This window comes from Artibeus jamaicensis, unplaced genomic scaffold (assembly GCF_021234435.1).
Source record: "Artibeus jamaicensis isolate MK-2021 breed Jamaican fruit bat unplaced genomic scaffold, CSHL_Jam_final scaffold_1964, whole genome shotgun sequence".
NCBI lineage: Eukaryota > Metazoa > Chordata > Mammalia > Chiroptera > Phyllostomidae > Artibeus > Artibeus jamaicensis.
The window spans coordinates 35,005,906-35,077,994 of record NW_026522030.1 but is presented as its reverse complement, the minus strand read 5'-3'; the positions used below and the strand labels follow the sequence as shown (position 1 = coordinate 35,077,994).

At 35.7% G+C, this 72,089-nt stretch overlaps 1 protein-coding gene and 1 long non-coding RNA gene across 2 annotated transcripts; both read left to right on the top strand.

The window, feature by feature from the left end:
• Nucleotides 1-15,440: 15,440 nt before the first annotated feature.
• On the top strand, nt 15,441-35,572 carry LOC119045573 (uncharacterized). The gene is made up of 4 exons (XR_005081812.2): nt 15,441-15,528; nt 21,852-21,963; nt 26,315-26,403; nt 35,363-35,572. It is a non-coding gene; the product is annotated as an uncharacterized LOC119045573 (long non-coding RNA).
• Nucleotides 35,573-41,029: 5,457 nt separating this feature from the next.
• On the top strand, nt 41,030-62,984 carry LOC119045586 (cytochrome P450 1A4-like). The gene is made up of 7 exons (XM_037140347.2): nt 41,030-41,187; nt 43,966-44,804; nt 46,048-46,171; nt 54,485-54,574; nt 54,652-54,772; nt 57,694-57,780; nt 60,377-62,984. The coding sequence occupies exons 2-7, from the start codon at nt 43,983-43,985 to the stop codon at nt 60,672-60,674; spliced, it is 1,542 nt and encodes a 513-aa protein (XP_036996242.2). The 5' UTR covers nt 41,030-41,187; nt 43,966-43,982; the 3' UTR covers nt 60,675-62,984.
• The last annotated feature ends 9,105 nt before the right edge of the window (nt 62,985-72,089 follow it).

Genomic DNA, 72,089 nt, shown 5'->3' with positions numbered 1-72,089 from the left:
GAATCCACCAAGAAGACATAAACGTTGTAAATATATATGCTCTCAATGTAGGAGCACCCAAATATATAAAGAAAATCTTAGAGAACTTCAAGAAAGACATTGACAACAACACAATTATACTAGGAGATTTTAACACCCCACTGTCAAAAATGGACAGATCTTCCAAACAAAATATAACAAAGATATTCTGTCACTAAACAACACCCTGATGAAATTGACTTAAATGATATCTATAGAGCCCGTCATCCCAAAGAAGCTAAATATGCATTCTTTTCAAATGCACATGGAACATTTTCAAAGAGAGATCACATAATAGGACACAAAACAAGCCTCAACAAATTCAAAAGATTGAAATCATACCAAGTATTTTCTCTGACCACAGGGACTGAAACTAAAACCAACCCCAAAAGAAAAAACCCAAAACACTCAAAATTATGGAGATTGAATAGCATGCTATTAAACAATGAATGGGTCAAGAATGAAATTAGGGAAGAAATCAAAAAGTTTCTGGAAACAAATGAAAATGAACTCATGACAACCCAAAACTTATGGGACCCAGCGAAGGCAGTCCTGAGAGGGAAGTTCATAGCAATACAGGCCTACCTAAAAAAGATAGAAACATTTCAAACAAACAACCTAACCCTACACCTACATAAACTTGAGGAACAACAATAAAGACAGCCCAGAGCAAGTAGAAGGAAGGAAATAACCAAGATCAGAGCAGAATTAAATGACATAGAGATTAACACAATTCTAAGAATTAATGAATCCAGGAACTGGTTTTTTGAAAAGATAAAGGAAATTGAGAAGCCTTTAAGCAGGCTCATCAAGAAAAAAAGAAAGAGGACCCAAATAAACACAATCAGAAATAAGAGAGGAGAGATTACAACTGATACCACAGAAATAGAAGGGATTGTAAGAAATTATTATGAAGAACTGTATGCCAAGAAATTTGAAAACCTAGGGGAAATAGACACATTTCTAGAAAAATATAATCTTCCAAAATTCAATGAAGAAGAAGCAGAAAGCCTAAACAGACAAGTAACAGGAGATGAAATTGAAGCAGTAATCAAAATACTCCTGACACACAAAAGAGCTGGACCAGATGGTCTTACAGGAGAACTCTATGAAGTATTTAAGGAAGGGCTAACCCCTATACTTCACAGACTCTTCCAAAAAATCCAAAATGATGGAAGACTCCCAAACTGTTTTTATGAAGCCAGCATCATCCTAATCCTAAAACCAGATAAAGACACAACAAAGAAAGAAAATTTCAGACCAGCATCGCTGATAAACATAGCTGCTGAAATCCTCAACAAAATATTGTCAAACTCCATCCAACAATACATTAAAAAGATTATACACCATGACCAAGTGGGATTCATCTCAGGGATGCAAGGATGGTTCAATATTCTCAAATCAGTAAATGTAATACATCACATAAACAAAAGCAAAAACAAAAATCACATGATCATAGCAATAAATGCAGAAAAAGCATTTGATAAGATACAGCACCCATTTATGATACAAACACTCAGCAAAGTGGGAATAGAGGGAGCATTCCTCAACATAATAAAGGCCATATATGAGAGACCTACAGCCAACATAATACTCAATGGGCAAAAACTAAAAGCTTTTCCACTAAGATTAGGAACCAGACAAGGTTGTCCACTTTCACCACTTCTATTCAATATAGTATTGGAAGTTTTAGCCACAGCGATCAGACAAGAAAATAAAAGGCATCCAAATCGGAAAGGAGGAAACAAACTGTCACTGTTTGCAGATGACATGATAGTGTACATGGAAAATCCTACAGACTCCACCCAAAACCTGCTCCACCTAATAAATGAATTTGTCAAAACAGCACGATACAAAGTCAATATGCAGAAATCAAAGGCATTTTTGTATACCAACAATGAAACAGCAGAAGCAGAAATCAAGGAAAAAATCCCATTCAATATAGAAAAAGAAAAATAAAATACCTAGGAATAAACCTAACCAAGGAGGTAAAAGACCTGTATGCAGAAAACTACACAACACTGAAGAAAAAAATCAAGGAAGACACAAACAAATGAAAACATATACCATTTTCATGGATCAGAAGAATTAACATCATCAAAATGTTCATCCTAGCCAAAGCAATTACAGATTCAATGCAATACCTATTAAAGTACCAATGGCATAGTTCACAGACAGAGAACAAACACTTCAAAAATTTATATGAAACCATAAACGACCCCGAATAGCAGCTGCAATTTTGAGAAAAAGGAGCAAAGTAGGAGGGATCACAATACTTGATGCCAAACTGTGTTACAAGGCTACTGTAATCAAAACAGCCTGGTACTGGCATAAAAACAGGTACATAGACCAATGGAAGAGAACAGAGTGCCAATAAATAAACCCAAGTGTCTACGGTCAATTAATATTCGAAAGAGGGAGCACCAACATAAAATGAAGTAAAAATAGCCTCTTCAACAAATGGTGTTGTGAGAACTGGAAAGCTATGTGCAAAAAAAAAAAAAGAAAAAGAAAAAGAAATTCGAGCACCAAGTTACACCATGCACCAAAATAAATTCAAGGTGGATAAAAGACTTATATATAAGCCATGACACCATTAAAGTCCTATAGGAGAATGTAGGCAGGAAAATCTCAGGTATTTCACACAGCATCATTTTCACTGATATGTCCCCTAGAGCAAGGGATATAAAGGAAAGAATAAACAAATGGGATCTCATCAAAATAAAAAGCTTCTGCATGGATAAAGAAAACAGTATTAAAATAAAAAGAGAACCAAATGTATAGGAAAATGTATTTGCCAATGATACCTCAGATAAGGGTTTAATCTCCAAAATATACAAAGAACTTACACGACTCCACTCTAAGAAGACAAGCAACCCAATTAAAAAGTGGGCAAAGGCCTTGAATAGACACTTCTCCAAGGAGAACATACAGAGGATACAGAGGCCCATGAAAAGATGCTCAGTATCTCTAGCTATCAGAGAGATGTAAATTAAAACCACAATGAGATACCATTTTACACTATTGAGAATGGCCATCATAAACAAATCAACAAACAACAAATGTGGAGAGGTTGTGGAGAAAAGGGGACCCTAGTTCACTGTTGGTGGTATTGCAGACTGGTACAACCGCTATGGAAAACAGTATGGAATTTTCTCAGAAAACTAAAAATGAATATGCCTTTTGACCCAGCAATTCCACTGCTAGGATTATATCCTAAGAACCCTGAAACACCAATACAAAAGAACCTATGCACCCCAATGTTCATAGCAGCACAATTTAAAATAGCCAAGTGCTGGAAGCGATGTAGGTGCCCATCAGTAAATGAATGAATCCAAAAACTATGGTACATTTACACAATGGAATTCTAGGCATCAGAAAGAAAGGAGCTTCTACCCTTTGCAACAGCATGGATGGAACTGGAAAGCATTATGCTGAGTGAAATAAGCCAGGTGGTGAAAGACAAATACCATATGATCTCACCTTTAACAGGAACCTAAACAACAAAACAAACAAAATATAACCAAATGCACTGAAATAGAGAACAGGCTGAGGAGAGAGGGGAGGGAATTTCAGGGGTAAAGGAGAAGGATTTACAGGAACAAGTATAAAGGATACATGGACAAAAACTAAGGGGGGTGGAAATGGGAGGGAGGTGAGGAGGGCTGGGGGTGGGCTGGGATGGGAGTAAAAGGCAGAAAACTGTACATGAACAACAATTAAAATAAAATTAAATTTAAAAAGAAAAGGAAGTAATATTTTTAATATATTGGGTTAAATAAATTACATTACTAAAACTTTAAAAATTCACCTCTTCTAATATTTTTTAATGTAGCAACTTGAAAAAATTAAATGATATACATAGCTCACATTATGTTCTTAATGGAGCAGCACTGATATACATAGTACGTACCAACTAAAACTTAATTTTTGCAATTTATGTAGTCTGTGACCAAGTATCACTTCCTATGTTTTGAGCATATCCATTTTGTATAACCACAACTAATCTAATTACACAAGGCTTAAGCTTCCCTTTAATTTTCATTTTTAGTGAGTGTTCACAGCCCCATATTAAGTTAATTTTTTAAAAATGCAAACCTGAGTTTTTACATTAAAGGATATTTTCTGGGTCCCAGTGTATAATTATAAAAGTTGTTGACAACCCAAGGGCACCTAAATAAATGACTCAACCTGCACTTCACTCACTAGGCCATAGCCCTGGCAAGGGCCTGCATTTGTCTGGGGACTGGGGGTCCTTTCTAAGTGGAACAAAGACAGCATAAGCTAGCTAGCCCTGCATGTTTGCATGAAAATGCAATATTGCAATACCATAAAATGCAATCTTAGAAAATTGTCTCCTGCTAAAATCATATAGGTAGAATGCATTGATCTACCTAAGTGATATGCGGGAAGAATACTACTATCATTCTATATTTGTCAAGGGTTTTATTATTCCCCTGACTTTCACATATATTTTATCAGTAGTTTCATAGTACTGCTAGGAGATAAGTAAAACAGGAATTGTCTTCAATTTACAGCCAAAAAAGTGGAACTGAATTTCCTCTTTGGACTGATGTAAAACACAGAATCACCACATCTTCCCTTTGCAAATAAAGTTATAACTCATCACTTGTAGGACAGCCCCACAGACATAAATACTGCAACTAAAAATGAATCTAATACCTATAGGCTAAGAACAGATTATAATACAAGAAAATAATGCAACTATATTTTTTGGTTTCTAAAATTTAACCAGAATTGTGATTTCTAATAAAAATATTTAATCATGTTTTGTGATGAAATTTTACATGGCCATGTAGTACCTCCCCCAGCAAAATCTAATTCATGTATTATAATGATAAGTTCATTATAATGAACTTGCCTCAGTAAAGCCACTGAAAAAAAGTTATCCCTTGAAAATAGTCCTGAAAATTAGAGCACCCATGAGGAACAACTTTACATTAATAGTCAATCAAAATCAGTTCTTAGTTAAAAATAAACACTGTTTTCATGCTATATGTTTTGCTTAAACATAAGAAAAAACAACTTAGCTAATGTTTTTATAACTCTAAAGGGCCCTAAGGAAAATATCTTTAAGATAATTCCTTAATATCCCTTTTGGCAGAGTCTTAGTCATTTCTTATTCAATGTAGATTTCTTAAGTAGCTGACATTTATTTTGTTTCTTACCACCTGATCTTGGTACCTTAAAATCTGTTTTTCATTTGTTTTACATTTATTCATGTTTTAATGGCTCCTAGTGATTTTCAACTAGCATTTTCCTAAGGAGTGATTTTAAGGCCTTTATATATATGAACATTGTATCTATGTTGTTTTTAAAAATTTATATTTGTTGAATAGTAATGACTCATTCATATTGACTATATTCTTAACTGTTACTAATTTTAGCTACTGAATTGGCTTAAGGTTCCCATGGATACAGTAAATGGTATGTATATTTAATTATATGAAATATTATGCCTCTCTTTTAATGGTTTCATAAATAGTATATTTGTTCATTGAAATTCAGGCCAGGCTTAAGCCACATAGACTTTTTTTAAAGAACTCTAAATTGTATTTTTCAATTACTATTTGCATTCAATATTATTTTGTATTAGTTTCAGGTGTACAGCATTGTTGTTAGACAATCATATACATTACAGAGTGCCCCCCAATATTTCAAGTATCCACCTAGCATTATTCCAGTGTATGCATATTTATTACAATATTATTGACTATATTTTCTTATGCTGTTCTTTATATACCCATGACTATTTAGTAACTATCAACCTGTACCTCTTAATCTCTTCACAGTTTTCACTCAGTCCTCTCAAACTCCTGCCTTTTGGCAATTGTCAGTCTGTTCTGTGTGTATGAGTCTGTTGCAATTTTGTTTATTTTGTTCTTTAGATTACACATGTAAGTAAAATCACATGATATTTGTCTTTCTCTGCCTGACTTATTTCACTTAACATAATAAACCACTTAGATTTTGAAGAATGCAATATTCTGCCTTTAAACAAAAGTTGGCACCGCTACCTATACTCAAAAGCAAAGTTCTTTTTTGGAGTATCAAACCACCACAACTGTCAGATTATGAAGGAATTGGAGATAATGAATTCAAAATATTTTATATTTATTTCATTCTCATGTTTATCAAATCATTGTGGTCCTCGAATGAGAATATTCAGGCACATATTTTATCTGCAGTGATTTGAGCCAAATTCTAATAAAACACGACAAAAGGGAATTTATTTTAAAAGAAAAAAACATGAATTCCCTAAAATCTATCACACATACTAGTCATTCTGTCACATAATGGACATTGTCATTTTGACATGTAGAACATTTCTCTTCTTCCATCACCTTTGAATTAATTGGATTGTAGAAGGGTAAAGCAAGGGAAACAGGAATGAGATTTGGAATGTGCAGTGACTCCCATTGCTACTTGTATCACTGGAACATTTTGAAGTCAGGTCGCTGTTAACCTAATAAGGGAAGCCCCACTGACTTTCTGTCTCCTCCAAACAATAAAATGACATAATTGTGTCTACGCTCCTTTTTTCAATTGTTCTACTATAACACAGATTCAGAAGTAACTACAGATTCTAATTAACTCAAATTACACTAATGAGAGAGATGACAAGTACCACAACATGAAGACTAAAAAATTAATCCTAATTGTAAACCTCAAAGATGTTGGAAGCAAGAAAATAGATGTTAAAGGAGCAAACTGGCCACTAACTACAGATGTTAGAAGTTAGAAATAACCAGTCAATGGCTTTAACCTATTTGAATGCATGTTCCTGATAGTCCACAAGGAAGGATTTTAGCACCTAAAGGATAATAGCCCAAATTTCAAAATTGATTGGCATATATTTTTTAAATATTTTATTTATTTATCTTTAGAAGGGAAGGGAAGGAGAGAGGAGGAGAAATATCAATGTATGGTTGCCTCATGTGTGTCCCCTGCTGGGAACTGACCTGCAACCCAGGCATGTGCCCTGACTGAGAATCGAACCATGGTTGTTTGGTTCCCAGGCCCACGCTCAATCCACTGAGCTACACCAGCCAGGGCTGATTGGCATATTTTTGAAAGTTAGAAAATTTAGGAAGACTAACAATTACAACATATTATTAAAGATATTTTGAAAGACATATCATGAGAAATTGAATATTGCTTGTATTATTTGAGGAAGCCATTTATTATAAGTGTGCATTAATAAATGCATTGAAAAATGTACACATTTTCTATTTTTCTATAATTTACAATTCACTAAAAATGTTACTTTTTTAATACCGTTGCTTCTAGTTCACTAATTTCTTTGAATTCTCAATTATTTACTATGAAAATAGGCTGTAGAGAAAATACAATCTTTTTAATGTTGCAAGATTTTTCTATAGCAGTCATGTGGTTTGAAATCCATAATATGATAAAGATATTGATAAGTATAAATTTATCATTCTAATCCTTATTACATAGATTTAAGATAACAGAGAACAAAATAACAATTATTATAATAAATTATAGAGCGATGTGATTAAAATTAAAAAAAATCAAAACCACATAAAGGAAGAAAACTAAAATGAAGGCTGTTTGGATCAGACCAGAGGACAGATAATCCAACATATCACTTAGTGTTTTCTGCAAACCAAAAAGGGAGATAAAGTAGGCTGCATGACTCTCATTAACAAAGGTAGACTCACATTAGCTCTTCAGAGGAAGCAATGTTTTCAAGAAATAAACTTTTGAAGTTTTCAGAATGAGAACTTATATTGTGGCTCACCAAGTAATGATCTCCTCAACCAGTCTTCAGCTTGTAGTAGATGTTTGGTACATTCATAAGAAAAATCTTGGATTGATATTCTAAATAATACTTTTAAAACAAGAATTTTGGTGTAGGGGTTCACTTACACCAATTTGTTCATTCACAATCGTGAGGCTTTTTTTGGTTAGCTTCTAATCCCTGCCCTTCTTTCTCCTTCACTCATGATGTAGAACAGAGCTATAGGATCCCTCTCCAACATACCAAATGTACGTTACACCAAAAGCAGCCACAGGTACAAGCTAGCGGAAGTAGATTTATTACCAGGAAAGTACAAAAACATTCAAACAACCAGTTCCTTAACCTGGGTGAAATTATGGCTCTCTAGTCTTCTAAAGGCCCCTGTGACAATTGTATTGAGAATCTAGTTAAAATTGGATGAGTCTTCTATTTTGCTCATGTTCCACAGGAAAGAACAGGGGTCCTAGGACTTGGGCATTGCTTTGAAAGATATTAGAGGGCTGGTTCTCAGGTTTTCATATTTTCTTTACAGTGGGAAAAAGTATTTAAAACATCTCTTCTGTTCTATTGAGGATGGAGATGGCAATATTAGAAGTCATTGTTATTGGAAGTCATATAGTACTGATTTTGGTCTTTCAAAGGCCATCTAATTACCCAACTAAAGTACTTCTAATGTTAATAGTACTCTATTCTAGCACGTAGATTATAGTTAATATATTCACCCACATATCTTACTGTCCATGCTGAAGTATTTAAAATAAATTGCAGGAACCTTACAGGAATTGTCATAATCTACTCATAAGAAGATTCGGTCTTTCCTAGGATGTCTTTCCATCGAATATATACTAACACAAAATTCTTCTGTACTAACACGCACAAAATACTGGGTGGGACAAAAGTAGGTTTACTGTTGTGAGTACGTGAAACACAGTTTATTCTTGTATTATTACTTATTAATTATTGTATTATTTTCCATATAAACAACTGTAAACCTAATTTTCTCCACCCTGTATTTATTTTGTTGTAATAAACACAACCATTCTTCTCCTTAGTACCTTATGAATAGTGTTTTGTTTCTAATTATTTGTCATACATCATTTAATTAAATCACTGAAACTTTGTAAATTAGAATACAATAGTGGCCATTATCTCCATTATATAAGAGAAAGCAGAAGGGCTCACCTTGGTAAAGAGAAGTATTCAGAGTCACATAGCAAATCCTGGCAGAGCTGGCCTTTCTAGTATTGTGGTTTTCTATTGCGAATGTTTCTAAGTGATCTTTTTTAATGTTTCTCCTGCTGTTTTTCCAGGAAAGGTACAAGAAGAATGAACTTATACTCCTTTACCTGTTTTACTTCCTCTAATTATTCAATAAAAAAAATTTCAAAACGTTCTCTTTGGCTGGGTAAGAGTATGCTTTTTAAGTTCTCTGATGATTCCTGAAAACGAAACAAAACAAAAGAAAAACCCCAACTTCTTCAAGATGGAATTTAACTGTGAATTGAATTCTACTTTTATTTAGCAGAGGTTGAATGGTAGCCTGTGCTTCTCAAAAATCATAAAACATTTACCGTATAATAGGCCTGTTGATGGTATAAGTGGAAATTTTTGTCTGCTTATTTTGGGCAAGTTAGAAAATTGGAGTAATTCAGACAAAATTCTTAAACTTATTTTTCTTCTCTGGCTAACAGATAAAAAATCACAATTATAATTCACTTCTCCACTATCAATATTTTCTTCAAAACAAAATTAGCTCTCTCATAAGAAATAATATTGCTTCATGGAAAAAAAGCTCTACATATGAGACAGAATGAGTTTGCTTTGTCTTATTTCTGCCCATTATTTGCTAATTGACTTTGCCTAGATTCTATTAAATCTGGAATGAAACATCTGAGGAGAGGCAATAATGAGACTGAGAACCTTATAGGGTTTTACAGAAGTACCACATAAGGGTAAATATGCCAGTGTTTTTGTTTTTCGGGCAAAGTCTTCTTTATGGTTCAACTCAGGCATTCCCTCTTTTAAGCACCCAGTTCTTGCATACACTCTCTTAACTCACCTTATTGGACATACTCTCCTTTGCTTAGCTCTGTCATTGCATTTACTATATGTAGTATCTTGCCTAATTTTATGCCTCTCTCATAACACAGGTAGTCCACAGAAAATAAGGACAGTATTTTATTAGTCTTTGCAGCCACTGCAAGAGCAGTGCTAGTTACAGGGTAGATATTAGGGAAAAAAAAAGAAGTTCGATAAATGAATGAATACATAAAAGAATGGAATGCAATGGAATGAAAGAAATATTTACTCATCTATCTTGCAGATTGTTGTGAAGATTAAAACTGGTAATGTGCAATAAGCTAAACTTTTTAAATTTAACTACCATGTACTATTTCCCTCAGCTTGCATAGCTTTAAGAAATGATTGGTAAGTTAAACTAAACTAAAATTTTAAAGTATTTGTCATGAATCTGTGCTTAACCATATGCACTTTGTAAATGCTGACCTTGTGCAGATTAAATCTAAAAGCCTTGAATGAAGTTGTCTCTTACTGTTCACCCTCCTTGGCATGGCCCTTGCTGAGCTCGAGAACTGTGGGTGTTTCGGACTGCCAAAACATAAGGAGATGTGACAGGTAACCAAATGAGAAACTGCTGGCTGCCTAGGGCTCACTGGGATTTGTGTCTTAACAGGGCAGACTTGTCACTAGGCCCTTTGGAGGGGAAATGAAGCGATGAACTAATGCTGGACATAGGAGGCGCCAGGTCCTGACAGGCTAAGGTGTGACCTGCTGAATCCTAACCATCCCAGACATCTGTAGAAGAACAAGTGAGCTGGGAGATGGCCAGGGGCAGGCAAGGTTGCAGGGGAAAGGAGGTGTATACAGAGCCCTTAGAGAGTAGAAAAAGAAAGGGCAAGTGAGATTACTGGTCATCTGCTGTCTTAGATCCCACGCAAAGCAAACTTCAAGCACAACAGCAAACACAACCTTTGAGCATTACTGTCTTCAAAGAGTATTTACCAAGTGCTGTCTGGCTTGAGCTCCCAGACTTGGTTAAATATACATTTTGTTAATGTTGTTTTTCTGACTTTCTTTCTTCCCCTTCTTGTTATTGTTGACACTACCCACCATATGCTTTTACTATTAACCCCTTTTAAAATGGGACCCTGTCCTGGGAGGGATGTGGATTCTTCCTGGCAGGCCACCGCTGGGAGTGAGCAGCTGCTTTGCCTGTGCATGTGAGTTTCTCCTATTACAGTTATTATGAATTTGAATGAGGCTACAAGGCAGTTCTTTTTCATCGATCCTGAATTTAGATTTCTGGGGCTTTCCCCCAACATATCAAATTATAAGAAAAGATGAAAACATTTCTCAAATCCTGCTACTTTTATATATCCATTTGTAATATTTTTGTTAAATTCATTATGCATCTTTATGCAATTTATACACAAGTATATTCATATACATATTCATGCATATATAGATTTTCCTAATGTGGATATTTCATATAAATGGAATCAAATAATATGTTGCCTATTTTGTCTGGTTTCTCTCACATAATGATTTCACCAGTTCATCTCTGTTGTAATAGTATAAGTACTTCATTCTGTTTTATTACTGAATAATATTCTGTTGTGTGGATACACTACACTTTATTTCTCCATTCATCAGTGGATATTTGGGTCAGTCTGATCTGGGTTTAAATCCAGGTTTCGATAGTCATTTTCTTTGTAACCATTGCTAAACTGAGAGAAATAAAGCTTAAATTTCCTTTCTTTAGCCACAATACACTGGATTCTAGCATATTCTTGACAGGGTTGTTGTGAGGGGTAAGGAAAACAACATGTCTAAAACACAGTGCCTGATACGAACTATCATCATCAGAGTCTAGTCAGGAAATCAGAAACCACATATCATTTTAACAGAAAGAACTGAACATGGGGAATGACTGAAAAGGTAGTAGAAAAGGAACACCAAGGAAATAGAGAAATTAACTGTGGGAAGCAGCTATACCTGTAGGTCTGGAAGAACACAGGAAGGTGAGGGAAAGGTTTATCAGAGCCCTGGAGGAGGGCCCACTGATGTGGGAGATGGCTCAGCTTGTCATGCACTGTTATCTGGTAGGGGGGCTGATTCTGTTGCTGCCAGGGGAAAAGTCTGTTGCTGGAGAGATGCTGAAGGACTAGCAGGCAGGTAGGATGGAGTCTGTTCTTTCTCCCTCCTGACTTCCATTCTCCCTCTAGTGCCTCCCACAAGAAGAACCTAGAAAAACAGTCTAGCAGAGGGGAAATGTAAATCTCAGAATCTCATCTGAGTATAGAATAAAGAGTTAGGAACTGAGTAGAAATAGCTTAATAAGCTGGTATAGTTCTCCCTTCTATTACTCTGCATGTATACACACCTCTACATATTTTTGAACTTTCATAAAGCAAAAGCTATGCTCTTGCTTATAAAGATGATACAGTTGTGCAATTATCCTTTGGTCTCCACTGTTCCTGGATAATGGGAGATACAGAGTCCCAACAATTGTGTTCCTCTGTAGAAAGAGTCATAGCATCCCCCTCTAGGTGATGTGAATTACTTCTCAAATTTTGTTAGTTTTACCTGGAGATAAACTTGAAGGTCTAACTTGTAATAGAGCCGCCATCTAATTCATCTTATATAGCGGATATGCCAGTCTGAAGGTGTGCCATTTGTCCTCAGTTGACTGGGTTTCTTTATTACTGGGCTTATCTAAATTTTTATTTATGAAGGATCTAAATCCTCAGAAACCTGCACGGACACTAATTTCCCCAGCCCCTGAAGCCATGTCTTTCTTTGTGTTGGTTCAGTACCATAAGGAGCTCAAAATGGCCAAGTGAAAGTTTTATTTCTTCCTTGAGTTCTAACCATCTATCTGTAAATCAAGCTCCAGTTTTTCTGAGTCACAGGAACTCCCTTGGATCAAGGGAAAGGAGACAATGAAGCAGCAGTAGGTGTCAAAAAAGGATAATGAAGGACAAATGAAGGGATCAAGTCACCGTCTCACATGCATCTTTTAAAAGCTTATGCACTTGGTAATTAACCGCTTGCCCAAACTCATTTCTTGGTGAGCCATTTGACCCCCACTTCACAAGGGCCAGTTCAGGTGGAATGAATATTTTCATATCGCAGCTCAGGAGTTCAGTCTCTACAAGACTCCACAGAAGAAAAGAATATGTCAGAGAACAGAGATCTGCCCCAAACTCTAGAGGTCCACACTATGACCTTCCTATTGCAGTCCATGGAGATCTCTTGCCATGCCCCTTCCATCTCAGACACTTAGGACCTTAAGCTCTGCAGCTGAGGTTCTGTAAGTGGAAGGACACTTTGCCCTGAAGGCTGGACTTGCTGCAGAGCCTTCTCTTGCTCTGGTCCCTGCCCAAACTTTATGGTTGTACTGGTGACTCTGTAGTATCTGGAAGAGAACACTGCCTACTTTATGAGGGTATTACCAAAGGAGTGCTGAAGGTAGCTAGTGAGAGAAAGAAATTGCTGTTGCCCACAGTGTGGCAGGCCAGGGCTGGGATGATGACAGCCACAGAAATAAGCAAATAGAAAGGGCATGTTCCTTCCCCATGGTTGTCTTTCAGTCTCTTCTAGTTCCCCTATAGGTAGGACCTAACAGGAATCCAGCTGGAAAAGAGAAAGAGTATTTGAATCCTAGGAACTTCAGCACCACCAAGCAGAGTATAGGAGGATGGGTTTGGAGAGGATACGCAGTAGGCTAGTAATCAACCGGCACTGAATGAAACTGATCATAGTTTCATCTACTGAATGATATGTGTAAAAGCAACTTGAACTGCCTTGTTTTGTTTACAATAACAGTAGTATGTATTATTGAAGAAAATGTATAAAAAGAAAAAATGAAAGGCACTTACCATCTTGCCCTTTATAGAAAAATTTTGGTACCTCTTCTGCACTTGTTACACATGCACACACACATTTTTGTCTTTGCAAAAAATGGGATCATGTTCTCCATGCAATTTTTGAAACCTGCTTTTACACTTAACACTCTAACGTACTGTTAGCACATTTATTTGTCATTAAATAATCCACAAATCCATGTTATTGTCCACATGGGATGTTAGTATATCTTTGTTACATATACTAATACATTATAAAACATTCTCTCATTTTGGATGCTTTAAATAACTTATATTAATGAGCCAATACTATGATAAATATCTTGTAAATGATTCACAATTCTTTTGATATGCTATATTTTGGAGAAACATACATTACTTGTATATGTAAGTCCCTTTAAAAATAGGGTTTGTCACATGTAGTAAAGCAATTTCTTCAATGACAGGTCAGGTGCAGACTCCATTCCTTCTTTCTTTCCTCCCTGCCTCCCTTCCTCCCTGTCTCTTTTTTTTTTTTTCTCTCTCCCTCTCTTTCTCTTTTTGGCAATCATGTTATGGTGTTAGGCTGAGCATTACTTGGATTACTGCACATTCAAAAATGAATGCAGGGAGAGGATTTTGGAGTGTGGGTGGCGATGAGAACAGCTGGGATGGAGACTGAAGGAAATGGCAGGGACATTTCACATAGTTATAAATGGAATTGCTTAGCACAAAAAACTTAGGGGTTTTTTGTGCTAGAAGAATAAATTAGAATTGAGTGTTCTTTCTTTGCAAATATTAAATGCTGAATCTTAAAACCATCTGTACTCTCTCTGAAAGTTTAAAATTTCACTGTAGGTAAGTCAAAGTGAAAAAGTCAGGATGGAGGTTGAGGGGTGGGGGTTGCCATCGTGTTGCCAAGCAGCACTGCTAATTTAAGATCTCTCAATTAAGTGCCATAAAAATGGCCACAATAAGTGTGTCCCAAAAGGAAGTAGGTCAGTATCAGCTATTTCGGGAGGGGATTTGTAGGGAGTCCCAAATGGTCTCCAATAAGGGTAAAATTGTCTGTAAGCTGTTTTGTCTTTCTTTTGAAATGTGAACTCACTGGTCCCCAAATCAAATGTAGTCACGGAGCTAAAATGTATCCTGTTCCATTCTGTGAAAGTACTCACAATGAAATGAGAAAACCGCCTCAATATGCAGAGGTTAGGAGCCCATACCCTTATTCAGAGGACAGAATTCCATGGCCAGAGTCTACTAACTGGGAAGCAGGAGTCCCATCCGCATCTCAGTATCAGCCTGAGGAGCAGGAAGAGCATGAGAAGGCGTGCCTGTGTTCTTGCTCTTGGAAACGTACCATTTAAATTCAGATTATCTCTTTTCCTCTCTGCCCAAACATCAGTTCTGCCTGTAATTTTTGTTTGTTTGTTCATCTGTTTCCCCCCAAAACAACTGCTTTGAAATGGAGTTTGTTGAAGACAAGGATTTATTATTTTCTATGTAATGAGTCTGGTCAAGTAGAAGTTCTGGAATTTTAAGGAAATTATTCAGAATTGTTAGCTGGGGTTCCTCCTCCACCATGAGCTAAAGAAATTTAAGCCTTGATTTCCCGATGGAGAAAAAAAATGACCCAGAAGAACATCCTCTTCTCTGACATAAGACTGGCAAGGACGAGAAGACAAGCATGGGTAATGATGCTCAATCTATGCATTGATTTATATCTATTTTTCCAAATGCATGTACTTATTCTATCTGTTTTTGAGGAAACATGAAGGAATGCAACAATTGCGGGCCTGGAAATATGTAATTGGATTTAGATCCAGGAGGGAATCTTTACTACCTACTCAAAAATTTTAGGTAAGTTTAGTTAAAAGGGAAAATACTTGGGGTTTTAGTCTTCGAGAACTCAGGTCTCTTTTGTTTGAATTATTCTTTCTTCTAGAATATCTGCAATTGTTTCTGTGGGTAAATTATGTTATTTGGGTCAGTTTTGAATAAACGTGAATGTCTGTGTGGGTCAGGGAAATTCTGGCCACTCCTCACTGGTGTTATGTTGTGGCAGATTGTAGAAACGGTGCTGTATTCTGGTGTCATTGGAGACATGATTTGAAACATTTTTGAATTTTATAGACACATTTTAATAGAGGCACTATGAACTTATTATTTATTTCACTGAGGTGCTGGACTGAATACTGCTATTTCATGCTAAAAACTACTAACCTTGAAATTACAAGAGTTATGGTTTTCAGGTTATATGTTTCCTATTTAAATTGCTAATCCTCTCCAATGAATAAAAATTTCCCAAATTTTTGATAGAATTTTGTAACATTTTTAGATGATTTAAATGGAATATCTGCTGATTCTAGAAGACATGAGAAAATAAAAATCACAAAGGAAATATATCCTTTGGCATTCTTAGCATTAAATGATTTTTAACTCTTTCTCAACCTTTTTATCACAATAAAATGTCCTTCTGAATCACTTGTGACAGTTTTTGACATCTCTCTTTTAAAGTCTGTGATTATTATATATTTCTATGCAGGAAATATATATAGTATTTTATACATAGTATATACGCTTTGGGTAAGAAACTAGTCTTTTTTAATTTTAAAAAGTAGTACTTCATGTCCTCATGAAATTCCAGTGCCTTGCTAATAGATCTGTTTGTGATTATTCAGTAAGTCTTAATGCAGTATCTATTCTGGTGACTATTATGTATTTTCTCTCATGAATGGACTTATCTAACAAAGGGATCTAAAGATAGCTCTTAGTGATGAACTACGCATGCATGCTGGTTCAACGGCAGTTCCTAATTGTAGTTATTGTTGTTAAACATTTGTTTCTTCTTTAGAAAATATTACTTTTGTTTCATGATATAGTTGTAGTCAAGAATATGAAAAAAAATTCCAGGATTTGTCTTAAAATTTGTACTTAGCTCTTGTTTTCTCTCCTTTTGAAATATGAAATTAATACCCTGTAGGAAAGAAAAGAAATTTATATTTGTTTAAAAATAATATGTCTCAAGAGGAATAATTATCTCTTTTATGATAAAATAGTCATTCCTGGTCTGAGAAGTTTATTTTGGCAAGTATACATTTAAACACGTGAATGCTTCTAAATTCACAAATATTTTTCCTAACATCCACTATACATTGCATATAGAAGAGAACATTTAAATACAAATATTCAACAAGCACAAAACTTGGCTGTGATTCTCAAAAATTATTTAAAATATGATCTTAGTTAATGAGTAGTGTTATCTCAGGAGAAATTATAGGCTCTGAAATTATATATTTTTGCAAATGTACTTCTTAATTCATCTTGTCTGATTCACTAATGCCCAGTTTGTGTTCTCATTTGGTTCATTCAAGAGTGTAAATCTAGAACTTAGATGTAGAAGCACATGGAGAAATGTACCTCAAATCATATCATACTGTAATGAAATTATATATGTATATATATATATATACACACAGACACACACACACACACATATATATATATATATATATATACATATATGATTAGATTGTTTGATTTCTCATAAGCACTCTGTAAGCAGTAGAGCATGGTGATAGAAAGCACTGACTCTGGACCAGATTAGAACTCTTGGTTCTAATTCTGGCTTTGCTGTTTACACACTCTGTGACCTCAAGAAAGATACTGTATTTATTTGAGCTTTAACTTTTCATGTATAGAATAAGAACAATAGTAGTAACTACTGTTGTAAGAACTAAATGTGTTAATGATTTAAAGAATCACTAAGAAAAGTGCAGAACACATAGTAAGAGCTATGTAAACATGAGCTACTATTTTTATGACTATTAATTTAACACCCTTTCATGAACCATATGGACTTAAAAAATCTCTGCATTCAAAAGAGTTTGAATGCAATAAAGAAGTTTAGAATTACAATTAAGACACAATAGCAAAAGCATAGCAAAATATTAAGGTAGTACTAATCTACTTGTAATATGATATTATTTTACACATATTTCCCTGAAGAAACTTAAAATGGAATGAAACTGTTGAGAATGCTGTCATGGAGGGTCTTAGCTAGGTTAGACGTGTCCTTTCTGGAAGGTAACATTTGAATTGACACTTGAAGACTAGAAAATACAGACTTTCCAAAATATCTGAAGAATTGTCAAAAATGGTTAAAGAAAACAGATCATATATATACATGAAGATATGAGGAAAGCAAATAAAAGTTATTTTGTGTTTCTAAGTGGCTAGAGTTTGTTCCATCAGGGCCCAACTCATTTTCTAAAATAGCTACATACTGGGCATTTACTATTATCTATTTCTATAAGGTTAGGGGCATTAGTCAATATTTAACTTCTCATTTTTATTTTATCTTACTTCAGAGATTGAAATTGAAATATGTATATACATAATATAACATGGTAGAACTCAGACAAAATATATCAATTATAATAATATCTAAATGGACTCTGGAGCTGAAAGTCAAAATTATGTGCCATATTACTGTCAACTGCAGGAGTGTTAAGGAATTCACTGAGTGAGGCCAACAGATAATTCATAAATTCTTCAGGGTGATAGACTGAAATGGAAAGAAATGGAATAGAGTAGAACAGAATAGAAAATACTATATTTTGCCATGTATAATGCACATTTTTTTGCCCGAATTTTTGAGGGAAAAATAAGGACACACATTATACATGGGTAGTACCTAAAATAACTTGTATCTGTTTTTGTGTTTTGCAATTATTTGTTACCCAAAATTTCTTGTACCACAATATGTTCAAACATAAATAATGAAATTCCTTTACAATACAAAAAACAAATGTCTTATGTATAAATTTTTTTAAAAGCTGAATTAAAAAAGTAAAACAAAAGATTTTTTTTACTGAAAGTTTAGGCCAAAACCATGGGTGCGCATTACACACAGTAAAATATGGGTACAAATCTGCAATGCTCTTTTTTTTAAAAAACAAAAAGATAATTAAGCTCAGGTCTGCATTTATCTAATCTTGGATATATTTTCAAAAGGAATATCCAATATTTGGGTGTTTAATTAATTTATATTGTACTATCCCAAATGATGTTGAAGGGAATCTTGTGATAATTAGTTTTTAAAGAATAAGTGTTTGGCAACACTGTTTCTTTGAGGCAGACAACCTGTGTTTTACCAAGAAAAATCAGAATTCTAACAGCAGCTTCATTCATGCGGTCTATGAAGACACCCCATAGTGTTCTTCTGTCTTTAGACTATTTGTGAATGGACATGGAGTTTATGAGGATGTTGTTGGGACATCCTTTTATGCATAATAAAATCTTATTTAACATAGAAATTCTCCATAATTATTATGAACACTGCAATATATTCTATATTTAGAAGAAATGATATATCTAGAAAACATGCTCTAATTTCTTTAAACTGCTTTTGAGCCAGGTATTTTGTTAGTCAAATGGCTTGTTAGATTTGGGGGAATCATTTATCTGTATTCAAATACACTTATGTTTTGTTTTGTGTTTTCACTTTGGGAACTTTTTATATCGTGTAAGCATACCAAAGCACTTTTGAGCTCAAACACTTAATGATGTTTGCACTGAATATTTTGTGGCAGGCACAGACGAGAACCGAGGATTCCTAATTTCTCACCATGAGCTATTTGTGTAGGAACTAAGTTAAGTCTACCTTTTTGCCCTGAACTCAGAGACTCTTTCAATTTCTGAAGTAAGATAAAATAAAAATGAGAAGTTAAATATTGACTAATGCCCCTAACCTTATAGAAATAGATAATAGTAAATGCCCAGTATGTAGCTATTTTAGAAAATGAGTTGGGCCCTGATGGAACAAACTCTAGCCACTTAGAAACACAAAATAACTTTTATTTGCTTTCCTCATATCTTCAAGAACCTTTCCGCTCCCCAGTATTCATTCAGCCATTCCATGAAGGTTTCTGTTTCACTAGGGAGGTTTAAGATGTTGTTCTAGGCTAATCTTAATTTAGGCTAATCTAGGCTTCTGGGTTAATAGGTGGTGATGTTTTCTACTCTCAGTCCAACTGGATTTGGATTCAAGAGCCAAGAGAGAATGAGAGAAAAACAGATATCATTGGACAATGGGTCATCTCCTAACATGAATCAATTTTCACTATTAAAGTTACCATCACTTTAATTGCTTAAATTGTGCTAACCTTTTTACCACCATTTATGTCTCTTCCTTTTATGCTCCCTCTTCTCAGACTTTCATCCTCATCAAAACCACTTAAAACCCTGGTCCATGTATTGTGCTTGAATGTGGTAACGTGATTTTTCTATATTGGAAATCACTTCCTTCTCAAACATCAAAGCACCAATACATTTTCCAACTTGGCCATTAGATTTCCTATCTCAAAATTTCAAATTTGATGTACTGAATAGTTTTTCTATTTCAGAGTTGTTTTTTTTAAACATGATGTTTTCATGGGATTTTATTTCCTCTTTAATTATCCCTCTTTAATTATTCTTAAGTAATGAACCATTATTCATTGAAATGCTGACTACTAGATTTTTAAATTTGGTATTTTATAATTCTTAGAGAAAAACATGTGTGAAGAATCAGGATTCCGTATATTCCTTAGGTCTCAACTTAAATAGTTTTATTTTTGTAGTGATTTATTTTTTGCTCAAGAATTACTTCCAATGTTCTCTCTTCCAGATAATTGCTCACATGCTAATATTTACACACCTGTAGGTTTTGGTGTGATTATATTATACATAGTAATGCTATTAATATGAATTCATTATATGCATGTGATACTTGAAACATACAAAGTCACTTCAAATTTAACACCATTTGTCCCAATCAAGAAGTCGTAGTTCCAATCAATAGCTTAGCATCTTGCTCCAGTCAGCTTTGGCCTGGTGACTAATCCCTGCCTTTGCATAGACTCAGATAGCATCAAAACTGTGTTTCCTGGAAGTATGTATAAAACAGAGACTTCCAGAAACCTCCATAACTTGTGCTTCACTGATTCCAAAGGGATTTGCATGAGTCGGGTGCTTTATGCTCCGATTTGCCAGGGCAAGCTTAGGCAACGCTGTATCACCAAACCATCTCATATTAACATGCAACTTCAAACTCTGCCAACAGGACAGAGACCCTTCCTTCTCACAACCCTCAGGCTGCACTTTACACTTGGCTTCTTCTCATGGATTCTTGTCACATAGCATACCCAGGGGCAATGGCTACAGCCAATAATTAATGCTGGTGGATTGGCTTTTGTCCAGAATTCAATTGTCTTCTCAGTTGATAACATACATAATCTTGGCAAAATTACTCAAGAGATTTTGTCAAGGATATATTTGAGGGACATTCTTGAAGGCTGTTGAGCTTTCAAATTCTTATCTGTGATGAGCACAGACCAAAGAATGACATGCATTTTTCAATAAGTGAGGAATTTTATTTATCCGACTTCATAAGTTAATGTGTCTTTTCAACTAGGACAAAATGAAAAATAATAAATAAAAGTATTCATTCTTGAAATTCCATTACATGCTGGCCAAGTTCGGCCAGCCTGGACACAGACAAGCAGGCCCAGAACTGGGCACAGGGAGCCTTTGTGTGTGTGGACCCCCTTCCTGGTCGCCCACTCTTCCCTGCGAGCACTCTCTCTCAGAAAAAGAACAGCAGCTTCTGAAAACCCACAGCTACCTGGCACCACCATGAGGCCTTGCTGTTGCTAGTAATTGGCTTGCTGCTCTCAGCCAGGCCACTGTGTTCTCCTTTTGAACATAAACAATTTCACACAGTGACAAAAACAGACAAGGCCCTGTGACATTTTTGGATCAAGGCAGAAACAAGAACATTCTGTAATCATGTCTTAACAGATAAAAAATGAGCATTGTCCAAATGATTAAAAAAAACAATTGTCTCCACAATCTGGCTAATTTGAATAACCAGTGCCATTTTACCAATGACAGGTGTAGCTTTATTCCTTTTTTTCCCCTACTTCCTAGAAAATAATTATTAAGATGCCCAAACAATGAATTACTCTCACTTCCTAACAGTAGCAACCAATCCAGAGCAAAAGCCCTGCTTCTTTGAACTCTCCCTAGTCCTTTCACACACCCTTCTTCTGAGATGTCTTTATGGTTTCCAAGAGTGTACTGTCTCCCTCCATGCAACAAGTCAATAAAAGCAACTACTTTCTACCACTGGTGTGTTCCAGGAGGTTTCCAGCTGGAGACATTTGACAAGTCTGTGACATGAGCAACTGGGGGCCAAAGGAAAGCTGGATGAACACTTAACAGAAAAGATAGACATGTGCAAAGAACAGAGTGGTAAGTTAGAAACAACAGAAAATTTTCCAAGTGCACAGAAAAAGGGAGATTGATATGGGAAATGGCAGAGAGAAATACTGTTAGACACATTTTAGGAAGAGAGGACTGGAGAAAACAGGCACAGGTCACAAAAAAGTGGAGAAAACTAACACTACTCAGATAATTGCAAGAGACTATGCTGAGGCAGGGAGGCCTTAAATGGCAAGGCTTCCTTGAGTAAGTGGCTTATAATCTGAAGAATGATTAAGTGCTGACTAGATGAATAACTAGGCCTAAGGAAGGATATTTGTGAATGTCCCATGGTGGGAAAGAATATTGTAAGTATAAAAGCATGAAGTAAGTGTCGTTGGAATGGCTGTGGCAATGGGAATATTCTGCCTAAGAGAGTAGAGAGGTAAATAGGGTTACAATATGTAGAATGTTATTTTTGCATATTGCCAGGACAGGGACTGGCAAACTGTAGCCTACTTTTGGGGAGCTCCACCTGCTTAGCCACCCCCCCTGGCCACTTAGTTTACCAAGACATGTTCTGCTTGGGAAGGAAAGGTGGCCAATCTATACGGAACTTATCTGTGTGGAATGGCAAATGTAGCCCAGACCTATTGGAAAGCTGATAGGTGCAAGTAGGCACACAGGAAGCTAAACCCATGAATCAGCTTTCCTGTGGGAAACCAGGCCTGCATTATAACTAGGCTGCTTTGAGGCTTGCTTTTACTAAAACTTCCTCACCCTGAATCGAAGCTGCAAATGCTTACTGCATATCTTTAAAGTAACTTCCTGAAGTCTGTGCTAATTCTCCCAAGGACAGAATGTAACCAGACCAATTACTCTTAGTGTTCTCTTGCATTTGCAACATTTTTTCCTTGTTAATCTGTAGGAAGTAATCAGTAACATTCTTTCCTTTGTTATCTGTAAAAGTAATCACCTAAAGCAAACCCAAGCATAATGAACGAGAACCTTCTTTGCTGTGTGCTATTAGAAAGCCAATAAAAGCTTGTCAAGGCAAGTGTCGAGGTGCTCTCCCCTTGAGAGAGTGGCTGTGCCATCCCTTTTTCTTTACAGGACTTTGGTAGTCCCTGTGAATTTGACTTGTCTCACCCACAATGCCGCAGACACTGCTGGCCAGAGTCTACATCACAATCTCTCAGAAGAGAAGGGCCTTGAGCCTGTTCCTCAATGGGCTTTTATTGAGTTTAATTTGCACAATAACACAGGGCGTATACATAAATCTTATCAATTATTGTCAGGTAGTAATGATCAAACAACAGGTAATATACAAGGAACTATGAGGGCTTGTTCTGAGTCAGGGTCAGATAGCCAAAGGGCCATAAAATTTTGAGAAACGAACTCATTTTATGCTTGGACTCTTAACATTTAAATTGAGGGCATTCTTAGTAGAACAGGTTTTACAGGATTTTATGCATTCTTTCTTAGGCCTGATCACTCCGGGAACCTTCCGTTCCAGTACAGGACCACATCTGCCTCCTGCTTTGTTTCTGGCTTTTGCCAGGCAGGGGAAGTAAGGCAGCCAAATGATTAGGAAACTTCTTACAGACAGAACAAGAACTCTGGTTATGTCAAAGCCAAGGGGTGAGGGTCCATCACCCCTCTTCTATAGTCCCTTAAATAATTCCCAGATGACCCCTTCTAAACCATGCCTGTCTTAGGTCATCCCTCCCTTGAGGAGTCTTATCTGTCATTGGCTAAATAGTCATCCACCTGAAGCCAAGCAGGGTGAAGTGAAAGGGGGCAGAGGTGGTGCCTCTGCCAGGAAGATAAGCTTTGTCTCCTTTGTGGCTTATGGTCCCAAGGTTGCTCATTCAGCCTTAGCCATGAGGGGGTGGGGTTACAGCTTCTGAAACCAGGCAGGGTAGTTACCAATAGCCCATGATTCAAACACAGCCATTGCTTGTGTTTACGTGTGAATGGCCTCTTCTCACTGGGATTCGATCTCGCAATCTAAGGTGGAAAAACTAGAGAATGGCAGACAGCCCTCACAGGCCCCTACCAAATGGACACAGAAGAGCTAGAGAAGGAAAGCATGTTTCACTTAGGGGCCAACTATGATGAAGGGAAAAGAGCAATAGGCAAAGGGTAGGGCCATTTACGGACAAGGACTTCAGCATCAGTCATCACATTCAATAGAGAAACCTGACACTGATGGACACCAGATTGCCACCTAGTTCACCAATGAGATAGGTTACTCCTTCATCCAAGGGAGAAATGGGTTACCCCTCCCAGTAGAGAGAGGGACTAGAAGTGTTTGTCTAATGTTGTTCTAAGTCAGAGAAATCCTTTATAGTAATGTGAGGAGTTGGGGAAGGGAGGGAATCAATGTTCTCCTTAGAGGAAAATATCAAAACTATATAAAGGACACAAAAAACCTATAAAGCATTCAGAATTACTTGGTTATGTTCTAATTTTAGAAAAGGAGAACTGTGAAGCTAAATTTAAAATTTAATAATATAATGAATTTTTTATTGTTTATGCCATTACATTTCCAGATTTTTTTCACACCTCCCCCCAACCCCACCTTCTCCCCATGTCCATGGAACATGAATAAATGTTCTCTGGCTAACAAGTGATTAGTTTATATAAGGAGACACTAGTAAGAAATTGACAGAGGACTGCCTAGAAGTAGCTTCTCAGAACTTGGCCATTTTCATGGACCCAGTATTCGTAGAGGGTAAAAAACTTCTGAGCTTGAGCTTTGAGCAGTATTAAAACCCAGATGTCTTCAGCTCTTCAAGACATTCACTGTGGTTAAGAGTAGATTTAATGTAGCTGATGTATTAGGAAGTAGCTCATGAAAAATTTTAATCATTCCTGTAAAACAAGTCCATTCTTTGTTAGCCATAATTTAATACAGAGTCAGCATTAGGACTAAATTTTGAGGTCTTATTATAATGCTGGTTAATCACTGACAGACGTATTCTTAGTGGGAAAATAATAGATGTCTTTGTTTTTTTTTAAAAATTAAGTTCAATGTCCTTACATAAAAATATTTTTCCCATAGTTAATGTAGTGTTTCCTTTTATAGTTTAAATTTTTGCCTTTTATATGACCATCAATTTAAAAATTAGGCATGTTTGTTGCAAAAACTCAGATATTATGGAAAAATGCAGAATAAAGTGAAAGCCTACTTGGATAATATTTTACCTGCTCTTTTCTCCCTCTCTTCCCATACTATCACGGTTAACAATTTCAACTGCATAATTACAGAACTTTATCCATGAATTTATACATATGATTTTCTTGATATAAATAGAAATTTTACTATATATTATTATTGTTATTACTATTATACATGTACTTCATTTTGTCTGAGGCTCCAACTCAGCACAGATAAATCTACTTGGACAACTTCAAGAACTGCAGTGTAACCCTCAGTATTGTGTAAATAGAAGGTGTTGCAGAGTATTCACAACTCTAAGCAAAATTGTTTTAATAATCTTTAGCATAATATTGTCAGATTTGTGAAAAAATTATTTTAGCTCCCGGTTTCACATTATGATTACAAGAAAGATGATAGAATTTCAAGAAAAGAGCCTTGGATCTCATTGAAGTCTTGAACTAGATCAACTTATCATTTGACCTCTCTGTGATTTGATAACCTTATCAGTTAACTGGAAGACTTTGGTCCAGATTATTTCTAATATTCCTGCTAGCTCTATTTTATATTTATACATACATACATACCTATAATTTTATGTGTCTAGTATCATAACACCCAGTTTTAGTTAAAAACTTTTCGTATTTGGCAAACATTAAATATCTATTTTCTCTCAATAAACTGAGAGACAAAAATATCTGTTACCTGCCATCCATGTCAGATATTGACTGGAAGCTGTTTTCTGGTTTTCCCTTGAATCGTTTTATCCAATAATAAGTACTTTTCAAAGACTGGTTCCACATTAGATATCCACTTCCTTAAAAATAGGGAATTAAGAATCTACGTACAAATTAAACTATTAGTGTCTAGAGGAATAGAATTAAGGAAACTATGACAAAATTTCCTTTTTAAAGTGAAGAAGTTTCCCTTCAGTTGTGAGAAATACATGTAAAAGAAAAAAATGAAAATAGAAGACTTCATGGGAATAAACATGGGGGACAGAAAACCATTAGGGTGGCAGCTGTAAGGGAATGAAAAATGTGGTCCTTCTAGTTTCTCAAACAGAGCCGCTGCTCCCCCTTGTGGCAAGTGTGCAAAGCTAGCTTCCTGATAAAACAGTATGGCATCCTAGGCAGAAAATGGTATTAAGATCTATTTGGATTACAGTGGCACACTGTTTTCAGGGGAAAAATAAAATACACATTCCAGTGGAATATTCAGGTCATGACTGTGTTTCAGGTATGGGCTTAATGTCACCAAGAGAAAAGAGCAGATGATGCGGCCATGTGCCCAGGGAGAACCGCAGAGACTGGTTGTGGTCAACTCAGGTAACTGATTGGTCAGCCCTTATTTCACACATGTTTCTGTGCCAACCATTTCATAAGGTACTAGGAAGAGTGCAATGTGATATAAGACAGTCTCCTTTCAAAAGTATGCCATCCGTATGGGAAGATAAAATATGACCACAAGGAGATAGTTAATTACGAGGTGGTAGATGCTGCGTCATGCTGGATGACCTAGAGCAGGGAGAAAGGAGAAGGGCTTTTGTCCTGAGATCTGAAGGGTTGGGTGCTTCAGAGAGATGTGTACATAATGGCAATGGGCCCATAAAGTAGAAAAGCGTAAGGCCAGAAAGTTAACCGTATTTCTAGAATTTTGTGTTTATAGACTAAAGGTAAAAAGGAATACTTGGGGCCAGATTATCCAAACTGAACTAAGTACTTTGGTTCATATTCCACTTGTTTTATAGGTGAATGATTTGTTGAATATGTTTGAGTGTAGAAATGCCATAATGTGAAATATTTCAGGAAGTTCATTCTGGGAAACTATATGTAATAAATTTTCTTTAATTGAATATAAATAAAAATGTGAAAAGAATTACAATGATTTTTTAAATATAGTTCTTTAATTCCCCATTTCCTATTCTCCTACTCTGCTTCCCTTCATATAATTTATTACTACCTGACATTTTCATAAGGGTAGTGACTCTATCACTTTTGTTCACTGCTGTTCTTTCTAACTTCTAAGACAGTGGTGAGCATTTGATAGACATTTGTTGATATTATAAATAAATTTATATTGAAAAGCTTGAGGCAAGGAGGGCAATTAAGTGTTTATCATGATGATAAAACTTGACCTTGAATAGCAGCAGAACAGTAAAATGGAGACATTTAATATATTGAAGAATGAATAAACTACACTTAATAACTCACTGAATGTGGCTGGTGAGGGATAAAGAGGGCTCTAAAATTGCTGAGGCTTCAAGGTTATATGCATGGAAGGGTAATGGGGGTATTAAAAATATTGGGCAGTCAGTTGGAAAGTGTGTTTTGGCTAGATAACAGAGTAAGTTCTTGACACAGGCTGAGTTGTTGAGGGACGGTTAGAGATTTCTGATTAGAATCCAGGCAACGGGCCAGGCTTGCAAATTCGGCTTTATGCTTTATGGTGGAGATGATAGCTGAAATGTGAGCTTAGATATGATTCCTGTGGGAAAAACTCTAACAGCAGTGGGGAGAAGAACAGAGGACCGGACTTTATAGTTCTTTAAGCCATCTTCACAGGTAACCATAAGCAGTGGGGCCCATTTATAATTTATGCACTTGTCTCACATATATCAATTGAGTCCTGACCCCCCCAACACACACACACACACACACAATATGATGTATCTGGGGAACTCACATCTGGTAGCGGAGACAAACAAAGAGAAAAATTTACACACAGGACCCGTCCAAGTAAATCAGCCATCCAGCTCCTCCCAACCATAGTCCTGATATTGCTAGACATTTTGATCTTTCAAGACAAGCTGAGGTTTTATGTGAGAATTTCTAATGCCTAAATGTAGGACATTGATTAAAATGTGTGAACCAACCAAAACATTTTTGCTGACTGGATTTAATTTCTAGCCAGCCCTACTGTAGTCTCATTCAAGAAGAGATTCTTCTAACTCCCTCATCCCTTAATTGTACAATCTCTGGGGAGGAGGCTTTTAGTCATTACAGAATCAGATTAAACAATTTGCTTGAGAGGGATATTTTAGGATGGCCATTTTATAATGAAAGGTAGAGTCATGCTTGTCAGTAGGCTTGTAATATTCATTTATTTATTTAACAAATATTTACAGAGTTCATATTATATGCTAGGCACTCAGTATATAATAATGAACAGATTAGACAAACAGAAATTTTGTTTAGGCAAATTTCATCAGGTGGGAAGGGACTTATGATCACTACCAATAAAAGGAAGAAAACTCTACCAGCTGAAATAAAGGACACTCTGGCATGCAGGCTGAAACTGCCTTAATTTTATGAGAAAGCTGGGGGCGAAGGGGGAGGTACTATTCCTTGATGAAAAGTTTGTATCACGGGGGGAGGGTGAATAAAGGCTGTGAAAAAGGCCCTAGAAACATCTAGGGTGGGCAGGGAAAAAAAACAATGAACAAAACGCATCACCTTAGTTATCTGCAGAATATAACAGTGAAGAGTAAGTTAGAATTGAATACAGATTAAAGTAGTGGATTTCAAGCTTTCTTTGATTATGTCACAGTGAAGCAAACTATTTTCCTTTTCCACAGAGTACACAAAAGAGCCATGCATTCAGATGTCTTACCGCACAAACTAAAACAACAGGTTTACTGGTCAAGACCTACTATTGAACTAAACCCACATCTTTGAAAAACATTAAATCAAATAGTCCCTAATTTTTCTCAATGGGCTATAGAATTTTCCAGAACCTTCATGTTGAGAGTGAATGGTGATATTTGAGATATGGTATAATTCTTATAGATTTAAATATTTTTAAATGTATTTATTCTTGTATATGCAATTCCAATGCACACTAAGAAGCTATGCTTGTTTCAGAGGCTTTTTAATTTTACCAGTCAAGATCAAGTGTGATTTTGAAAGAGTATAGAAACTAAAATTTTTAAATAAAAACAACCAGAATAAATGTAAGTTTCAATTTGTAGAACTGACTTTAAGCATACTCATGGACAAAATATCAATGATAATTCAAAGTATTAATTATTGCCTTAAGTTTCAATTTACATCATAATAATGGCATTAGAAAAATTAGCCTGATGTGTAGAGTTTTGAAAATATGGAAGCTTATTTATTGATATTGATTCATGAAACTATTTTAAAATTTATTTTGATAATTGGTTGCATTTTGAAATAATTAGAAGAGTCAGATGTTACATAGAAATTACCACCTTTATGCAAGCTTTTAGGGATTGGATTTTTCCAATGCAGGGGAGTTTGATTGTAATGTTTAAATTATGTTCTTTGGAAATACACCAATGTAAATTGAAGTATTGTAGAATCGAACTGACCCTTTCAGAATGTGTAACACATTTTTAGGGCAAGAAAACAAGACAGGCACCAAAAAAGCAAGTAAAGTAAGGAATCATAAAACTGATAGTCTAAGACACACAAAATACATCTTTGATAAAGTTTTCTATTAAACTTTAAATTTTTCTATAGTTAAATTTTTTATAGTTTTCTAACTTTCAAACTTCTAAAATTTTCTATTAACTTTTTGGATCATATTTTCCATGCAATAGAAAATGAGCATGTATTTTCTATAATAGGTCTATACTGCTATATCATTTGGTTTCCCTGCTCCTAATCCATTATGTGGCAGAGGTTGGAGTAAATCTTCAGTGATAATTATTAGAAATTGTGGACTTTTGTTAGTTCCGTAATTATTCATGATGTTACACAAGGATGTTGAGGGCGTGGCCTTTGAGTCCTCACTCAGGCTTACGTGCAGGCCCCCAGGTTAACGAGCTGTGTGACTGTGATAGAGATAGGAACCACCAGGAACGCTCTGGCAGAAATACATAATCTGAACATGATCATGAAGAAACATCACATGAATTTATATTTAATGACAGTCTAATAATGAGCCTATAATCTTTTTAATGTTAAAAATCACAAAGATGATGGAAAACTGTGTGACAATTCTAGACAACTAAATGTAATGCATTTCTTTTGCTATAAAGAAAATTATCTGGCAATGTGAGTAAGAAAATATCGTATCAATGTTGACTTCCTGACGTTAATTGTACTGTACTTATGTAAGAGACTGTCTTTGTTTACACGAAATACACTCTGGAATATTTAGAGGTAAAGGGGCCTCAAGCATGTCTGCAACTTGCTTGTAAAAGCTGAGAGAAAGAGAATGACAGTAACTGCTTGAAGGACTTAGGGGGCTTCCTTGTATATACTTGCAAAAATACCATTGAACCCCAGAGAAATATTCTCAAAAATGGGTGTAATTATAAGGAACTAAAAAATCTTGTATTAAGGGTTAAATGAGATCATTTGTATAAAGCTGTAAATAATCCTTAAAAAATTTTGCATTCTAGATGATGCTGCAATAACACACTATATCTATTCCAGCAATACCTGCATTTCTGCAGAAAGGGAAACCAACAGGGCAATTGGAAAGACCAGGGTTAGAAGCAGACCACTCTAAGGCTCTCTTATTTGCAATCAGAGCACTAATAAAAGCCATTAGAACCCCAACAAAATCTCAACACCTTACGTTGCCCTTGGAAGTCCACCTTTTGCACCCTTTGCATCCTTGTACTCTCAGCTCAGGATTTTTTCACTGGGACATTAATTAAGGATAGTCTTTATTTTTTAAAAGAAGACCAGTTTCAAATGATCTGGGATATAAAATTCTTAATCAACCACTTTTTAGTTTTTATACCACAGAAAGAAATATTTTTGGAATTTTTCTATCTACATTTTTAGTTTCACCAAATAGCTAAATGTTTGGGAAGCATAGCCACTAAATTAGCCATCAAAGTCTATCTCCGAATTTAAGGTTGCCCTCTTGGTTCTTCATCTGTTGGTAATGATGCTCTTTGACAGAAAGTTTGCCCCTGCTGAGTTCAACACATTCACATACCAAGGGAACTCACAGATTAAATAAACCTGACTTCCTCTTTAAAATAGCACAATCCCCTAATAGAGATGAGCACATTTCTTTTATTGAAACATGCATTATAGAAACAGACTACATTATTTCCTAAATAGGAAGAATAAGAGGGAATGGATTTTATAAAGAGCATATTGTTCAACAAGGGCATTTTGAACAGAAATAGTATTATTAAGAAATAGAATAGACTCCACTGAGAGTCTTAGAAAAGCGAAGGAAATAATAAAGGGTCATCTTCCTGGAATGGGTGGGTCCTTCATAGAACACATAAACTAGATACCTTCTTGAGTTTGTTTTCAGCCCTTATAATGGATTCACTGTAATCTCAAGTCAAATCCAGATCTATTAATATAGTATAGCAATTACTCCTAGGGTCAAGTACTCTCTTTGATATTATTTTTATAAAGAAAGAGTGGCTTTTGTCTCTAGTTAAGAAAAGGTCAAATATTCAAACATTATAATATTATAATAAAGGGTAAAAATAAACTCCAGCTCACTTATCTCTGAAATATTTAGAAGTGATACACAAATAAAGAATTAAACTAAAAAAGTTAATCAACACAAGGTGATGCTTGAAAGACAATTTTGACCATGTTCATTTTTTAAATTTATACCATGGCATCAACTGAATGAGGAGTACATACTAAATAAGTTGGAACCATGTCATGATGTTACTGACAAAATAAAGACATAATGTATTGAGAATGATAGTTTTTCACTTGAGAATTTCAGTCACACCTTTTTTTTTTAATAATTTAAAAGTGTATCTTTATTAAAGCAAGTTGAATGGTATTTTTTTTTTTTTTAATTTTTTTTTTTTTTTCTTTCCCCCCCTTCCGTTTCTTGTTTTCCCCTTTTTCCTTTTCCTTCTCCTTTTCTTCTCTATTTTCTTGTTTTTGTTTCTTGTTGTTTTATTTTTTTCAGTCACACCTTTTTATTGTGGCAAGTATGTATATTATAGAAGTTAGCATTTTTACCATATGTAAGTGTAGAGTTCAGTGATATTAAGTACTAAACAGCAACTTCCCATTCTTTCCCACACCCAAGCCCTAAGAACTACCATTCTCCTTTTTGTCTCTGTGAATTTGACTACTCTTGGTATCTCATATAAGTGGAATTAGACAATATTTTTTCTTCTATTACTGACTTATTTCACTTAGGATAATGCCCTCAAGGTTTATTCATGTCACAGCTTATGTCACCATTTCCTTCTTTTTAAAGTTAAATAATATTTTATTGTATGTACAAACCATATTTTGTTTATCCATTCATCCATCAATGGCCTCTTGGGTTGCTTTCACCTTTTGGTTGTAGTGAATAATGCCACTTTGCACATGGGTGTGCAAATGTATGTTTGAGTCCATTGATTATTTTGGGTTATATACCTAAAAGTGAATTTTGAGATCATGTTGAAGAAAACATTCTGACACTTGTAACCAGTAAGAAAGACTTTATTTAGGGATATTGTGATAGACGTCAAGACTATCACAACAGGGGAGAGAGACGGGGCAAGAGAAGCTGGGAATTTACCACCAATCAGCTGAATAAAGGGTTTAGTGAGTAGAAAATTGCTAACAAGAGACATAAAGGATAGAGGAATTCATGCTAAACATGACAACAGAATTCTGAAGGCAGACTTAACAGAATTCTGAAGGTCAGTTATCAAGTGTGAGGGATTAGGAATTTGGTCAGATGTCAAGGGTAAGACATTCTCTCTAAGCTGACGTGGCAGGATTCTTTCCATGACCGGACTAGGCCAACTGAAGACAGGACCCAGGACAAGGCCTAGTCAGGAGGGCTCAGATAAGCCTAATTAAAGTTTGGTTAAAGAGAGTGTCTTTTAGAACCATATGGTCATTAAATGTTTAATTTTTTTAAAAACTGCTGTGCTGTTTTCCATAGCTGCTGGCACCATTTAAAATTCCTTTCCCATCAACAGCACAAAAAGTTTCCAATTTCTCCTCAACCTTGGCACACCTGTCATTTCCCGGGATTTTTGTTTCATTTTGTTTTGGTTTTATAATAGCCATTCTCATGTGTGTGAAGTGATAGCTCGTTGTGGTATGATTTGCAAATCCTTGTTGATTAGTGATGTTGAGTGTCTTTCACATGGGTTTTGGTCACATTTATATGTTTGGAAATTATAACTTTATATCTTTAAGTCCTTTGCCCATATTTTTCTCTTAAGATATTATTGTTGTTGAGTTGCAGGAATTCCTTATATCTTCTAGACATTAATTCTTTGTCAGACACATGATGTGCAAATATTTTCTCCCATTTTGTGGGTTGCCTCATCACTGTTGATAGTGTGCTTTGATGCACAAAACTTTTAATTGTTATGGTCACATATATGGTCAAGTAATTTTTTGACATGGTGCCAATACCATTTGATCATTTGACTATCTGTTCTATTCTAATGGTCTATGTGTCTGACCTTTGATTACTATAGTTTCATAGTAAATCTTGAAATTAGAAAGTGTGAGAACTATAGCTTTGTTCTTTTTCAAGATTGTTGTGGTCATTCAGGTCTCGTGATAATTCTGTATGAATTTTCGGATGCATTTTTTCTTTTTCTGCAAAAACAGCCATTGGAATTTTGATTCATAAACATGGGATGTCTTTTCATTTACTTTTGTCTTATTTAATTTCCTTCAGCAATGTTTTATAGTTTTCAGTGTACAAGGATTTCACTTCCTTGGTTAAGTTTATTTCTAAGTATCTTATTCTTTTAGATAATATTGTTTTAATAAAATTGTTTTCTTAATTACTTTTTCAGATTTTTCATTTTTAATGTTTAGAAACACAACTGATTTTTGTGTGTTGATTTGTATTCTGCACCTTTACTAAATACATTGATTAGATCTATTTTTTAAAATAGAGTTGGGCAGGTTTCCTAAATATAAGATTATGTCATTTATGACATTTTCCTTTCTAATTTGGGTGCCTTTTATTTTTTTCTTGCCTAATAGCTCTGGCTAGAACTTAAAGTATTACATGGAATACAAATGGCAAAAGTAGGTATCATTGTGTTATTCCCGATCTTAGAGGAAAAGCTTCCAGTCTTCCACCATTGAGCATGATGTTAGCTATGGGCTTTCTAAACATGGATTTTATTATGTTGAGGCAGGTTTTTTTCCTGTTTCTAGTTTGTTGAGTGTATTTATCATGAAAAGTATTGAATGTTGTCAAATGCTTCTTGTACATCTGTTGAGATATTCTTGTATTTTTATCTCTTCATTCTGTTAATGTACACATTGATTCACTCAAAACTTTAGAGCAGCACTAGTCTCATATTGGAAAATGCTATTTATGTCCAATGCAATTTTAGAATGAAATGTATTTTATTTTAAAATAATTAATTGATATGTATATAAAAGGTTAATCAAAATCCTAAATTAATGAGAGAGTCACATTTATAAATTGTATGAGTGCTTACCATATTTAAAAAATCAGTAGTTTGGAATTCTGAATATTTAATTCTAAGTTTATCATGTGTAACGGCTTCTTATTAAATATTGTTTTGATAATACTAGCGGATTGATTTTATTTCTTTGCCATGGTCCCATATATTAGACATAAAATATAATAAGCTAATAAAACCACATCACAAACCTATACATGTGATTATGATTTTTCAAGTCTGAGCACACAAGTGTGAGAAATTAAAGAAAAACTCACTAATGTTCCCTTCACTTTCAATGTGTGCAATATCCAGTAGTAGTTTTTAATACCAGTAATGTGGAATTTATCAGAATGAAAAATATTGCACAGTATTTGAGAAAAAATTCCTGTGTCTCAGTAAAAAAAAATAGCACACTGTAGACTATGCCACAGATCAAGTGTCACCTATCTGAAGGCAAAATTAATGGTATGATTTATGCAACAGAAAATTGAATTTTTTAGAAATTAAGTAGGTGCTGCTAAATTAAAATTTACATTTCATCATACCTAAGTGAGATAGAGAAGAAAAAGTTCTTCCTTTCAGATTGAATCATTACGAGTAAAGAAAAATGTAGCAATATGATAATACTTTACATTTTTAAGAAAAGAAATTTCTTGTGTTGTGGAATAAAATTCCCCTTTAATTTTTCATGAATTATCTATTTTGAATGGCTACACTGACCAAATTGATTATGTGACTTTCAATATTACACTTCTTGATGTAACAGCAGCAACAGCAACGATATTCATAATAACAATAATGGCAACGATCACTAATTGAATGTCTACTATGAATCAGGCATTTGGCATATATAGTTGTCCCTTAAACAATATGAATTTGAACTGAGTGGATCCATGAAAAATTTTTTTAATTTTATTTATTTATTTATTTTTTAGAGAGAGGAGAAAGGAGGGAGAAAGAATGAAAGGGAAACATCAATGGGAGAGAAGAACATCTATCACTTGCCTTTCATACATACCCAACCTGGGATCGAACCTTCAACCTAAGCACGTGCCCTGACCAGAAATCAAACCAGTGATGTTTCTCTTTGCAGGACAACTCCAACCAGCTGAGCCATATGAGTCATGGTGGGTGGGTTCACTTATTAAATAAATACTACAAATATATTTTCTTCTCCTTATGTTTTTCTTGATAACATTTTCTTTTCTCTAGCTCACTTTATTGTAAGGACATAGTATAAAATATATATAAAATACATATTAATCAATTGTTTGTGTTATAGTAAGGCTGTCAACGGTAGGCTATTAGTAGTTGAGTTTTGGGGGAGCCAAAATTTATACACAGGTTTTGCTATTGATATTCTATTGTCTAACACAGTAACCAACTTTAACTCACTTCATGAGCCACAGTCATTACCTGGCCTTGGAGTTCCCTGTTAGGAGTCACGGTAATCTTGGTGGGGCAAAGAAACATAGGTAGCCAACACCTGCTATGTTTTATCCACCTATGGTTGTCTTTAGCTCTTGTACCAAACTCTATTTCATCTATAAAAATGGATAGTAAATTGACTTTATTCTATATGCATACAAAGCAAAAAGGTTTAAGCTGCTTTTTTGAGAATGGACCAATGTAGGTGGCCTATATTTGAGACTTCTTGGAGATTTCCTACTCACTGTCAAGAACACTGTTGTGTGTATATATAGGTAGACATTTATTTCTGTGGTGAGAATGGATGTATTTGGGTATGATCAGAAGGAAAGTCAACATTAAAATTAATGTAAGTCATCTGTACTGATAAAGACATTTGTGTTTAATGATCATTTTGACAATTTTGAATTGAAAGGCAGATAAAGTGCTTCCCAGACAAGGTAAAACTAAAGTAGTTAATCATCATCAAATCTTTATCATATGAAATGTTAAAGGGTCTTATCTAAGAAAAAGAAGAGGATCAAAACTATGAACAGTAAAATGTCAACAAATTCACAACTATCAAGAGATAGAACCTAAAAAAACAAAAACAAATAAAGCAAATAACCAGAACAGGAACAGAATCACAGAAATGGAGATCACGTGGAGGGTTATCCATGGGGAGAGGGAAGGAGGAGAATGGGGGAAAAGGTACAGGGAATAAGAAGCATAATTGGTAGGTACAAAATAGGGTATGTTGAAAATAACATAGGAAATGGAGAAGCCACAGAACTCATATGTACAATCCATGGACATGAAATAAGGGGGGGACTGCTGGAGGGAATGGGGGTACTGGATGAGGAGGGCAAGGGGGAAAAATGGGACAACTGTAATATCATAATCAATAAAATATGCTTAATAAACATATATAAAACATAAAAGAAGAACATAAAATAAACATCTAGTTTTTTGGAGGTGACAAGTCTTCCTAATAGTACTTTCTCTAGAAAATCTTTCTTTCTCTCTTTGAATGCAAGACAAATAATCCTTCTGGCATGGAGGCCGTTCAGACTTGCATGGCAGAGCCGACTGCAGGAGACAGTCTGTTTTTGAAGGTGCTAAATATCCCTACATGGCCAGCATTGTCCAAAAGACTATAGGCAGATTGTCAAAATACCAATAGAGTTGTTTTTGATTGGATTCCCTGGAAATTTGTTCTGAATGAAAATTTCTCCATTGAAGTTTTATTGATCACAATCAGAACAGACCTTTGTTAGGAAATAGGGAAAGCAGATTGGGGCAGAATAGGAACTTGATCCACACTACAGATGCTCTTTCCACCAAAGTCTCAGTTGATCCTCTGGGGAACAATGGAGCTAGAACGAGCCTTCATTCCAAATTGAGCCAACACAGCAGGGCTTCTCTTTCCATGCACCAGCCAATCATACTACAGGACACCCCAGGAAAAAAGGATGTCTCAACTAGGGGATTTTTTGAAACTAAAGGCAAAAATTTCAGGGTTTGAGAGCTATCAGTAGCAGAAATTCTCAACAATTGTCAAGATGTGTGCATTAATCCTGAAGTGCAGATCTTGGCAAGACACCACAGTATCCACTGCAACAGACAAAAAAGGGAAAAAAGAGCAAGCAAGATGAGGTTTCATAGAATCATATACCCTGTGGATTAAATTGAATGTAAAGTGTAACGGCATACCAGGCAAAGAGAACAGTAGAAACTAAAGTATAGAAGCAGGGTAAAACTTTGGGTGTGTGAGGAAATCTTTCATTCACACCACACAACTATATTGAGCATCTGCTATTTCCAGACAAAATCCTAGGTGCACAGTGACTAAAAGAAGGGAGAGAGAATTGAAGCAGATATGTTACAAAACATAAGGGAGTAGAATAGCAACAGATAACACTGAAAAGGCAAATAAGTCAGTCACAGATGCTACTGAATGACATGCAATGTACTCTGCCTGCTGACTGAAGGTTAGTAAAATAATACGATCAGATTCATCTACCTAAAGCTGATTAGACTGTCAGAGACAAGCATGCCTTGGGGGAGAGACTAGAGACAAGACCACTAGACACAATGTGTGGCAGATAATGTTCATTGTACTCCCAATATCTAGTCTACCTCCTTGTCTTACTAATTAAGCCTTCTTTTGATTTTAAAGATTTTATTTATTTACTTTTAGAGAGAGGGGAAGGAAGAAAGAGAGGGAGAGAAACATCAATGTGTGGTTGCCTCTCGTGCACCCACTACTGGGGACCTGACCTGAACCCAGGCATGTACCCTGACTGGGAATCAAACAGATAATATTTTGGTTCTTAGGCCAGCACTCAGTCCACTGAAACTCACAGCCAGGGCTAGGCCTTCTTTCCTTTGCAGTGAATGCATGGCAACCCAAATACTTTCTCATCTTCTGTGATAGTAACGAGACTTAGGCACATTTCTGTTGTTGGTTTCTGGGAAACGTGTGGTTCCTTGAATAATAAAATAGTGCAAATGTGGCTGACATGCTCTTACCCTTTTCTTATTGTTCTGATGTGGATGTGATGGATACAGCTGCAGCAGCCATGTAGCAGCCAAAGGGAAAGGAGCAAAGGGTGGTAGAAATATCATTCGAACTGTCACAGAGCTGCTGAACCAATGGATGCAGCCACTTACCTTGAGATATCTTGTCGTGTAAGAAATATAAACCCTATTTAGTTAAGCCATTTAAATGTTGTGTTTCATACTGGCTGTGAATGTAATCTTAACTTTTTTTAGTATAAAAAATAGCCCAGGAACAATTTAATGGGGACCAGATCCAGAGGATGGCAATTCTGAATAAAGATGCAAGGACAGTGAGAAATATATAAGTGGCTGAATCCACTGGACCAAGCCACTAGAAACATACTTAAGTACATAATTGCAGGTTCACCTTCTACCTCACTTTATTTCCTAACCATGAAAAGCTATTTTTAAACCTCTCTACCTTTTCAAATGTTCTTCTCTGCTTAGCATATCTTCCCATATATGCTTTATAATTCATTTTAAATATCACCTTCTCCACTAAGCACCCTGTCCCCTATTCATCCCTATGAGTATAACATTTCTTTTCTATAAACTGAAGCTATTGCCTTTTTCAACTAATTATTGCATGCCAAATATTAAGTGCTGTACACATATTAAATGATTCTTTTAACTAACCACTGAGATAAATACTGTGAGAAGTCTTCGTTATACTGAGAAGGATTACTGAAGTAAAGAAGGATTTATTAACATGTTCAGATACATGAACCTATGAAATAACAGAGCTTGTATTAGAACCCAGGAGAAATGGAGACCCTGCTAAACTACTTGCCAGGAGAAAAAAAAGGAAAATAGAATCTGAATGAATCTGAGTTCAATTCTTCACTATAGGGCAATGGTAGGGAATGTGATATCACACCTGTAATTGGCTGCATGGTAGCCTCCAAAAAGATATGTCTACACTTCAGACCCTGTGACTGTGACCTTATTTGACAAAAGGACCATTGCAAATGTAATTAGTTAAGGATTTTCAGTGACAATCATTCTGGATTATCCAATTGAGCCCTAAATCCAATGATAGACACCCCTATAAAAGACCCACAGGGAAGACTGGTAGAAGAGGAGAAGACCATGTGAAAACAGACAGGGATGATACTAATCCCTGTCTAGTATGTACAGCCACAAGCCAAGGAACACCTGGTGCCACCATGAGGTAGAAAAGTCAGACTTTAGAAGGAGCGGGGCCATACTAACACGTTGATCTCAGACTTTTGGCCTTCAGACCGAGAGTTAATATATTTCTGTTGTTGTAACCCACCAAGTCTGTGGTAATTTGTTACAGCAACAATAGGAAACTAATACCCCACCCCTGGCCATTCAGTCACAGGCAATTCTCATTATCTTCTATCAAAGCTTTCAAAGAACACATTATGAAGCAATTATTACCAGCAGTCTAAATTATGGTTGCTTGCACAAAGATTCTGCTATGGCTGCATCGTTTCCATACTTTAATCCAATGTGGGGTTGGTTATATCAGAGAAGGTAATACTTCATGGAAAAACATTAGGAATATTTTTTTCAGTTGCTAGCTATGACATGATTATTAGCATAAGTACTGCTAGCGGGTCAAAAACTTTCCATGGTTTGAGGCCTTTGCCAGATTTTAAAAAAAATTTTAGTCTAGATATTTAGAAATCTATTGTTTGTGTGTGTGTGTGTGTGTGTGTGTGTGTGTGTGTGTGTGTGTGAATTTGACACTAAAGCTTGAGGCCTGAAATTTTTCCTTTAGTGAATACGTTATTTTTAGCATTCACTTTTGCTGGCTGGCTTTCTTCCCTATGTAAGAACATACTAACAGTGATCATTCTTGGATATTCTCATTCCAAAAATAGACAAAAAACTGTACTTGAAAAATAACTAAATAAAATAAAAAAAAAACAAAAAAAATATTTTCCAAGCCAAAGACTCTAGAAAACTTTTTTTAAGTTTATTATATAATAAGCTGCAGACATCTTGACAGGAAGATAACCTCAAACCATGCATCATTTACCTAGTAACAGGTAGAGAAAGTAGATTTCAGGTAGAAAAAGTGCCCTGACCTAGGTGAGAATATATTCTCAAATCAAAGCTATAAATATCCCCAGAGGTTGACTGTTCTAGTTGTAGAGATACAAATCTGTCCTGATGGTGAACCCCCCCCCCCCCGAGGAATTTGCCAAATCTACCCGAGAAACCCAAGCTTCCTAGATTTTGAATTCCCTTCATCTGTCCGCCGCCCCTACTCCCCAACTCCTTGTCTAGCGTGTGGTGCATTCTCCTGGTTTCCTGCAACTCGCAGCAAAGCAATGGCTCCGTACGATCCTATTTTTCTTCCTTGTTTCTTTGCTACCTTTTGGAACTACCTCTGCTTGTCACAAACAATTTAAAAATAATTAGTCTTCCCATCCACCCTCTCCTGCCCTGCTTTTTTTCCAAGACCAATTTCCATCCTACTCCTTTTGTCAAAACCCCTTGCTCCATCTGTCTCTCTCCTTCCATTCACGCTAGAATTTCCCAGCTTCCTGGGCCCGATTTTGGCTGCATAGGCTTCTTCGTCCCTCTCTCTAGTTCTCGAATGTTCTAAACCAGTTCCAGACTCCTCCCCACATGGGTCCAAGGTCCTCCCCTCCCAGTTCTCTACTGGGAAAGTTCTCTCCCAGCCTTTCACGAGGCCTGCTGCCGCTGTGAAGAGACTGCTGTTTCCTAGGATCCCTTCCACTTTCTCCAAACTTTCTCGGTGGTTAGATCCTTTTGCAGACTCCTCGCACTGACTTTGCAAGATTTCTGGGCACAGGTGAGCTTTCCAAGCTTCACTGAAATTGGGATGAATGGATTTGTTGATCTCATGCAGGTTGTTATTCCTTCAAAAAGGTCTTCATCTTGGAGTTCCCCTTAGTCATATCGAGGAGCTTTTTGAAAATGTATCTGTCCCTAGAGATTTGGATGTAATTGGTTTGTGCAGGATGTGATCCTTGCAATGGTTTAACCAGCTTGTGGAGGATGGGGAGGTGGCATATAATGTGTGTCTACATTTGAGAATCAGTACAAAATCCCCCAACCTATGCATGCTCTTTTTACCTGGCTGGTATCTAGAGTTTCCCTGGAATCTTTGATGATGCAACAGCTCACCCTTAGGGGACCTTTTACTCCCTGTCCTCAGCCCTAATTCACCCCCAAAACAACAGGAACAGAATATACCTTCAGAGCTTTCCAAGAAAGTTGCTGGGAAAGCTGGCAATACGTCTGGCCCTGGAAAGCAGCCAAAGATATTTTAATAAATGGAGCTAGAAGAGCCCAGGCTTAACAAGAATTAACAGTGATCACAGTTAGTTACATTTGTTGATGAACTGTAAACTGCCCTGGAAACTCTGGCAACATAATTTTGCTGGGTAATTAACCCTGTGCGTCCCACTTGTGCTTCTGCCCCGTTTTCCCTGCTAGCTTTGATTACTGAAGACTGCAGCTGGTCTTTAAAGTCTTCCAGTCCGAAGTGGTCATTTTACAGACAAGGAAAATGAGGCGAAGGCAGATGTGATTTAGCAGGACAGCTGAACAGGACTGGAGTGAGGCAGGAAATCCAGTCATCCTTATCAGTGCCCAAAGTTCTTCCCAATACAACCACTTCTCACCTATTTAATATCCTGCTTTGGAAATGCCACTGATGATTCTCAATGTGCAAACTGGCAATTTGGTGAATGCCCAAGAGAAATTAAATTTTGTAAAAAAAAAGTGCAAAAGGTTATTGACGCATTGTATTCAGCTCAGAAAACATGGGGAGAAAATGGGGAAAATGAGTTTATCTCTCTAAGCTTCTCTATAATTCTCTCAGAAGAGTGGGTTTTAAAAGACAGCACAGATTTAATGCTTGGTTCTGGATTGGACACATGGTAAGTGCACTGTACAAGGTCATAGTTATGTTTGATGGAAAATGTTTTGCAAAATCAGCATGTTGCAAAGCAGAAACACAATGAAGCCCCCACTGTTTCCTTTGCGAACAGAAAGAAAATGATTTTTTTGCAAGTTGTAGCTGCTGCATTGATTAGGGACTGCTTTTCTTTTTAATTTAAATGTGTATTCAGGTTTTTTTTTTCCGTGAAAATGTTGACCTCTCACATTTAATTCCAAAGTTCAGTTTTTAGTAACCAGTGCCAACCAAGTCGGTGCAGTTAGCCACATTTTATCAGTGAACTTAGAAAAGTGAAGCAATCAGATGAGACAGGGGACAAGGGTTTGCTTGCATATTTATTTAAAGTGTCTAAGGTAAATCCAGTGAGAACTGGACATTTACACTGGTGAACAATTTTAATGCCTCCAATGTTACTTGTCCTGTAAATAATTTGAGAAATGTGACCAGTTTAGTTATGCATGCTTCTAAAGGAAGTTTTTTATTCCCTCTATAGTTACTATAAAATAAAATGACTGACAAATGTATTCTGCATGTATATGAAACTTTTTGGTTAGGTTCCTCTTTGATGCAAGTAATAGAAATGAATTATAGTTAGTTTAAGCAGGAAATAATTCAGTCCAAGGACTAGATCTCATGAAGGTATTAGAAGTAGTGAAGGCAAGGTCACTACTTGGAATAGTAGTGACCTTGGAATGAGGCCTTCCTCAGCCCATTATTTCTTTTCCTTTCTACTTCATTTATTTTTCAGAACTTCTTTCAGTTTCTCGCGTCCTTCCAGTGGGTTAAAGGTCCCCAAATCATATCTTCAAACTTAGATTTTGTAGATACAGCTGCCCAGAGAGGAGATGATCTTTCACAGTTCTGATTCCATCTTCCTAAGGAGGGTTCATTTTGGGTTGGTGGCCCATTCTTGGCTCAATCACCCATGGCTACAAGGGCAAGTTATGGAGCAGGATATGTAGCTTCAGTAGGTCACCCTTTCAAGAGGCTTGGGGAGTGTAAGGACAGGCTTGGCAGACAAACAATTAGATATTCACTAAATAGTTATAGTTCACTAAGTACTTTTAGTGATTTATTTTGATCCTTAAACAATGACAGATGGCTCTGTACTCAACTCTGTATAGCATTTTCCACTTTGTAATCTTATTGTTGTTTATCTAGGCTCCTCATGAGTCTGTGAAATTTTGTATTTTTTTAGTGCCTGACATGGGATGGGGAAAGTCAATAAATATTTATTGAAATAATGAATGACTAATTCGGTCAGCTAGGCTATTTTGATAAGAAAACTGGGATGAACTTAGATTAAGTAACAAGATGAAGATCCTTGGCTAATAATGAGTACGGAATTAGCGTCTATGGCCTTCAGCTCTTTTCCAACCACCAAGGTGCTTTCTACATAAAAATTGTCTTCTTCTGTCTATTGTATCAATGACTGACATGAAACAATTTGGTCTGATGTTTAGAATTATGAAAATAATAGAATTGGAATAAAGGTAAAATGCGTTTTATAAGAATGTGATTTTATCCTTTTGGTACATTGGTTAAGAATAGTTTTCAACTGACTACAAAGAGTCTGTACTTTTCATTTAAATGTTTAAAAGGAGAAAGGGTCTTAGTCTATGCTTAGAATGGTAACACTAAGGTTATATATATTTTTTATTTTAGGTGCTTTATTCCTGAAAATGATATTTGACATGGCAATACCTCCTGAAGTGGTGACCACTTCTCTCATAATTTTGGTGATGGTTTTTATTTTTGTGAGAGCACTCGGGAGTCAGGGGAGAAAGCAGGTGTCTCCTCCTGGCCCATGGTCCTTTCCCCTCATAGGAAATCTTCTTCAGCTTGGAGACCATCCTTACCTTACATTCATAGAGATGAGGAAGAAATATGGAGATGTTTTTCTCATCAAACTTGGCATGGTGCCTGTGGTGGTGGTGAATGGAATGGAAATGGTGAAGCAAGTACTACTCAAGAATGGAGAGTCTTTTGCAGGCAGACCTAACATGCACACATTTTCTTTCTTAGCGGAAGGAAAGAGTCTTTCATTTTCTGTCAATTATGGTGAGAGTTGGAAGCTTCATAAGAAAATAGCCTCTAATGCTTTACGGACTTTCTCTAAAGCAGAAGCAAAATCCTCTACCTGCTCTTGCTTACTTGAGGAACATGTCATCAAGGAAGCTGCTGAGCTGGTTGAAGTCTTTGCAGAGTTGACTTCTAAGAATGGCAGCTTTGATCCCAGAAATGCCGTCATGTGTGCAGTAGCCAACATTGTCTGTGCCCTTTGCTTTGGCAAGAGATATGACCATGGCGACGAGGAGTTTCTTAGGATACTTAAAACTAATGATGATTTACTCAAGGCCTCCAGTGCTGCTAATCCTGCCGATTTCATACCATGTTTTCGATACCTTCCACTGAAGATTGTAAATGCTCCTCGAGAGTTTTATCAGGCCTTCAATCAGTTTGTTGCACGACATGTACAAGATCATCTTGCTACTTATGATAAGGTAGGATTTAAATTTATACCAGGAAAAGGGATTTAGTAACAAGCAAAAGATAATGATGAGATGTGCTGAGTACCCAGGAAGTTGTATGTATTTGTCCTTGGTTCTTTTCACTATAATTTTGCCATAACGACTCTTACACAAACTTAAAAATATGAGTTTCAGTCAGTGAGATTATAGGGCAGTACTAGTTTGTTCTAATGTAGTGACTTTAAGAACAGTTATGAATTTTTTGAGACCTCAGAAATTTCTCCAGTGTGTACTTGAATTGTGAATCTGTAGTTGGCTGATGAATAATTACCATGTAGGTAAGTTCTTTGAAAAAGTCAACCACTGAATTTTTCTTTTTCATTTCATACCTAAAACTATGAGGTCTTAAAAGTGTCAGCATTATTTTCAGAAAGTGTTTTGAATAATTAAAAAATATTGTATAGGGTGCTCCCAGTCTACCCTCTTTTTCTACTTGAGTCCCTTTACTATATATAAGTAAACTTTGAGAAGTTACTTTAGGTGACAAAAATGGACCTTTTTGTGAAGCCTCTGTGATATTTTTGGTCCACTTTTTTATGATCCACAAAAAAGTAACTTTTTCTCATGAAATATGTATGTATTATAAAGAATGGTAGCTGTTGAAGGTTGATTTGCTGAGATGATGACATCATGAAAAAATAAAAGTTAAAAGATGGATAATTGAGCAAATGAAGATATGTAAGGAGTTAAGTCCCTTCCAATGAAAAAGAAGAGGCAATAAAAAATCTGTTTCAAGGTACCACTTAGGAATATTAGAACAAATACAGTAAGTAAAAGAATTTGTAAAGTCCTAAGCTTTTCTTCCTACTCCATAACCTACTTCAGCCTCATCTATTCTCACATGCTGATTACAGTAAAATTCTTACAATGGCTTTGGAAACCTCTGATTATGTTCATTACCCAGCAATGTCTACATGGTAAGCTAATATTTAATTTTTTCAACTATGCTTCTAGCCATAGGAACTTTTTTTATTGACTGAAAGAAACTTTAAAAAGAAAATTGAGCTTGCTCTCTTGGTTTTCTAATCTACATTCTTTTAAAATAGAGCATTAAAATTTGACAAGCAAAATTGGCTGTAAGGTTAAAAATGATCTACTATAATCCTTATATTCCTAGGCAAATTGAGTTCATTTTATACAACATGGTTCACGAGGTTCACATATGACATAAAATGTAAATAGGGATTGATAATCACGCTAAGATTTGTCTCTTCAGGACCATACGAGAGACATTACTGATGCTCTGATTAGTACATGCCACAACAAATCTGCCACTACTAAAATGGCCACTTTAAATGATGATGAAATCATAAGCACTGTGAATGACCTCTTCGGAGCTGGTATGTGAGAGTATTTGTCAAAATGTAAGGGAAATAAGGATTAATTGCTATTTTTGTGCTCTATTGTTTGTAGTTTAAAGTATTTCACTTTTTTAAATCTCAGACATTTTCTGTAGTTATCTCACTCTGATTTAACAGTTTGGTAATCTGCCTTCTTCCCATGTCATTTGGAAAACTTTATTTTCATCTCAGGAGTAGAGAATTGAGTTAATCATGATCTCCGTGTTCATGAAATACCTGTCCTCATTTGCTTGCTTATTACTCTGTATCCCTGCATCCTACTCTCAATCCATTGACACTTATTCTTCATCTATTTAAAAGGTTTTTTTTTACAAAAATGTATTATTTTTGTAAAGCAGGCCTTATATTGTTATGTATTACCATGATTCTTGTATTATCATGATCTTTTAAAAAAAGATTTTCTTTATTTTTAGAGAGAGAGGAAGGGATGGAAAGAGACATGGAGAGAAACATCAAAATACTAAAGGTGTTTTCACAATTTTATTTTAGGGAAAGTATTTTTGAAAGTAATTTTTTTCCTTTTTTCTTTATACAATATATATTGGCAAATTGTTCATTTTTTCCAGGACTTATGCATCTGTGTTCCTAAATTTTCTCACAACAAGAGGCATTTGTTTTGATTTGTATTATTTTTTCTATGCAAATACCCCTGCTTCCCCTCCCCACTGCCTACATATATATGTATATTATTGTGACCATGATTTCAATTTGATGGATGCACTCATTATGTATCATGCAGATGTGATCACTCTGTACTTACCATTTCTTCTGCCAATTATCTAAAGCTAAATACTATTGTTACATTTTGTGAGAATCATTTTTTAAAGCCTGAACACCATGAATACTAAAGACTGGGTGTGTGTGGGTGTGATTAACACATCAAGTAGGCTTTATTTTCATCTTGATTTGTTGAGATAATGTATTTCAGAAATACATAATACTGTCAAGATCCTGAAAAAAATCAACAAATATAAAATTATGGCAAATGACAGAAATGACTGTGATATAGATTAGTAACACCAGATGTGCACAACACAGTTAAACATCGTTTGTATAATGTGTGCCAAACAAAGCACATTTAGTATAATATTTTAGTATGTGATGCATTTATTCATTCAAAAATATATCTGATCAAGTTTGTATTTTGAATGAAAATAAGAGTAACGAAGAAAATTAATAGGACATAAACTTCCACATATGTGTGTTGGTTCTCTAGTGATATGTAATAGAATACTAGAAGAAAAAAGTTGATCTCTAAAGCACATATTTTAATAGATAAAATTTGCAAACACACTGTTTCAACAGCTCTACCTTATTATTAACATTTGTATTTCCATATTTGACTTTTCAAATTGATCATAGAGATAATTTCTTTTCTCCTTTGGATATAAGCAGGAACTTCCACAAACATTTGTTATGACCTCAATTTTTAGATAATCTACCAAGATAGGTAATATATTGCTTGAGCCTTGAAATATAAAGCAAAATTCATGATGATAAAAATATGAGTTCTGTTACATAACTAGGTAGTCCCAGGTCTTGGATAAAATGTCCAGGACTCTACAATGGTCAAAATCAATGTCTTTCATGCAGTATTCATGGCTTGTTCTTTCTCTTTTGCTAGACAACGGAGTCAGTATATTCTGAATAAAAGTCAATATTTTCACACCATACAGTGTTCTAGTGTGGTCATACTTGGAAAACTTACTTTTAGGATAATTTCTTACAGTTTAAAGTCATGGTGGAAATTTTGTGGCTTGTAAACTGTGGAAGCTACTGGCTTACTCAGAGACTGACTTTTTCTTTGTATTTTTTTAACTTTTTTTCATTGTTGTTCAAGTACAATCATCTCCATCCCCCCACCCCCACTTTCCCCCATTCTACCCTCAATCATTCCCCCCTTTGGCTTTATCCATGGGTTCTTTGTACATGTTCCTTGATGATCCTTACCCTTCTTTACCCTGCCATGACCTTTCATCCTATCCTCTGGTTACTGTCAATTTGTTCTTTATTTCAGTGCCTCTGGTTATATATATTTTTCTGCTTAGGTTCCATTTATAGGTGAGATAATATGGTATTTGTTTTTCATCAACTGGCTTATTGCATTTAGCATAATGCTCTCCAGTTCCATCCATACTGTCACAAAGGGTAGGAGCTCCTTCTTTCTTTCTGTTGTGTAGTAGTATACCATAGTTTTTTTTATCCAGTTATTTACTGATGGGCACTTAGATTGCTTCCAGCACTTGGCTATTGTATTGCTGCTATGAAATTGTGCTGCTATGAATATTGGGGTGCACAAGTGTTTTTGAATTGGTGTTTCAGGATTCTTACAGTATAATCCCAGCTGTGGAATTGCTGGATCAAAAGGCAGTTCCATTTTTAGTTTTTTGAGGAAATTCCATACTGTTTTTCATAGTGGCTGCACCAGTCTGCATTCCCACCAACAATATACTAGGGTTCACTTTTCTCCACAACCTCGCCAGCACTTCTTTTCTGATTTGTTTATGATGGCCATTGTGACTAGTGTGAAGTGGTATCTCATGGTGGTTTTAATTTGCATCTCTCTGATGGCTAGTGACAGTGAGCATCCTTTCATATGCCTATGGGCCCTCTGTATGTCCTCCTTGGAGAAGTGTCTGTTCAGGTCCTTTGCCTATTTTATTTTTTAATCAGTTGTTTGTCTTCCTGGAGTGGAGTCATATAAGTTCTTTATATATTTGGGAAATCAAACCCTTGTCTGAGGTATCATTTGCAAATATATTTCCCCACTTGGTTGGTTTCCTATTCACTTTGCACATGTTTTATTTAGCCATGAAGAGGCTTTTTATTTTGATGAAGTTTCATTTGTTTACTCCTTTCTTTCTGTTCCTTGTTCTAGGGGACATATTAGTGAAAATATTGCTGCATGGAATATATGAGATTTTCCTGTCTATGCTCTCCTCTAGGACTTTCATGGTGTTGTGACTTATGTTTAAGTCTTTTATCTATCTTGAGTTTATTTGTGTGCATGGTGTAAGTTGGTGGTTAGATATCATTTTATTGCATGTAGCTGTCCAGCTCTCCCAACACCATTTGTTGAAGAAGCTATTTTTTACTCCATTTTTTGCTGCATCTCCCTTTGTTGAATATTAATTGACTGTAGAAACATGGGCTTATTTCTGGGCTCTCTATTCTGTTCCATTGATCTATGTGTCTGTTCTTGTGCCAGTACCAGACTGTTTTGGTACAGTGACCTTGTACTATAGTTTGATGTCAGGTATTGTGATCCTTTCTACTTTATTCTTTTTTCAAAATTGCTGCAGCTATTCAGTTTGTTTATAGTTCCATATAAATTTTTGAAATGTTTGTTCTATATCTGTGAAATATGTCATTGGTATTTTAATAGGGATTGCCTTGAATCTATAAATTGCTTTGGGTAGTATGGACATTTTGATTATGTTAATTTTTCCAATCCATGAACATGGTATATGCTTCCATTTATTTATATTTTCCTTAATTTCTTTCTTCAGTGTTGTGTAGTTTTCTGAGTACAAATATTTTACCTCTTTGGTTAAGTTTATTCCTAGGTACTTTATTTTTCTTGTTGCTATTTTAAATGGGATTTTTTTCTGATTTCTGTTTATATTTCATTGTTGGTGTACAAAAATGCTTTTGATTTCTGAATATTGATTTCATATCCCACTGTTTTACCAAATTCACTTATTAGGATGCATAATTTTTTGGTGAGATCTGAAAACCAGGTCTTGAGAAGAGAGACTTGGAAAGAAGTTTCCTCTGCCCTGCAGCTATATCTGGGTGTATTTCTTGTTCATGTTGTTTTGCAAGTTGTTTAGAGAAGAAACAAATAGTTAAGTCTCAATGCTCCAGAGCACACAGGCTTGATTTTGGGTGTTAGTTTTATCTCTTTGTGGCCCTGGTGAAATATTTAACCATATCTTTGCTGCTAGTTTCTTGTCTTTAAAATGAGATGAATTATAGACCCATTTCAATAACAATGCAATCAAGTGATTAAAGTTTGATGTCATTATTGTTATCATCACCGTAGAAACCTGGAAAAAAGATGTGCTGGGTAGAGCAGGGCACAGGGGCAAAAATTGGGACAACTGTAATATAATAATAATGAAAAATGTAAGATAAAATTAAAAATGAAAAAGATATGTTGATTTAAACACTAATTCTGCTACTAGATTTTATTTTCTAGAAAACACAAATACTATCATTAATTTTGACATTTGGTTATCATAAAGGTGAATTCATAATTGAAACAGTCTAGAAAACCTTTTTAATGTGGCATTTTTGAGTATTAAGTTTTTGAGAAGTGATCTTATTTTTGACATAGTGTTAAAATTGCTCTTGAGAAAAAAATGATATGTGACATTTTTTCTTTCTTTTATTTTCAATAATGAAAAGGATTTAGTCAATGTATAAATAATCTCAAAAGTGATGATACCCTGTTCAAAGAATGAATTTAAACCATAACAACAAGTACACTAAAAATTAGTATTAAAAAATTGAATGTACTCAGTCCTCCATTATGTGCTATGCTAATTCAAACATAGGACTTTTTGATCCTGATAAGTTCAAGTTTAAGTGCTGACTCTGCCTCTTCTCTGAGTCACCTTCTACAAGGCACATAATGTCTTTAAAGCACATTTTTATCTTCAGTAAAATAAGCATAATTATGTACACCCTATATAGATCTATAGATATATAGGTATATAGTATGGAACTGAGTAATCACTCAGTGGTCACTTATAAATTATAATTATTATTGCTACATAGATCATAGCAATTATTAACATGATATAATGGAATATCTCCATTGTTTTCACTTGTCATAAATACTAACTATATATTTTTAATTTTAATTTATTTTGTAGTGGTTTTAAATTCATAAACATTAAATTTACTACATTAAACATTTTAATTATACAGTTTAGTGATATTATGTATATTTACATTGTTGTGTAACAGATTTCTAGTCTATTTTCCTTTTCTTTTTAAAAAATATATTTTATTGATTATGCTATTACAGTTGTCCCAATTTTTTTCTTTTTTCCCTCTTCACCAGTACCAGCATCCTTTCTAGGAATCCCTCCCTTAGTTCATGTCCATAAGTTACGCCTTTAAGTTCTTTGGCTTCTCCATTTTCTATACTATTCTTAACATCCCCCAGTGTATTTGTGTAGGGGACCAGTTGGTCTTGGCCTGGCAAATGTGACTCAGCTCTGTATGGAAAACCTACAGAAGTAAAGTGGTGGGCAGGAGCCAGACCTTCAAACTGAGTTTTCCCTTGGGAATCAGGCCTAGAAAATGCATACAGATTGTTATGGCTTGCTCTTGCTAAAACTCCATCACCCTGGTCTAAAACAACAAATGTGTATTGTCTATCTTCAAGGTAATTTCCAAAGCCTGTATGAGTTCTCCCAAAGACAGAGCTAATGAGTTCATTGCCCCTCTGCATGTTATTTTCATTTTCTTGATTGTACCTAAAATGTAGACAATAATATTCTATGTAACAGATAATAAATCTTTCTATGATGTAAGACCCCAGGAAAACAATAAAAGCCTGTCTAGGCAAGGGTCGGGATGCTTCCCTCTTGAGGGAGTGACTGAGGCACCCATAGGCACTCTCCCCTTGAGAGAGTAGTCATGCCTGTTCCCTTTTCCCACACAGGATTGTTGTCGCCTGTGCATTCATTCTTGATGTAAGCCACGACAGGCGGACTCTGCTGGCCAGGGTCTGCCACATATTTGGTACCTACCAATTATGCTTTTTAATCTCTGCACTATTTCCCCTCTTCTTCCCCTTCCCCCTCCCAGCTAATAACTCTCCAAATGATCTCCATATCTATGATTCTGTTCCTGCTCTGGTTGTTTGTTTTTTAAATTCAGTTGATAGTCGTGAATTTGTTGCCATTTTAATGTTCATAGTTTTGACCTTCTTCTTTTTCTTAAATAAGTCCCTTTAACATTTCATGTAATAATGGGCGCAGTGATGATGAACTCCTTTAAGTTTACCTTGTCTGAGAAGCACTTTATATGTCCCTCCATTCTAAATGATAGCTTTGCAGGATAGAATAATCTAGGTTGTGGGTCCTTGTTACTCATCACCTTGAATAGTTCTTGCCAGCCCCTTCTTGCCTGCAAAGTTTCTTTTGAGAAATCAGCTGGAATTCTTATGGAAACTCCTTTGTAAGTAATTCTCTGCTTTTCTCTTTCTGCTTTTAAGATTCTCTGTTTATCTTTATCCTTTGGCATTTTAATTATGATGTGTCTCGGTGTGGTCCTCTTTGGGTCCAACTTGATTGGGACTCTCTGTGCTTCCTGGACTTGTATGTCTATTTCCTATACCAACCTAGGAAAGTTTTCTTTTGTTATTTTTTCAAATAAGGTTTCAATTTTTTCTCTTCCTCTTCTCCTTCAGTCACCTATATGGTTTGAATGTTGGTACATTTGGAGATGTCCTAGAGGCTCCTTATACTGTCCTCATTTAAAAAAAAAACTATTTTCTCTTCTTGCTGTTCTGGTTGAATGCTTATTTCTTTCTTATGTACAAAATCATTGATTTGTATTTTGGCTTCATCCACTCCACTGTTGGTTCCCCATAGATTTTTCTTTATTTCACTTAATGTAACCTTCAGTTCATCCTTTCTTTTTATGTTGTTGCCATACTCAATGAGTTCTTTTTCTGCAGTTTTGTTCTTTTCTTTCATTTGGGCCATATTTCTTTGTCTCCTTAATTTAGCAGCCTCTCTGTGTTTGTTTCTGTGTATCAGGTAGAGCTGCTGTCACTCCCTATTGTAGTGTGGACTACTGTAGAAAATGCACTTGCAAATTGTGTGGGGTAAGCCTTAGGTAATTGCCAGGGTCTCATATCCCGCTTCACTGCTTTGTAGTTCTGTGTGGGTAGAGAGCTTAGAGAGGGGACAGTACTGTTGCCTGGCTCCTGGAGGTTTGCTTGGAACTTACCCTGTTTCTAATGACTTCACTTACTGCCCATTTGTGACTGGTGTCCTTCTAGCTGTTTTCCTGGTGCTGAATCCCAGAGCAGTGAGTCTGTGTAATTTATAAGTCCACAAGGGCCCTTTAAGTGGAGTCTCCTGAAAGTGTGGCAGTTTCTTCTGCTGCCCCCATCTCCACTGGTTTTTACAGCCAGAAATTATGGGGATTCATCTTCCTGGCTCTGGAAACCTAGGCTATGTGGTCTTGCCTAGGGCTGGGATCCCTCAGTCCCGAGGTATCCTTCCTGATTTTTGTCCACCACATGTGAATGTGGGACCACCTCTTCTGCTGCCTCTCTGGGCCGTATCATGTCTCCACCTCTCCTACCCATCTGGATGAATGTGGCTTCTTTAAATCCTTGGTTGTTAAAGTTCCACACAGCTTGATTTTCTGATGGTTCTGGGTGTTGTTTTAAGATCTAGTTGTAATTTTTTCTGCAGGTGTTAAAAGAGGAAAAGAGTGTTTACCTGCACCTCCATCTTCAACAGAAGTCTCTAGTCTTTTTTTTTTTTATCTTGTAAAACTGAACTCTATGTCTACTAAACACCAATTATCCCCTCTCTTTCCCCTAGCCCTAGCAACTATTTTTTAATTTCTGTTTCTATTATTTGACTGCTTTAGATGCCTCATATGAGTGAAATCATATAGCACTTTTCTTTTTGTGACTGACTTGTTTCATTTAACATAATGTCTTTGAGTGCATACATGTTGTAGCAAGTGACAGGACCTCCTTTTTTTTAAGACTACATAATATTCTATTGCATGTAGATACCATGTTTTGCTTATCCATGCATCCATCAATGGACATCGGGGTTGTTTTCACCTCTTAGCTGTTGTGAATATTGCTGCAAAGTACTTGGGTGTGCAAATATCTCTGTGAGACCCAGCTTTCAATTATTTGGGATCTGCTATGCACAGAAGTGAGACTTTTGGATTATATGATAATTCCCGTTAATTTTTTTGAGGAACTTTTATACTGTTTTCCATAGTGACTACACCAGTTTAACTAGAGACTAGCAATGCATAAAAATTCCAATCCTGTACATCCTCACCAACATTTACTGTTTTCTGTCCTCTTGATAGTGACTATCCTAAGGGGTGAGTAGTTAAGCCTATATTCTAAAACAAACTTTAATACATAGTGATTATTTTACTGTGAGTTTACTAATTATTAGTTATATTTAGAATCTTTTCCCTGGATTCATAGTATTCAAATATGAAGTAAATGAGAATACCAATTTTGCTAATGATTTTCTCCATGACATTTTGTCTCATTTTTTTTTTCAGGTTTTGAAAGTGTATCAACTTGTTTGCATTGGAGCTTTCTTTATTTGATATACTATCCAGAAATTCAAACCAGAATTCAAGAAGAAATTGGTAAGATGCTTTCGGATGAAAAATATAATCCTTATAATTGTCATTTTTTTATTAAATAAAAAAAACTTCTCTTTCAGATGCAAACATTGGGCTTAAATCACCCAGATTTGAAGACAGGAAAAGTTTACCCTACACAGAAGCTTTCATAAATGAAATATTCAGACATGCCTCCTTCGTCCCTTTTACTATTCCACATTGGTAAGCTTGTGATTCTCCTTTGAAAGGCAGTCAAGTGTGGGTGGAGGGGAATGAGGAGCCTAAGGCATTCAAATACTCTAGGTTCTTTAAAATATATAATATGTTAGTATTATTTATTATTTTAAATCTTATTTTATTTTATTTTGAAATTGTCTAATGAAATTTTTACAGAGTACAGCAGCATATTTTGTGACTGTTTTCATAACTAAATTTTGATAGCATTAATTTTTATCTTACATATATTAATTAAGGGGAGAAAAGGATATGGAAGTTCCAGAAGATGGATAACATGGCCATAATACATTTTTGGCTATGAAATGTCTTACAGACTCACTTAACTTCCTCCTATGAAGAGTTTTAGCCACCTGCTGATGTGGCATCCTTTTCAGTAGCTTAGAATTCTGTTGGTCAGTCCACTAAGGAGGACAGTGTTACCACAAATAGATTAAACAGAGTTTCTATTTATAAATATTTGAAATTTTATTGAACCTTATACCAGACTCTCCAGCTCACAAATGCATGTCAATATAGATTAAGCTTTATTAAATATAAATGTGAGCAATCAAAGTTCTGGTACTTTGAACTATTTCCATTCTATACAATTAAAATAAAAAATGAAAATCTCAGTGCTTTTTTGTTTCCAGCCTTTCAACTGTGAGGGAGTGGGAATGTCTCTTACTCCGGGAAGCTGAGGTAATCCTGATTATTGGTGCAGTAGGAAGTGGTGCCTTCAGCTGAGGTGTCCTAAAAAGCCAGACCACTGGCTCAGCAGAGTCAAGGCTAGACACCGAGCAAAACATTTCCCTGCATTTTGTCTCCTTACTTTGTTTTCCATATTCACTCACAATGCTGTTAACTCCCAGTGATCCCTTTCCTGCAGACCCACTTTCTGTTTGAAGTAAATTTCATCTTCAGGTTAGGTGTTAAAAACAGGTCCTATTTTTAAAGAAGCCATTCTTCTGTCCCAATGATTTTCATAAGGTGACATGGGTTCCTCATAAAACAGTATGACCTATAAGCTTTACTAAATAAACAGAAACAGAGAGGCTCTGCAAAATTGACAGGCACCATTTGGATTAAATGACAGTGATCATTTACTTTGGAGGCCAGAAAATGCATCTGAGGACATATCTGATAGGAAAATTTATCTTAAAACATAGCTGTTCATTATTTTACTAAAAATGAAGAAATAGTATATAGAAGAACAATTCATTGACCAATGGGAGTAGTGTGATATGAAACAAGAATTTTTGCACACACATAAAAGACATGTATGTTCTTTGGGACTAAATTGTCTTTCTATACCTGGAATTTTACTGTGTTCCATTTAAAAACACATGGGATCAGAAAGCAGAAAATATATTAAAATAAATTAAAAGAAGCTAAAAAAATAATCATTAGTAAAAGGGACAAAAGTTTTGCTATTACCTACAACACACACTACACAAGACTAAACAGTACCCTAATATTACATGTATGTTTCCCATAGTTATGTGGAAATGCACTTTCATACAAAAGTTTCAGGAATATATATGGAGAGAGAGAGAAAAATCCTACAATTAATGATTTTATATATTGAATTCTCCATTAAAATACTCATATTCAATAAATGAAATAAAATTTTACATGCTAAGTTTCCATAAAGTAGGAGCATGAAACTTTTGACATAGAACAGAATTGGAGCAGCTGAATACACAGAGACCATGTGGACAAGGATGTATTGAAACAAGCAAGTGACCGTGCTAGGAGGAGGTCATCTTTCCTCCAAAATTGATATATTCCTTTCCTGGCATCCCCTTTATTGGATTTTCAGGGTACCCAATAACTAATGTCCATATTATTTGCTAAAGTTCAATACTAGCTATAAGATGAGCAGAGATCAGATAGAAATTCAAACATGAGCTTTCATAATGATCAGAGGTAGTTCACACAATTTGGCTTAGAGATGGGTCAAGTAGGCTTCCTTATACTTCTCGCCTTAATTAGACATACTTTGCCACTTGGTCTCTGGCAAGTTGAAACAGCAGTAGTCTCCTATGGAAGTATGAAAGCTGCTTCTCCAAGCTCATCTGATTAGTGATGGTAGATGAGATGTACCTTCTCTACAGGTTGGCTTATCAGAAGAAAGAATGCAGAAGTGGCTAAGCCAAGTGTCTTCAGATTCTTCTCTCAAACTCATCAAATAGAAATGTCCTTGCTGTTCCTTTGGGGCAGAAGTAAATGTGGGGGCCAGCTTGGAATTTAGGGAGTGCCACATGGGAATATAACATGATTTAATCGAATCCATGCATAATTAAAGAGGTATAAAAATACAAAGGTATACAGTTTGCATAAAGAAGTTTGAGTATGGCACTAAAAAAATAGAGTTCTAATGACAACTTAGAGATCATCCAACACAAACAATATTATTTCATAGCTAGAAAATAAAATCACAGAGTAGATATGAGATTTGCCCAACAGTTCACAGTGAGCAGTGTCTGGAGTTCAGATTTTCTAGTTCCACTTCCATTGTTCCTTCTACCAGATACTAAAGATGTCATGTTTTGTTTTCTTAATCTATTGATAAAAGCCAAAACACACAAGGCACACAGAAAGTAACGATATCATTACAGTTTCCTGATATAATTTGATGTGTCTACTTATGGGCAACTTTGTCATAGAAATATTGAGATAATTTTTCATTGAGATTTTTTACTCATAGCAATGTCTTAAATATGATAAGTGCTCAATATGTTTTACAAATGCAAGAAAAGGCACAAATTACTAATTTGGCAATAGGTGAAAGATGTATTAGTTAATGAAACAATGAAGATTTATAAAGATTTCATATCACTATAGTTTCCAAAAAGACATTAATAGGGATGGATTATTTGAATTCACAGAATGTGCTGAAATGATCATGATGTACTTTGCTTTCCCAGCACCACAGAAGACACTACCCTGAATGGTTATTTCATTCCCAGGAAAACGTGCACCTTTATTAACATGTATCAAGTAAATCATGATGAGTAAGTCACCAAAATTATTTCTTGGGGTTAAATTTGTTTGGTTGTTTGTTACTTATTAATCAGGGGAAGATACACATTCTTAACTAAATATTATTCCTTTTATTTCTCTTGAAATAAATTGGAAGAAAATTCAGGTTTCTTTCCTCACTGACAATGAGAATAACATCTTAACATAGATTCATTCAGAGCAAATCTAATTTCAAAAGTGGGCTTACTGGGGGAGATGTGGACCAAGGACTTTTGGGGCTCACCCTCTGCATAGGTTAGGGCCACTGAAATTTTAAATGCATCATGAAATCCCCCCAAAGAATATGAAAGATGAAGCAGAATATATTTCTGTCTTTTTGTTTGGTTTTCCTCTATCTCAACACCTAGGGCAGTGCCTGGCACATAGTAGCCACTCAATAAATATTTGCAAATAAAATATAACTAGAGTCTCATCCATATCAGCTATAAATAGACTGAAATAAAAATACCTCACCCAGGAAAAGTGAGGATGGTGGCAGTGGTGATAGTGGTGGTAGGAATAATGATGATGTCAGCTAATATTTATAGACCCTACTTTGTTGGGTACAGAATCTTAAAGTGTCACCTCTGAGCCTCAACAATAATCCTCTGCAGTGGTGCTACCATGATACCAATTTCACAAACGAAGGAACTTTCAGCCAGGTAAAACAAATTGCCTAAGGTCACGTGTTCAGTAAGTGGCAAAAGCAGAACTGACATTCAGTGCGTATATCCTGTTGGACAGAAATTCATTCTCCATGTGGTCTGGTCAGAGCTTGATGTGTCCAGGAAACTGACAGAAATTGCATTCTTGTGCACTCAGTGGGCTGTTCCTCTGACTGATGTCTCATGCTCCAGGCTGTTTGGGAGAGAGGTGATTGTCCTGTGTACCTAACAGCACCTTCACAACCAGCAAAATGGTGGCCTGCACTGCACAGTCTGACCCATCATAACATTTATTGTCAGAAAGATTGATACCTACATTCTTGTTTTCTTAGATTTTATTTGTTTATTTTTAGACATGGGGAAAGGGAAGGAGAAAGAGAGGGAGAGAAACATCAATGTGTGGTTGCCTTTCATGTGCCCTTTATGGGGGACTTGGCCTGCAACCCATGCATGTGACCTGACTGGGAATTGAACTGGTGACCCTTTACTTCCCAGGCTTGGCACTCAATCCACTGAGCCAAGTTACTTCCACTCTTCACAATTTGTGATTATGCTGAATAAAACCAAGCATTTAAAACTCACTATAAGAAAAATATAGTCAGAGTAAATTTAATGGCATTTGTTCTCAGAACTACCTCAAGTGTCCTAAGTGTCCTAGTATCCTAAGAATGTATGATTATATTGAATATTGCATAATGCTCAAATAAACCATGTTAACACAGGTGCTTATAAAGAAATATTGCTTGTATAGAGGCACTTGTTTAAGGTAAATGAGTATGGGATTCAAGACTTGATATAATGGGGAAATTAGTCCTCTTTAGTGAAACAGAGGTCGCTAACTTAAGCACTTCCTGAGCAGTGGGAAATACCAAAGACGAGAGAATTGCCCTTGTTGAAGCACTGTGAAGGGGGTCATCTGTTGTGTGTAATTCAGCACAGGAAACGGAGGGCAAGCAGGACATTGTCCCAGTGTTGTCAGCTCTTTCAGTTGTAAGATAGAACTTGGAAATGGAAGTTTTCAGGTGGACTCCTCTGATGTTTAAATGTTAGAGACAATGAATTACTTTTAAAAGATTGTGAGAGCAAAACAAAATTTATTGAAAGACTGAATACGACTTATAGATCTCCAGACCTGTGACTTTGGTGAAGAAAGAAAACAAATATTCTAGAAAGAGAGTGACATTGATACACAAAAAAGCCCAGTTCTTGGTAAAGTCAACTAGGTGTCCAATGTATGCCTTAGGGTGTATTGGAAGCATGCTAGCATGAATTCTCATGGGAAAGCCAGATTTGGAGCCTGAACCAGAAGGTGGGAGGAGAAGAGAGAGCCAGATGCAGGACAGGCTTGGAGCTGTGGGCAGCCCCTCAGCCAGAACTGCTTTCTGGTCACCTGGATGGTGTCTGTGATGATGTATGAAGACCTTCTACTCAATATAATTAATTATACCAGAGTGAGAAGTATGCTTATTGTGTTTAAAGTAAAGAAGATTGAATATTTATTTTTTTATTTATACCAAAACTATGAAATATTCATAGGTGAATTTTGTAGAACTCTTCATTTTATATAATAAAAAATGGAAATAAATTTTTAAGGATTTTATTCACTATTTAATGAATTAGAAATTATTTTAGTGAAAACTAAAAATAATTGTAGTAATTATTTATGGCTTCTAAAAATGCCAATAAATTAAAGAATTTTATATGCATACATTCATAATAATGATATACCTACATAATTTTATATATACATATGTGTATATATGTATGAATATTTACACGTGCATATTATATAACATTTCTAAAGTATATTCCAAACTTGAACAAAGCATGTCATGCAAAAAAATTATTGTGCAGAAGTTGGCAAGAATGGCAAAAGGATCAAATGATTTCTTTTTAAAATGTAACTTTTGTCTATTTTACACAGAACTATCTGGGATAATCCTAGTTTATTTAGTCCTGAGAGATTCCTAAATGAAAACAAGGAACTGAATAAAAGTCTTGTTGACAAGGTTCTGATATTTGGAATGGGAATCCGGAAGTGTCTCGGAGAAGACGTTGCAAGAAATGAGATATTCATTTTCATCGTCACAGTTCTGCAACAGCTCAAGCTGAAAAAATGCCCTGGCGCTGAGCTGGACCTGAAGCCCATATATGCATTGGCCATGAAGCCCATGCCCTACCAGCTCCTGGCAGAGCCCCGCTCCCCCTCTGGCACCTCTTAGGTTCTCAGCTGGAGGTGGGTTTCTGATTTAAGTCAGAAAAGTTATGTGATTCAAATTCATTTAATAAGCAATTTAAAAATTGTACCCTAAGCCATGCTATTAGTTCAATTCTTTGTCTATCATCCTAATATAGAAAGTGTTTTTTAAAGTATGTGATATAGCTTCAGTTCTAATATGAGAGATCTGCCTATAAGGATATTTTAAGATAATAAAGTGTGATGTGATTCAGGGATTGTAACCCTATGTCTCATGTGGTGGGGTCCCATGCGTCACAGTGAACATGAAAGGAGGAGAAAGATGTGTGGTGGATTGAACAAGTAGGTAAGAAGGCTCTGTCTACCTTCCTTTACACCAACTTCAAATGAACAGGTATATTAACATTGGTTTTGAAGGTAGAGTTCAGAATGAGAACAAGGTTCTGATGTCAAATATTATATATTTTCCAGTAGTCTGGGAAATTGGTGCTCAAGATTTCCAGAGAAGGGAGCAAGAGTGGCCTAGAAGAGCAGAGAACATTTCAGTGGTAATCGATTTGCTGAGCTGGTTTTAGAGAAGCAGAGAAAAGGACATGAGGGGGAATGTCTTCAAAATCCATTTTTATATTGCCTCTTACATTTTCTGTATTAAGAATTTAACATCAAGGCAAAGTGGAGTTTTTATAATGCTACCAATTGCTTTTGGCACCTATTACATGTGTATTAGCCTGCTAGGGCTGCCATAACAAAATACTACAGTCTGGGTGGCTTGAACAACAGAAATTTATTTTCTCAAGATCAGGGTGTCCGCAGGGTTGGTTTCTCTAAAGGCCTCTCTTCTTTTGTAGATGGTTGTCTTCTTGTCAGGCCCTGACATGGTCTTATCTTTGTGTGCACAAACCCCTTGTGTCTCTCCTTTATCTCATAAGGACACCAGTCATATTATATCGAGCCTCATCCTATCGGCTTCATTGTAAGTTAACTCTTCAAAGACCTAACCTTTAATGAAATACAATTTTACTCCGAGGTACTGAGGGTTAGTACTTCAACATGAATTTTGGGCATGGGAGAGGGGCACAATGCAGCCCAGGATGACATGAAGAGAAAGATTTCGATTATTTAAAAATATTTTCCAGTGTGGTACCCAGCATTACGAGTGTGCTTCTTTACTTGAATTTGTTAATGAGCTAAGTCACATAGGGAACATAAAATAGACAGTGAAAAACCACGTATTTCAGATTGAGGCTTTAAGAGGACTTGCATTAACAGGACTTGGAAATCAAGCTGGTGCATGAAAGCATATTTGGGGTCCAATTCAAATGGGAGAGCAGTTAGGGAGGGGTGGCTCTACATAATGACCATGGTGACCAGGCTGCATCAATGAAAGCAGAGAAGTTAAACAGTTTGGATGCATTTCTTTTCAAATACAAATAAACTCAGCATTATCCTTGGGAATAAGTGAATGGGATTGCTTGACTTTGTGTGTGTGTGTGAAAACTTTTGGAATTATTATGACCCTGACAGTATGTTAAACAAAAACTATGTTTGCCTTTTTTTCTGTAAGAAACTGCCAAATCTTCTGTGTATTCAACAACAATGGAAATGACTAGAACACTACAAGAATCTTGGTTTCTGATTATCTGGTATTTTCTTTTTTTTTAATTTATTTTTTAATTGATTATGCCATTACAGTTCTATTCCCCTCTTCATTCCCCTCCACCCTACCCCCCGTCCCCATCATTACCCCCCCTTTAGTTTATGACCATGTGTCTCAAGTTCTTTAGATTCTATATTTCCCATACTATTCTTGCCCCCCATCAATTTTCTATCTACTGTCTATGCTACTTATTTTCTGTACCTTCTCTCCCTTTCTCCTCCTCCCACTCCCCTATTGCTAACCCTCCTTGAGATCTTCATTTCTATGTTTCTGCTCCTGATCTAGTTGTCCTTTTAGTTTGCTTTTGTTTTAGGTGTGGTTGTTAATAACTGTGAGTGTGCTGTCCTTTCACTGTTCATGTTTTTTAAATTTCTTTTTCTTAGATAAGTCCCTTTAACATTTCATATAATAAGGGCTTGGTGATGATGAACTCCTTGAATTTGATCTTATCTAAAGAATTGTACCTTTCTAACCTCTTCTTTTTTTTAACACTAAGCACACATGATTTGGTACTTCCATTTTAACACACTGTATTGTAAAATGCTAATCTTCAATGTTACTATGCTCTGAGGCATAATAACTGGGGAACTACTGGGCTTTTTGTACAGGTTATGTTTGCCTTTTATGTATTTTTAGAAACATGGACAAGAATAAAATAAGAAAAGTATAAAAGCAAAATAGGAATAACTTTCTTTGCCATTTAATATGTAAAGATGAATTATTCTTAATTATATGTATTTGCTTAGCCTTAATAATTTATTTTATGAAATGTAATCAGAAGCAACACAGTGTATAAAATATTATATCAAAGTAACTTATATTAACAAATGCCTTAAATTAGCTGGAAACAACTCACAAAACTCATTATGACTATAGAGCAGTTGATAATATATAGATACATGCATCAGTGTTAAACCAGATGAATTAAATCCTTAAAGGCATTGTATATAAAGCAAAAAAAAACACCCAGAGTTACACAAATTAGATATCTTGCTACACACAAGTACATATGGCTTCCCTTGGGGTTCTTGGTAACATCATGAAGATGAAGACCTAGGAACGTGATCCACTGAATGATGCAACTGGGATGCAATGTGTCTGGTCCCAAGTGCTCTTCAAAGAAAAAATCTTGCACCAAAATTTGTAAAGGCATTTACATTTTCCACATTGCCATTCTCTATCTTCTTTTCTAGGTAAGCCTGTAGTTCAGATGTGATACCAATCCACATGACAGAGTAAGAAATCAGAACCCTTTTGGAGAGGCAAAAGAAGTCTTTGGGGGTTTTATTGTATGCAGAATTATTCATCAGGCTATAAAATCTACAGAGATCCCAGGCCTCCAGAGGGGTGGATGCACAATATGATTTTTCAGATTCACACAGGACACTTCACAAATTCTCAGATTCATACTTTAAATGAACAAAAAAAACCACTGTGCTGTGTATACCTTGAATCAGAAATAGCTGAAAAGGAGTTGTTTTATGGCTTAACAGGCTATAAAAACAAATTGTGTGGAACACACCACTGGTTTTCTCTTTGGAAAACAATAAAATGCAGGATGCAGACAACTGACTCTCTGTGACACACATTTCTAACACAGAGAAAACCTAAATAAATAAAAAATCGTAAATGTGTATAGGTATCCTTCCCTCTTTCATCACATTGTTTACAGAGAATAGTTTACCTGAATTCAATCTGATGATCAGACCCCACCAATAGTAAACTGCCCACATACATTAAACACCATTGCCTGCTACCCTTGTGGACAGAAGCATGTTGTTGTATGAATGGATTTTCCAGAAAAGTAAGATGATTGAGTTCCAAAATGCTCATATTAGTGGAACTTAGTAAAAGTACTTCTGAGTTGCTGATGCCTTTACAAATCATAATTTTATCTTTTTCAGGCTTTGTACTGACGCTTATTTCTAAATTTACTGCATGGGTCAGTTCTCATTTGATGGACTCTTGATCACATCCTTCATTCCTGCCCCAGTGCCTGCTTTCATTCATTATTTTAACGAGAACTTCTCTGCTCCCTCCAGGCTCCACAGATTCAGGACCTGGTCTGTCCAGCTCTGTTTCAGGAACACAGCAGAAAATCAATAATGATTGTTCAGTCATTGTGGAAATTAATTAATGATTAAATGAATGGATCTAGTGCGAGGGCAGGAAAAGCTTTAGCAAAAAGAAGTGCCTGGGATTTCCTAGTATGGGTAGTACTTCTGGTATCTCTGCTTATATTTTTTATTTTTATCTTGTTGCGTACATCTCAGACTGAAAATCTGTTCAGTCTTCTCACATTTGTTTAATCTCTAAGATCCAAGCCCCATCAAATAAGACCTTAATTCATTTTTTTAAACTGACACATTTATAGCACCAGATTCCGACAGGAAATTATTTCCTAACTCTCTCCCGAGGACCACTGTCAAAGTGTGTCCGAGGCATCTCCAAGGGCAACATCTCAAATGCGTTCCAACAAGCCATTGTGTTTCTCCCACTTTGACATCTCCATCTTGCCAACATACATGCATATCAGCAGCTGACCTTGTCCTTGACTTTACCAGGATCATTGGTTGTCTAATAGCATCTGTCATTTCTGCCCACTCTGGGGGGAAGATGGTATCTTTGCTTTCTCCCTGTAATGTTTACACCCAAGTATGGGTTTGGAGGATTTACCTATTTTTTCAATGGCATAACTGAGAAGGGTAGTTCTAAAGAAAGCTGACTTGAAGGTTTGGGGAATATTGGAAGGGACTACACCCCCCTCAAAATCATCTCCTGTCACTGACTGCTTAGCGCAGACTGCCCCAGGACCTCACGCGCTCGCTGCAGACAGGTGCAATTCCTCCACCCTGTACCCACCCCACTGTTCCAGGCGCCATGAGCACTCTTCACACCAGCTTTTGCACACTGAGGCTGGTCAAACAAACTAACTTCTCAGTCCTAGACAGATGTGGTTTATCTGACCCTTGCCCCAGGCATAACTCCTGAATTGTCACTTTCTACCCTAGGACAGACCTTTGCCATCCATGGCAGTGGCTTCAGAGTATATCCCTTAATTTGAAGAAAATTCTGATGGCGCCTGAATGGGCAAAATTATTGTACTTTGCCTAGAGCTTAGAACTTTGCTTCTTTGTCCCCCATCCCTCCACCCTCAGCACCAGAAATGTAGAAGCAATATATATAAGCAGGATGGACCTAGGGAAATCAGCTACTTACTTAAGAAGTAATTGAAATATGTTCCAAAGTTACATCACTCAGAAAATTATTTCAGATAGACTAAAGATCTAGATAATTAAAGCCAAATGTTAAAATGTTTAGAAGAGTAAGAAAAAAATTTTAAACATAGTACAGAAAATGCAACCCATAAAAAATTCTTAACTCATTTATCACTTGGAAATTTAAAACTTCTGCTCAATGAAAGGCTCAATAAACAAAAGTAAAAACAAGCCATTGAGTGGGGAAGAATATTGACAACACTTGTCACAGAAGGGAAGTAGTATCCAGAATAAAAAATAATTTATTCAAATAAATAGGAAAAATAAAATTGGCACCTCGTCTCTTCAAAATAGGCCAAGTTTATGAATAGGCAAAAACATAAGGGGCCAATCAACATAAAAAGTTGCTTACTTCAGTAATAATCAGTTAAGTAAATATTAAGCTAAAATACCATTTCACACACAGGAAACTGGCAACATTTGAACCGTCTGACAATAGTGATACTGGTGACTATTTGTAGAAATGAGAATATGCATTCACTGTTGTTTGCAGTATAAATGGTACCACCAATACAAAATTTGGAATGTTTAATAAACCATTTAGAAATTTGTGTTAAACTTGAAGATGTACTTACTTGATATTCAACACTTCCATTGAAAGTCACACACTCGCGAGAAAGCATGTATTGTCCACTACAGTTTTCCTTTTCTTTTAATACTGAGAAACGAGAAAACTGAATGCTCATAAACACAATACTAGATTGATGTAATTATGTTGTAATCATGTAATAAATACAGTGGTGCAAACAAGTATACTAGCTTTACGTGAATCAACATGGCTAAAACTCCAAATCATGTTCAGTGAAACAGAAGTGCATTGCATGGGGTATGAGATAATATTTATATAAGTATTTTTAATAAATGAAAAGAACTGCCGTATATGGTGGATGCATGCATATATAGTAACAGTATTAACACATACATGGGAATAACAAACACAAAATTTCGTATTCTGTGGATCATGCACATATGTTTTTATTGATTTTGTTAAAAATATATAAATGCTTACATGGGAAGTGTAAGATGTAACATGTAAATAGAATGGTGATGAAAACATGATTTTAAAAATATTTCAGTTTAGGCTTATGCTCTAAATATAGTATTGCATTCATTTGAGCTTATAAATTACCTCCATTTATAAGGAGGTAATATATGTGGACCCATCTTTCTGTGAAAGGGTGAAGAAATGCTTAAGGATGGCAATTATTTATTGTAAAATTCATGGTCGTGGTCCGGAGAGAGTAAATCTTCAAACTCTTCAACTAGACAAACCAGGAGTTAAAACATGAGGTTGTAGAAGTTCTGCATTGTTTAAAGTAAAACAAAAGCTGACAATTGAGAACATGGAAAAGAAACTGTTTATATAAAATGTTAAAAATCTGGGATTATTCACTGATTGATTAAGAAGCTCTATACACTTACCTAACACTTTATTTAATTTTTAGCAAATGTATTCAACTAAAGATGCCAGACATGAAAAAAAGGACTAAAGTGTGATCCCTAACTTCAGATGCTCATTAAATGCAGAGGCAAATAATGATAATTGTGTATGCGTATGTGTATATACACAATATGCAATTCTCTTTTTTTGTAAAGTCTTTCACAGTGTGAATGCTTTTTTTGGATCACATAGGTATATGTATAGTTCTGCTAATGTTCCTCTTTGCACAGCTGGTCACTCTTCTAAGGAATTTTCATTCTTTGATTCTTTGAAGCCAGCTTGGTCTATTTGGTGCTATGTCCTAGCAGTCTTCACAGGGTTTTACTGTGCCTCTTACTTCTCTGCCTGACATTTCAACTTCCATCTATGTGTTTAGAATTGCCCAGGGATTTTGTTATCTCAGAGTAGGTGAGACCAGAGCAGTTTATATATAAATTCAGTATTTTGGGAAGGGAGTTTAACACCTTTGGAGGGCACAAGTTCTATTGTCTTAGTAGTGCTTGCTTAGCTTATTTAGTGTCTGGAATGTGAAGTCTTTTACCATGTACTCAGGTGACTCATTCCCATTCAAAATACTTACTGGCAGTCCCCTTCACTGGACTCCTATTGGCAATATGTGAAAAGGTTTTCCAAAGTTTAAATTGCCATGAATGGTGAGGTGATTTTACAAGATGATGTCTTTTTTAGTTAGCAGTATTCTCACTCTACCTATTTCATAAAATTGGGGGAAGGGGCCAAGTCTATGAAAACTGTTCTTCAGAACAAGAGCAATAATGGCCTTTGATTTTGAAATAAAAATCAAAGATGGTGTTTTTCCCAGACTATTGACCAAGATAGACATGAACCCAGTTACTCTCTATATGGAAAGCTGGCGTTTTTAGTTTAAAAAATTTATAAACTATTCCTTCCATTTAAAGAGAGTTACCTTGCTCACTTTTCCTTCCCACTGCTTTCTGCTTTATTCTATAAGCAAAAATTTGTCAGGGAACTTTTTATTAAATTACATATACAGAAAAGTACACAAAATAGAAGTTTAAAGCTTCATGAAGTTTTACAAGCTGAACATCATCAGCGTTCCATGCCCCCGTCCTTCATCCTCCTTCCAGTCTCCAGTGTCTTTGCCCCAATGATAACCATCATCCTGACCTCTAATGCCGTAATTTGGTTTGTCTGTTTTAAATTTTAAATAAGGGAATGAGAGCTCTTAGGGTACAGGAGCCCTGAAACACCAATTCAAAAGAAACAATGTACCCCAATGTTCATAGCAGCACGATTTACAATAGCCAGGTGCTGGAAGCAAACTAAGTGCCCATCAGCAAATGAATGGATCAAAAAAACTATGGTACCTTTACACAATGGAATTCTAGGCAGCAGAAAGAAAGAAAGAGCTCCTACCCTTTGCAACAGCATGGATGGAACTGGAGAGCATTATGCTAAGTGAAATAATCCAGGCAGTGAGGAACAAATACCGTATGATATCACTTTTATCTGGAACATAATCAACAAAAGAAAAAAACAAACAAAATATAACCAGAGACATTGAAATTAAGAACAATCTAACAATAGACAGAGGGGAGCGGGGAGGGGACTGTGGGGAGAAGGGTTTTCAGGAACTACTATAAAGGACACATGGACAAAAACAAGGGGGAGGGTGGAAGCAAGGGAAGGAGGTCAGTTTGGAGAGGGTGTGGCAGAAGGGGTGGAGAAAAATACAGACAACTGTAACTGAACAGCAATAAAGTAATTTATGAAACAAATAAAAAAATTAACCAAAATGAAAAGTATATAAATAAATAAAGGAATGAAACAGCATGTACTCTTGTGGTTGACTTCTTTTGTAACACATTGTGCTTATAAGATTTATCCACATTCTACTTGCAAGATTGATCCATGTCGTATGGAATTATTTTATTCATTCTCATTGCTATACTGTCAGTAGGGGAATATATCAATTTATTAATTTATTCTGTTGATAGAAGCCATTTATGTAGTTCTTAGATGGGTCCATTATAAATAGTGCTTCTGTGACCATTCCAGTGCACATTTTTTGGTGAATGTATGTACATAGCTGTTAGCCATATGAATGCCAGTCTGGAATTGCTGAGTCCTAAAACATTCATAGGGTTAACTTTAGAACTTTCAGCTAGTTTTCAGCATGGTTGTACCAATTTATAGTTTCACCAACAAGGTAAAAGAGTTCTCTTGTTTTTCTCACATCCTTTTCAACAGTTGTTATTTTCTGCATTTTTGTTTTAGCCACTGTGATGGCAAGAAACAGATGGTCAGATATTTCCCTGGCTTATCACCTTAAGTGAACTTGGTTTTGGTAATGTTGCTTATCTCATTATCCCTTAATGAAATGAATCTAGGGCAGACTGAGTGTATTCATCCATTGAACTCTTTAAAAGGGAATGATCTCCCAACCCTCAGCCACCTCCCTCCAAATACTACAAAGAATCTGAGCTCACAGTTACCATGGCCTCTGATAGAGCACTTTTTGCCAACGCCATCTTTCTCCTATTTCTTTGGGAAGAGATGCTACAAGATTTTCCTTATCAATCAAAACAAATTTTGTCTTCAAAAATATATCAGTTATTATAACATCCGTGGTTTGTTCATAATTTTGGAGGTGGTCTAGAAGTGGTTGTTTGTATCTGTTTATCTGGTGGTGTATGTCTTTTATTTTGTTTTTCAGAATTCTACTTTTCATTTCTACAGTTGAAAACTGAAAAAACGAAATGTTCTCTCTATTGTCACATTAGCAGAGTTCCTTCTTGGTCAACAGTGTGAGTCCCTTAACCCTTCCAAACTTGAGAAGAAAAGAAAACCCTGGGGAGAAGATTTTGAAATCATTTATTATTTTCCATTGCTTTTGTATTTCACTTGCTCTATTTCACTCCCTCTCTATTTTTCAACTAATACAGTTCTATTTATTTTTACTTATTTTAAAATAAAGAATTATAGTAATAGTTCTTAATTTTATAGAAGGTATCATTTCATTAGAAAGGTATTTTTGGTAATAAAAGCTTAAGGTTTAACAGTGATATTCTTCCAGCATTTCATTGAGAAAGTTTGAACTTACTCTTTCAGTTGTTAGGGGATCCTATTAATTCCAAAAGTGAATTCTATATGCAATTATCCTTCAATAACTAGTCTCTAAAAAATAAAACTTTTTCCACACTTAATTTATAGACATATTTGAAGTTGCAATTTCATTTTGTTTATGATAGTTTGATATATTTACATAATTTTTGCCAATATCATACACTTTTGACTTCATTGTTATCTTACTATGCAGAAGTCTCCTACTTAGTCTTCTTAATTGTTCCTTCAATATTCATAAATTTTTGAATCTCTATTCTTATAGATTCGTATAAATTCCAGAATCATTTTATATCTGCACTTTATTTGGATTTCATAATTTAATTTTTATGTCTTATACTACTCTTGCTATATTTAGCTCTCAGAATTTTGTTGTTTTGTCTCACTATAAATGGATATGTTCTTCCCACTTTATTTTCAAATTTGTTATTATTAGAGTAGACCAAAAGCTATTGATTTCCAGAAGGTGTCTAATCACAATAATTTTAGAATTTTTAAATAACTACTGGGAAGAGATATTCACTGTTCCCCCTATTTCTATTTGATTTAAGTGAGTTTAAGTCAATCTTATTTTTCTTTTCTTATCATATAAAGTGGGCATGGACATTTGAATTTGACTCTCTCAGCAGATGCTGATGCTTGGAATCTTCAGACAAATGCCAGGTTACACTCTGCTACTATCATGGGGAAGATAATTTAATGTAGATTTGAACATAAAAGAATGTTGAAATGTTATCAAAGAGGTGTACGATGAAACTGAGATGGCTTCACTAAAGAGTTGAGTTTTAAGAGATACTAACATAGCGCTGGTCAGGTAGCTCAGTTATAGCTACCTGCTACATTGGATACTCCAGGGTTGTTGGTTTGATTCTCAGTCAGGGCATATACAAGAAACAACCAATGAATGCACAAATATGTACAACAGCAAGTCAGTTTATCTCTTTCTCTTTCCTTTTCTCTTTCTCTCTCTAAAATCAATCAATAAAAAAGAGATACTAACATAAGGAAAATAGGGAGGCTCAATGCAAGACTGTAAATATAAAATAATTCAGTTTTGTGAAAGTATGATGAAGCATACTTTTATTGTCTGTACAGTATAAAGTTGATCTATTAATATTTCCTTCTAATGTAGAATTTAGAAATTCACTTGACAACCACAATTTTGTCAGTTGAAAAATCAACTTAGTTACAACATCAACATCATAATTATGCCCTTGTACTTAAAGTAACTATTGCTTGAACCCACTATGGTTCTCTGAGGTGTCTTCTGTATCCATCTTGTTTATCCAGCTGACTTGTTTCCTCATCACTGGCTTCCTGACAGATCATGGCACAACTCAGAGTTTGTCTGTGTTCAGCTTTAGAGTGACTTTGAGATCAATCAGTAGCTTCCAAATGCTTGATTATATCTGAGATAATATTTAAGAGATGCCTTTGCTTTCTGTTGAAAAATGGTTGAGACACCAATAGGATAAGACTGGCCATTTATCACTCAGGTTTTCAAAAGATAATTTTTGTACCATTTGATAATCACTTATTTGTTCTTTCATTTCACTCCACACATGTTTAGTTGGGTGTGACCACAGTCTGGGCACTTTTATAGACACAGCAGAAACATCATCAGAAAGAATAGCCAAAATCTCGCTCTCATGGAACTTAGATGTATGTCAGGTAGAGGTAAGCAGTATGAAGCAAAGAGAAGTGGAGAAAGGAGGGTAGCAAGTACCAGTGGATAGGACTGAGGATGCTCTTTCATGTAATACTGAGGAAGTCCCATTTAAAAAGGTGACTTTTATGCAGAGAGTTGTAGTGAAGTAGGGACTAAATGGGAATCTAAGGGAAGCAGATTCCAGACAAGTAAAAAGACCCCAAACAAGAATATGCTAACAGGGATGAGGACTGGGGAGGGGAAATTGGAGGGAGGGGGGAGACGGGGGGGGTGGGTGGGAGGTTGTTGAAAAG

Excerpts from the sequence above, each read along its gene's own strand:
- LOC119045586 (XM_037140347.2), top strand. The coding sequence starts at position 43,983 with ATGATATTTGACATGGCAATACCTCCTGAAGTGGTGACCACTTCTCTC. Across the intron at positions 54,575-54,651 it reads CAGAATTCAAGAAGAAATTG|ATGCAAACATTGGGCTTAAA; the intron begins GTAAGATGCTTT and ends CTTCTCTTTCAG. Across the intron at positions 57,781-60,376 it reads TATCAAGTAAATCATGATGA|AACTATCTGGGATAATCCTA; the intron begins GTAAGTCACCAA and ends TATTTTACACAG.